This window comes from Zea mays, chromosome 4 (assembly GCF_902167145.1).
Source record: "Zea mays cultivar B73 chromosome 4, Zm-B73-REFERENCE-NAM-5.0, whole genome shotgun sequence".
NCBI lineage: Eukaryota > Viridiplantae > Streptophyta > Magnoliopsida > Poales > Poaceae > Zea > Zea mays.
This window is the reverse complement of record NC_050099.1, coordinates 233,800,731-233,872,819: the sequence shown is the minus strand read 5'-3', so window position 1 is coordinate 233,872,819 and position 72,089 is coordinate 233,800,731. Positions and strand designations below refer to the sequence as shown.

At 43.5% G+C, this 72,089-nt stretch overlaps 1 protein-coding gene across 1 annotated transcript; it reads right to left on the bottom strand.

Annotated features, from left to right (window-relative positions):
• Positions 1-35,332: 35,332 nt before the first annotated feature.
• LOC103655965 (cyclic nucleotide-gated ion channel 1) lies at positions 35,333-57,004 on the bottom strand. The gene is made up of 6 exons (XM_008682625.2): positions 56,317-57,004; positions 55,997-56,209; positions 55,619-55,905; positions 55,405-55,516; positions 36,882-37,118; positions 35,333-36,103 (listed from the first exon to the last, which is right to left on the bottom strand). Exons 1-6 carry the CDS (start codon positions 56,689-56,691, stop codon positions 35,405-35,407), a joined length of 1,923 nt encoding a protein of 640 aa, XP_008680847.1. The 5' UTR covers positions 56,692-57,004; the 3' UTR covers positions 35,333-35,404.
• Between the last annotated feature and the right edge of the window lie 15,085 nt (positions 57,005-72,089).

Sequence of the window (72,089 nt, the reverse complement as noted above, 5' to 3'; positions counted from 1 at the left end):
CGCCGCCCGCCACCAAGTGAGGCCACCGTCGGGCCTGCGCATGTTCCCCTCCGTCGAGATTGGCAACCGTCGTCATGTGCCCCACCCCTGTAGCCTCTATCGATCGGTCGACGCTCCCTCACCCGCGTGGTCGCGCCCTCCGCCACTCCGTTGAGCGGCACCATCCCACCACTAGCGCCTTCCGTCGAGCGGCCGCCATCCTGCTGCTGATCCTCTTCGTCGAGCACGGCCAGTCCCCAACTGCCTCACACCCTTCTTCCTATTCATACTGCACCTCCGCTCAGATCTCCCACGTGGCCGACGGGAATTAACTGGGCCGACGGGAATTAATAGTTAATTCCCGTCGGTTCGACCATAGCCGACGGGAATTAACTGGGCCGACGGGAATTACTGTATACTGCTACAAAAACAGCACTAAATTCTGTCACTATTTCTGCACACATAACATATATCAAACATAATCACATATAACAGCCACATTACAAACACATGTAGAGATACGACATCCACAAACACATGCATTTAGACATAGTGCATTTATAATTAAAACATCCACCAACGTGTACGACATAGTATTCAAACATAACATCCACCAACATCAAACAACGAGTACGACATAGTATTGAACATAACATCCATCAACGAGTACGACATTTCAAACATAAGTTTAAGTGTTTAGAGATAACCACCACTTGGGTGGTTAGAGCTATGACCGCTGCCGCCTTCACCACCAGGAGGAGGGAACGCGAAGAGCGAGTCAACAAATCCAGTCCCTGCTGCTGGATCAGACCCACTGCCACCCGCTTCAGGCGTAACCTATGCAAGTTAGCAAATATCAACACGTTAAATGCAAATATCAAAAAGTATACAAGTGTATAAATTAATGGAGAGTTATCAAACGTACCCTATCTCCAGGTGCAGGTATATGTGTCGGAGGGGTGGTGAACTGTGGTGGTGGAACTGGTGTGTTTGCAAATTGGCTCCATTGTGGTGGCGGTGGAAAATTTGATGTCATGCCCTGTTGCTGCATCAACTGTTAAACACATATGTGTTACTACTGAAGATGTTGTATTGAAATATAATAATTTAGAGTTCGGATTATGTGTACTCACTTGATACATCGCTTGATTATGAGCATTGCAAGCCTCCATAAATTCTCGTTGTTGTCTCATCTCTTCACGCATCCTCATAATCTCCAACTCCTGCTCGTTCGGTCGACGAGAGCATGAGCTACGGGAAGATGAACCCGTCCTCTGAGATCTCACCGACGACGAGTCAATGAATCCGTCGAAGAGTGCGTATCTATAAGTGATTCAAAAAATGTTATTACTGCATAATCAATTTAGTGTCAACCATATAATTTCATAAGTTAGAGCTTACCGTCCATGCGCTTTGCCACCACCACTTGCGTACACCACCGAGGGATCCACCGGTTCATGGCGCCAGTCGTAGTCAGGGCCATGGCGACGAACCATCTCCTCCCCATATGCCGCCTATACATCATTCACAACCTTACAAATGCAGGAATTTATATACTTTGAACGTTTGAACTTTTGAGCCAAAACTCACCAAGCGATCCGTGGCTGTCTGGCTGCAGAGCTGGTCAGGGTTGTTCGGGTCTGGTCCTTTGTGGCCCTCCTGGTAGACCTCAATGTCACTAGGCTTTTGGCCACTCGTAGCTTCTTGTATAAACAAAAAACATTCATAAGCAATCGTATTATTTGTTGATCGACATAGAAAGATGAAACTTACCATTCTTTTAGCTTTTCGTATCATGTCGTCACCGCCAAACTTGTGGTTAGGATTGGTTCCTCGACATTGTCTGTGATGCGCTGACGCTTTCTGGAAGCCTTCGGAAGCCCAATATCGACACCAAGAATAGTACGCATCAGGCACGGGCGCCATCCATGGAACCATCACCTGCACACACACAATGTTACATATTATATCAATCACGACAATAAATATAACGGGTAAAACAAATTGAATACTAACCTCACGATATTGATCCTCAGTCAAATATATCTTTGAGGACCCTTCCTTTTTATTCAAGGGGCCTGCTTTTTCCGGATGCTTTTGAAAATACAGGTTTGTAGCCTGAATTCTCGCATAGTATATGGCATCCTTCACCAGCTTCTTTGCATTGTTTTGCAAGACACGTTCAGCGTGCCCCATGTAATCCTCTCCGTCAGGCAACCGATATCGAAGCTACAACATAAAGAATACAAATGGTATAAGTCATAGATTTACAATATTAAAAAACATAACAAAAATAATAAAGAATTCATACCCAAAAGTCATTACGCACAAGTCCCTGTCTGTCGGTGTGGTTTCGTTCCTTTTTAAACTTGTACTCATCCCAGGTACTGACGAGCACCTCATCCTCGGTATCACCGTTTGACACCTTCACTATACTAGGGTAGTGAAGGCGGCAAAGAGAACCCAACGTAAGGTTAACCTGAGTGTGGTGTCCCTTGCCGTCAAAGGACAGGTCCTCCCAATTCCTGCATTACACAAAAACATTAACAATACACATAATAGTTATATTAGATAAGTTAATATATTACACTCACCGATCTCCATGTGGCATGATTAAAGTCCTATCAGCCTCTCGCTCTATCGCGTGACGAGGCTTTACTGAGTGGCTTTTTCTTGAGCGACGTGTGCGTGTCGCTGAAGAGCCTCCCGAGCCATCATCCATCGGGTTGTCAGCCGGTTCGCCCTGTTGGCCCCACTGGTCCCACGCCTGTTGCTGCTCTCTCTGGTGGTCCCACTGGTCCCATGGCTGGTGATGCTGTGCAAAATCGCTGGCAAAATCTGGATCAAATTTGGATCAAGAGCCTTCCATGTGCATCGCTGGCAAAATCTGGATCAAATTTGTCAAGAGCCTTCCATGCATCACCATCTGACGGGTGCACCATTAACCCATCTTGTCTGTCCGTACAATCTTTATGCCACCTCATGTGCATAGCGGTCTTCCTCGAGAGAAACAAACGTTTCACTCTAGGAGTGAGAGGCATGTACCGAAGTTGTTTATGTGCAACCTTTGTCACCACCTTCTCACCATCTTCATTTACAAGCTCCACGTACCTCGACTTCCCACATTTTAAGCATTTCTGTTCTCTGCCATGTTCCTTCCAAAAAAGCATACAATTGTCTTGGCAAACATCAATCTTCTCATACTCCATACCAAGACCTTCAAGCAATTTTTTGGACTGGTACATGTCTTTGGGCATCTTGTGACCCGTAGGAAGAACCTCACTAATCAAATCCACAAGCTCCTTGTAACAATTAATTGAAAATGCAAACTTGGACTTGATTGACATCAGTCGGGTCACGAATTCGAGCACGGTCACGTTAGTGTGCCCGTGAAGAGGCTCTTCTGACGCTTTAAGTAGGTCGAAGAACTTCTGAACCTCCGGTGTAGGTGAATCATGATGATCTGGTGCCAGTTCAGGCTGGAGATCCTCAAGCATCTGGTCCATCCTATCAACATCATCTTCACCGTCATCAACTTCTACTTCTGCTGCTCGTTCAGCATCTTCACCATGGAGATACCAGACCTTATAGCCTGGCACGAAACCATGCGAGCACAGGTGTAGTGTGACCTGCCTCTTGGTGTGGCTCGTCATATTTCTACATTTATTGCATGGACACCTAATATTATCTATTTGTGACAAAGCAGCTGCATGGTCCAGAAACATCTGCGTCTTGGCAAACCATTCACTTGTGTGACACCCACCCTTCTTGAAACCTTCATACATCCAATCACGTCTATCACCCATTATTGCGGCTGTGTGTACGAGTAAAGAGTGTGTGAGACAATATCACATTTCTAAACGTAACACATACATCTATATGTAAGTAGTAAAACTATATATATATATACATAAATAACTATATATATACATAAAAACTATATATATACATAAATATATAGTTATATACATAAATAACATTAAATTTATCAATAGCGAAACCTTCATACAACCTAATATGATAAGTTAAATCTATTCAATAAATAACATCAAATTCAACAATTTAATAGAATAAGTTAAATTTATTATAATAATAAAAATTTTGAATTATACGTAACATCAAGGCACACATGTGATATTAAACTAACTCTATTCACACTCTAATCACATGTTATATTAAATTAACTCTAATTACACTCTAATCACACCCTAAACTAACTCTAATCACATGAAAGTTAACTCCCATCGGCCATAAAAAACCGACGAAAATAAACATTTGTACACACATTTAAAAATAACACTCGCATCATTATAATTCAAACCATAATATACCTTAACGGTCCGGGGCGGCTGCGGCGCTCCGCGGCGGCGGCGTTGGTGGCGGCGAGCAGCGGGCGACGCTTCGGGGGCGGGCGGCGCTCCGGGGCCGGCGGCGCGGCGGACGGCGCTCCGGAGGCGGGGCCGGCGGCGGTCGTTGCTCCTAGAGCGGGCGGCGCTCCGTGGGCGTGGGTGGGCGGCGTTCCGGGGGCGTGGGCGGACGGCGGGCGGCGCTATGGGGCTGGCGGCGCTAGGGGGCGGCGGCGGGCGGCGCTACGGGGGCGGCGGCGGGCGGCGCTACGACGCCGGGGCGGTGGCGGTTGGGGGCGGCGCTCCCGGGGCGGCGGCGGGCGCGCTCTAGGCCGTGGGCGGGCGGCGGGCGGCGGTGGTGAGCGGCGGCCGGCGTCGAGAGGTGGTGAGCGGCGGCGGCGTGAAAACGACAGAGGCAAGCGAGCGAGAAAATGAGCCGCGCGGCGGCGGCGTCGGGCACATAAACATTTAATTCCCGTCGGCTAGCGTCAGGGCCGACGGGAATTAGTTAACTCCCGTCGGCTGGCGGCTGGGCCGACGGGAATTAAAATAAAGCCCGTCGGCTGGCGGCTGGCCGACGGGAGTTAAAATAAAGCCCGTGGGCTGGAATTGAGCCGACGGGAGTTATTTAATTCCCGTCGGCCCGCGCTCGGGCCGACGGGAATTAAAATGGCCGACGGGAATCTTCCTGATTCCTGTAGTGGTTCCTGTGATCTCCAACATCGCCTATCATGTTTATGGTTCTTCTCTCACTTTGTCTGGACTGCGAAGCACTACCACTGTGTCGATCTCCTTCCGGCGATCTCCTTTTCGCTCTGAAATTTAATATTGCAGGAAGGTCCAAACTCAACCTAGGTGATTAACTCATCCTAGAATCAAACACAGCGTGGGTGATTCCAAACTCTCGGTCTGGGTAGTTAATCGCTATCCCAATCATCCGTGAGTACAATACCTACTTGCAAGACATGTATAATTCTAAAATCACTTAGTTCAGACTTAAAGTCGCTTTGCAGTAATCAATATGGAGTTGGGATGACTCATTTCATCTCAACATCATTGTAATTCCAATAGTGGCGATTTTTCATAATCAGGCTGTTGAGTGGTGACTTTACAATCTACAACGGGCATTAGACTGTGTTGAAACAAAAGTTGTTATTATTGTCTGCATTCACATGTCTTTAGGATACACATTAGGCTCATGATTGTTTCTGAAGAAATGGGTAAACAAGACAAAAAAAAAGCTGTCAGCCACATTGTCTAGAATGGTATACGAACTAAAAAATAATATATTTGTAGCTGAAAATGCCTCTATAAAGGTTACCTCCATGAGTATTGTAGGCATCACAATATGGAAGGACATATAAAAGTATCGAGGCAGACGACCGACCATCTATTCTTGAGAGATTTGGAAAGTAGTACGTAGTTGTGGGGATCCATCATACATGACAGGGATGGTTCATTGCAAAATTGGTTGCCCGTAGACAATGCAACTGTCGAAGGATTTAGCAAATTCAGATAAAAAAGAACTACCGAACCAAGATATCCGCACCTTAGTGTTATTATTATTGTGTGTTCTATTGTTTTAGCCATCCACTTGTGTCTTACCATCATTATTTTATTTAAAATTTTATATACATTTTATTTTTAAAACAAAATTAAATTGATATGATTTTAATCACAGGAGAAGGGGACGGTTGCGAGTCGCAAGCGGTCGACTGCCACCATCGAGGAGTAGTGTGGGCAGGCTGCCGGCGAGGGCAAGTGTGCGCGACTACCGCGAGGACGAGTGCGGGCGGGCTGCTGGCGAGGAGTGTGTGTCGATAGCTGGCGACGACAGATTCTTGGATCACATCCATTGGTAAGTGGTAATCTCCAGCCTTAACTTTTCCATATTCTATTGATTAGAACTATCTTCACTAGGAAATCTACTTAATTCGGTTTTTATCTTTGATACTTGTAATGATTCCCCCTTTTTCACCATTTTTTTACCTATATTATGAAGCTGGGAAGGGTACAATCCATCTTATTATTTATTAAGGTACAACATGGATAAAAGGTGGATGAATGAACCTAGGTATATTTCTGACAATCCACTATAAACTATTATTTTTTTGGTAATCACCTTGTACCAACATATCGTATTTGTACCTAATCTTCATAGGCACACGAAGGTCTACATAGATGGGGTGGCTGGATTTATTGAGTTTGCGTTTAGCAATTCTATAGGTGGAAACAAAATTCTATGTCCTTGTAGAAAATGTGTTAATTCTCTATGGAAAGATGAAAATGAAGTTCGTGCACACTTGATATGTGATGGCTTTCAAGAGGGATACAAAAGGTGGACTTATCATGGAGAAAGAGACTCTATGCCTATTAATAGTCATGACTACACTGATACAGAGGCTGTAAACAATTCAGATGAAGATGACATAGCCAATTTGGTTCAAGACTTAGCTGGTGGTCTAGATGATAAAGGGGATTTTGAAGTATCTGATGGTTTAGATGAAACTGATGTAGATTTAGAAGCCAGCCAAGAGCTATACCTAGGGTGTAAGAAGTTCTCCAAGTTGCATTTCTTAATAAGAATTCTTCACTTGAAATTGCTTGGAGGGTGGACAGATAAAAGTTTGATATGCTACTAGATCTACTAATGGAGGCTTTCCCTGATGGCTTGGCATTGCCAAAAAATTTCAATGAAGCAAAGAAAGTAATTAAGTGTCTAGGGCTCGGGTATATAAAAATTGATGCATGTGAAAATAATTGTATTTTGTTTAGGAAGGAGTATGCTAAGTATGATGCATGTCCCACATGTGAAAGGTCACGCTGGAAATAAAAAAGGATAAGTTTAAATGGAAAACGTGTACACAAGGTTCCATGCAAAGTTCTTCGTTATTTTCCAATAAAAAGAAGGCTTCAGAGGTTATTTCTATCATCTAAGATAGCAAGTGACATGAGGTGGCATGATGAGGAGCGTATACAAGATGGATTACTAAGGCATCCTGCAGATTCACCTCTCTGGAAGGATTTTGACCAAAAGCACCCAGTGTTTGCTTCTGATAGTCGCAACATTAGACTTGCTTTAGCTACAGATGGTTTTAATCCGTTTAGGTCCATGAATGTTAGCTATAGCATTTGGCATGTTATTCTCATCCCATATAACTTTGCACCATGGTTGTGGATGAAGCAAACAAATTTCATTATCTCATTGCTGATTCCAGGCCGTAGATCTCCTGGTAGTGATATAGATATTTATTTTCAGCCACTAATTGATGATCTGCTAGATATGTTTGTTGAAGGGGTAAGAACTTATGATTCTTCAAAGCATGAGTATTTTCAATTGCGTGCTGCAATAATATGGACCATATCTGATTATCCAAGCCTAAGGTACATTGCAGCATGTAGTACATCAAGTGAAGTAGCATGTATTGAATGCCACTCATATACATGTTCTCTACGATTGAAACAAGGTACAAAAAATTGTTATATGGGACACCGTAGATTCTTGGGCCCAAACCATCCATATAAATTTGATCTAGATTCGTTTGATAGTAAAGTTGAGGATAGGCCAGCGCCTAGACCACTTTCTGGAGAGGAAAGTTTATTGCAAACAGAGAATATGCACACAGTGCATGGGAAAGGTTGCCAACATAAAAAGAAAGAAAAAAAGAAGGAAGGGGAGCCTACTATCATATGGAAAAGGAGGTCTATTTTTTAGACTTCCATATTGGAAGGATTTAATGTTACGACATAATTTAGATGTCATGCATATCGAGAAGAATGTGTGTGATAACATTGTCAACACCCTCCTAGGCATTCAACGGAAGTCCAAGGACAACTTGAAATATCGTTTGGATCTTCAGTCCCTAGGCATTCGAACTGAGCTTCATCCTATTCCAGTGGGTGACAAGTAATATTTACCACCAACATCATATACAATGAGTGCGTCTGAGAAGACATTATTTTGTGAGGTACTGAAAGGAGTAAAATTTCCAGATGGATATGCATCAGATATAAGAAACAATGTGGATGTGAAGGAGAAGAAGCTTGGTGGGCTAAAGAGCCATGATAACCATGTTCTGTTACAGTATTTACTCCCACTTGCTCTGAGAAGGATTTTACCAGAAATAGTTAGTGCTGCGTTGATTCGTGTGAGCAATTTTTTCAAGCAAATCTATTCGCCAGTTATTCGTATAAGTGATATGCATAAGCTAGAGTCAGAAATAGCTGAGACTCTAAGCATTCTTGAGACTATATTCTTGCCATCCTTTTTTTTTTGATATTATGGTACACTTAATGGTTCATCTCCCTACTCAAGTTAGAATTGCTAGCCCTGTTCAATTTCGTAATATGTACCCAGTGGAGAGGTAAATTTTAATATATTTTAGCAATAAATTAAACTTAGTTTTACTCAAAGGAAGGTTTAACATATATGCCATTTCTCTTTTATAGGTTTTTAATGAGATGTAAGGGCCATGTTCGCACTAGGAGTCACCTAGAGGGGTCAATTGCAGAAAGTTATCTATTTGATGAGCGTCTCACATTCTGTTCTCGCTATTTACATGGTGAAACTAGATTTAACCGGAAAAAAAGAAATGATGATGGCTTGGATGCTGATTTAATCAATACCACCCCTTTCTTCCATAACATAGGTCGAGGATTGGTTGGTAAGCATAGTGTCACATTAGACCACAAAACATGGCTTCAAGCACATAGATATGTCTTGTTCAACTATGACCATATAGAGCCTTACTTGAAGTAAGTTAACCATTATATGTTATAATCAGTATCATCCATTTATTTCATGATTACTAAATTATAATGTTTGTTTAGTAAACATATAGAATACCTTTACTCTGCTGGTCATCAAAATCAAAGAGCAATCAGTCGTTTACACTATGAGACTTTTCACGAGTGGTTTAAGTCACACGTAAGTATCTAGGAAAATGTTTATATAGAATATAGTTCCACATTATTTTTTTAGTGCAATAACAATCTTCAATATCATCAGGTGGAAACAATGGGTGAAGAATTACCTGAGGAGATAAAAATATTAGCTAAGCAGCCTAACATGGTTGCACATTCTTATGACAGTTATACTACAAATGGGATAAATTTCCATACACATTCTTATGATGTGGGTAGGTCAGTGCAGTGTAGTGGTGTAGCCCTAGTTGCACATGCAGCAAGTTTTAATGGGACAAACAATAATAACCCAATATCAATGAGCAAAACTTATTATGGTGTTATAAAAGACATTCTTGAGCTGAACTACCATCACCAGGGAAAAATAGTATTGTTCAAATGTGATTGGATTGATAACCGAGTACGAGACAAATGGGTCAAAATAGACAAGTTTGGGGTGACAATGGTCAACTTCAAGCATTTATTCAATACCGGTGATAAGGAATTAGATGAGCCATTTATTTTTGCATCTCAGGCAACTCAAGTTTACTATGTGCAAGATCCTATTGATGATGATTGGTTTGCTGTTTTAAAATCAAAACAACGTGACATGTATGATATGGAAGGAAGGCTAGACAATAGTACAAAAATAGGTTCTTTTTTGCCAGATTTGGATGCAAACACACAAGTTAATGTATCTATTGGTGGTAGTTTTGTTAGGACTGATATAGATGGAATAATGATTGCTGAAAACCAACCTAGCAAGTAAGATATGTTTATATCTGTTTACGCAAAAATGTTTCATTTTACGTTGTAATCTCTTTGTCGTGATTGTAATCTCTTTATGTCTTGTTTCAGGAGGAAAGTTTGTAAGAGGAAGAGGAACGGGTAAAGAAATGGAGGTCAATGAATATGAACTACAAAGGGCTGCAACATAAAAGAAAATGTGAAGAGGATGAGATCTCTTAATCTCCATGTACCTAGTACTATGGTTAATGAAGAAGCAAATGGATCACGTCGAGCCAATAAGAAACACAAGGTTAATATATTTCCCTATTTAATAAGTTCATGTTTTTTGCATTTGATTTAATAGTACAGTTATAGAGTTTCCAAAATAAAATACACCTGAGGAGCCAAAGGTCAAGCATCCCAGTTGTTCAAACTGCCACTATTACACTCCACGCTTGTTAATTGTTTTCCTTTCTTTATCCCTAATGGACTGCTAATCCAAACCTGCTACTTGTAGATTCCTCATTCGTCATGCACCTTTTTCCTTGATAAACTGGTGACATACAGAAGCTCGTTTATAGTATTATAGTAGCTTTTTATAGACAACGAATATATTATATACCTTAGCTGTGTCACAAATATGAACCAGGGGCTCCAGTTTCACTCCATACTTAAACTGAAGCGATGGTAGTTCAGCTCCAAATAAAATACACCTGAGGAGCCAAAGGTCAAGCATCCCAGTTGTTCAAACTGCCACTATTACACTCCACGCTTGTTAATTGTTTTCCTTTCTTTATCCCTAATGGACTGCTAATTCAAACCTGCTACTTGTAGATTTTCTGTGTTATCCCGAACTAGCGTTTTCTGAAGCCTTTCTGTGTTATCCAAGTTTTCTGAAGCCTTTCCAAACCTGCTACTTGTAGACTGCTAATCCAAACCACGCTTGTTCAAACTGAAGCCATTCTGTGTTATCCCGAACCAGCGTTTTTAATTTCATACCAGCGTATTTGTAAACATGCTAGCTGAAGCCGATGGAGACATGTGTTATCCCAGTTTTCATACTAGTCTAAGAAGCTTTTTTAATTTCATACTAGCGTACTTGTAGACTAAAAAAAGCTATTTAGAATGGTATATGAACTTTGACCAGTGGCCTTCTGGAACTTTGGTATTCTTTGTGGCTGCACCCCAGCAGCTCCCATCTCATCCATGATCCTTGCTGCATCTTGCAAATTCCTACGATGGCATGTACTCGACAGTTCCATTTTCTGGCATTTTCTAGTGATCCACATGAACAGAACTGCTACAGTCCGACACATACAATTTTGCATGCTAGATCTATTGATTCTCTCATTATTACTCGGGCATGTACTCCTCATTATTACTAATGTTTTCATTTCTTTGAGTGTAGACAAGGACATTAGCAGCTTCAACTAATGCTCCTACTTTGCGATCAAGGACTGAAAGGGATATTGTTGATGATAACCATGAGGATAGTACTTATGAAAATAGTTATGAAGAATCTGAAAATCCCATGAATGATGAAGGTAAAAATCAAACAAACTTTAAATTTATTGTAGCAATTTTGAAAATAGTTATCAAGAAAGGTTTTCATCTGTTTTATCTCCTGTAATAAGCAGAGCAACCTATTGGGCATCAAAATATAAGGAAAGGAAGGGGCCCAACCTTGAAGAAGAACATATATTCAAGTAGTTGTGGGCCTAAAATCTGCATAACCCTTAATGAATATGGACAACCAGTTGGTAGGAACAGCAAAGAGTTTGGTAATTTCATAGGAACTTTGGTGAGGAAAAATATCCCGGTTTCTTGTGAGGATTGGAGACTAGTTGATTCTAAAAAGAAGTTTGAGTTATGGACAAAAGTGAAGGTAATCTGATTTAGTGAGATAATTTGGCTTAGCCTATTGTCAGTAGATTTGGTAATGAACTACATTTTTGTTGAAACAGGAATACTATGAAGTGGATGAATCTGGTATAGATTATGTTATAACATCTGCAGCAAAAAAGTGGAGAGAGTTTAAGGCTGACCTAAAGAACAAATATTTTGATGAAACATTGAGTTTTGAAGAGCTTATTGTTAAAAGGGATGAAAGGGTGAAAGAATCTGATTGGGAGTGGTTGATAACTTATTGGATGTCTCCAGAAGCCGAGGTACTTGCTGATTTGTTTTGAATTGCTTTTTTGATACATAAACCTTCATTAAACTTATTTATGTTGTAGGTTCGTACAAACAGAGGTAAAGATAACCGTTCAAAGCTGACTATGTCGCATGCAGCTGGCAGCAAGAGTTGTGCTCATGTGGGGGCATGAACTGGTAAAAAATATAATCACTAGTTTGTATGATCATTAGTTTAATTTATGAAAAATCTTGTCAATTACTGGACCAAATCATTTTTATTGTAGGCCGAGCAACAAGGACGCCCTGCGAGAAGAGATGAAATATATGTTAGAACACACACGCGTAAGAATAAAGAAGGGGATATTGTGCCTCTACCTAGAGCAGAAATATTCGTTGTGAGTACACACATATTTTGATTTATGTAATAATTAAAATATAAGTTAACAAAAGATAATATATGTGTGGTCCTCTTAAGAATAAATTTGAAGAAGCTGTTGCTAAGAACCCAGAACTGAAGGTCAGAAGTATTGAAGATGGTGATTTATATGCACATGTTTTTGGAGAGAAAGAACCAAGAGGTCGTATTCGTGGTTTAGGCTTAGGACCAACTCCACAAGATGTAGGCACCCCTGGAACTCAAATGAAAATGTCAACAAAGCTTCAAATGGCATTGCAAGCTCGCAATCAATCTGAGCAAGAGGTTAGAGCCTTAAGACAGGATATGAATCAAATGAAAGAAAAAATGGATCAAATTTATCAAATGATGGTAGCAGCTCAAGGGGTGCAACATATAGAAAGCCCATCACAACATGGGTCTAATTCTCGACAGGTGATATAATATTGCATATGTTTAGCCAGTGTAGCATATATCGAGCAGTTCGCCATATATCCTGTTAATTAGGCTTGTTTCCTTTATCTCACTAACACTTTTTCTCTTTTTATTTTTCTTTAGAACTCAAGGGTGCATCGGTCAGATGAGGTGGCACATGATTACAATGGTAATGACCATTCACAAAATATGGTTGAAGATGACTTGCAGCTTACTAGGCGAGTTGCAAGCACTATGGGCCGTCCAAGGAATCGTGAAGATGTTAATACTATTGAAGAGCAAAGTCGCAGGCGAGACATTGCAACAATGGTACCTCAAAGAAATCATGGATCACCTCAAAATGCAGACGATAATCATGTAATTTCTCATCTATCACTTCATATTTATGTTTCATTATTTGAACTTTGTAATCTTACTTCGCATATTTTATTAGGTTGGTAAAGAAGTCATATTATATTCTTTGATGAGATCAGAAGTTCCTGTTGCAATAGCAAATATTATCTCAACCGACCCAACTACTAAGGTTGCAGATGTTCCTCTTGGAAGGGAGTTTACACAGGGTTTTTGTGACTCGTGTGCTAAAAAGGGAAAGTACTCTACCATGACCATACTTAGGTGTAGAGAGTATGGGGGATGCTCTTTTTATGCCCGTTGCATGGCCAACGAACAAGGTAATACTACAACCTTGTATTTTATTTATGTAATTAATAGAACAAGCTTCTAATGTTCTGTATTTTTAGATGAGTCGTAACAAAAAATCAACATTGACCCAAGGTTCTACACTAGCAGCAGGTTAATATTTTCTTCATATATAGTTGTGTATAAGTGTAGAGATGGATTAAAAATAGAGTGAATGGTACTATTGCATAACTATGCACTTAAGTCATTCTCTGATTTTTAGACAATTCTTGTCTCTAATATGTAATTGTGTCTGCAATGGATCATTCTCTGTATTCTATGAATTATGAAACTTGTAACTAGCTAGCTTGGTATTAGTCAGGTATATATATGGCCAACTTCGCTGCTCACGTCGTGGACAAGTTCCTCGGCCTCTCGTCGACTTGCCATGTTTCACAGAAGCAATGCAGCAGCCAAACTTGCCATGTTTCCATTTTTATTGGAGCATGTTTTCATGTTCTATTTCTTTGTAATCATGTGATTCATTACATAAATATAAGTATTAATAGACCTTTATTGCACTTTCAGTTTGTATTTTCTGTTGGGATTTTTGTAGACCTGCTGATACAATATTTGACATATTATCAAAATATGTTGTAGGAAGAGGAGCTGGAAATATTTGACATATTATCAAAATATGTTGTAGGAAGAGGAGCTGGAAGCAAGGATCAGATTGCTTGAAGTGTGAAAAAATGATTACTCGCATGCATGCTAGCTGTTGGCGTATCACCCAGCCGATGGAGAGATTTTAGTTTGCTAGATGTATATTTATACTTTTGCATGTAATAGAACTGAAAGATCACTTCAAAATTTAGGAAACATGTGTATGCTATTATTTTTATATGTTTATCACATGAATCGTGTTCTAAACAATATATGTTGGAATTCAAAGTCAAAGATTGATCTCTTTCTTTTAGTAATCAAATTTCATATATTCTGAGCTACATATTATTCAAGTTGTCCTGCAATGTGCATCATAATCGGTTTATTATTTGTTTCATTAGCATATATTTGTATGCATGGATTCTTTTTTTTAGACTACACATAGGGAATACCATCAGACAATCTGTCGGCATATAGACTTTTAGCGACACACAAGCCGTCGACACAAGAATATGTCGGCAAAAGTCTGTCCGACGGCAAAGATATGTCTATGGCAAAAATATAAACATTATCGACAGATAGTATGTCGGTACATCTATGTCTGCCGGTAAAGATTATTGCCGACAGGACTTTCGCCGACACACATTATCTGTCGCCAAAACTTTTTACCGACAGACTGTACGACGCTATTTAGGTGTTTTACCATCAGACAGTCCGTGGGCAATATTGTGTCATGGTGTAGTGTATATTTAGTTGATTTTAATGGTAATCAAGTTGAACTAGACACTTGCTTAATTGCTAGACTAACATGGGCTGGCTCTGGCATCACCGACTTGCTCATGTTGGGATGAGGAATCTTCACCAGCTTCTAAAGGGAGAACACATTTTAGGACTAACAAATGTTCATTTTGAGAAAGACATGATTTGTAGTGCATGCCAAGCAGGAAAGCAAGTTGGAGTCCATCATCCGCACAGGAACATCATGACTACTGACATGCCACTTGAGCTACTCCACATGGACCTATTCGGCCTGATCACTTACATAAGCATCGGTGGGATTAAGTACTGTCTAGTTATTGTGAATGACTATTCTCGCTTCACTTGGGTATTCTTTTGTAGGAAAAATCTCAAACCCAAGAGACCCTAAAGAGATTCTTAAGACGAGCTCAAAATGAGTTCGGATTGAGAATCAAAAAGATCAGAAGCGACAATGGAACGGAGTTCAAGAACTCACAAATAGAAGGATTTCTTGACGAGGAAGGCATCAAGCATGAGTTCTATTCTCCCTACACACCTCAACAAAATGGTGTAGTGTAAAGAAAGAATAGAACTCTTTTGGACATGGCAAGAACCATGCTTGATGAATACAAGACACTGGACCAGTTTTGGGCGGAGGCGATTAACATCGCCTGCTACTCCATCAACCGGTTATATCTTCACTGAATCCTCAAGAAAACATCGTATGAACTCCTCACTGGTAAAAAGCCCAATGTTTCTTATTTTATAGTCTTTGGGAGCAAATGCTTTATTCTTATTAAAAGAGGTAGAAGTTCTAAATTTGCTCCTAAAGCAGTAGAAGGCTTTTTACTAGGTTATGACTCAAACGCAAGGGCATATAGAGTCTTCAAGAAGTCCACTGGGTTAGTTGAAGTTTCTTGTGACATTGTGTGTGATGAGACTAATGGCCCCCAAGTGGAGCAAGTTGATCTTGATGAACTAGATAATGAAGAGGCTTCGTGCATCGTGCTAAGGAACATGTCCATTGGGGATGTGTGTCCAAAAGAATCCGAAGAGCCTCCACAAGCACAAGATCAACCATCATCTTCCATGCAAGCATCTCCACCAACTCAAGATGAGGATCAGGCTCAAGAAGAAGAGGATGAAGATCAAGACGATGAGCAACCTCAGGACGAGGACATTGATCAAGGGGGAGATGAAGAAGATCAAGAAAAGGAAGATGATCAAAAAAATTAGAGATCAAAGACCGCCACACCCAAGAGTTCACCAAGCAATTCAAAGAGATCACCCCGTCAACTCCATTCTTGGTGATATTCACAAGGGGGTAACCACTAGATCTTGAGTTGCTGTGAACATTACTATTTTGTGTCCTCTATTGAGCCATACAGGGTAGAGGATGCACTAAGAGATCCAGATTGGGTGGTGGCAATGCAAGAAAAGCTCAACAACTTCACGAGGAATGAGGTATGTCACTTAGTTCTGCGTCCTAACTAAAACGTTGTAGGTACCAAGTGGGTATTCCGCAACAAGCAAGATGAGCATGGTGTGGTGACAAGAAACAAAGCCCGACTTGTTGCAAAAGGTTATTCACAAGTCGAAGGTTTGGATTTTGATGAAACCTATGCACCCGTAGCTACGCTTGAGTCAATCCGTATATTACTTGCCTGTTGGTCACTTGTTCTCAAAAGCTATGAATCAAGAACAAGGCAACACAAATGTTAATGGTTAAAGACCTTCGTCCTTTGTAACATTATTTCCTTTAGGATATAATGATCTCCGGACGAAGGTCATGAAGGACATACCTTCATCATTTTAATATACAGAGATATAAACATGAACATATGTAACACAGAAAGGATATTAATGATCATATTAAATCATTAAATTATTCATATCGACATTATATAATCATGAACAAACATTAAAAGTCAACATGAGTGACGTGCGAGTGATTACAAGTCAACGTGCGAGTGACGTGCGAGTGATTACAACTCAATGTACCTTCGGCTTGATAGAAGATAAAAATCCGAGAGTGACGTGCGAGTGATTACAAGTCAACGTGAACAGTACGGGGGTACTGTTCATCTATTTATAGGCACGGGACACAGCCTGGACAAAATTACAGTCATGTCCTTGATAACTAATCATAACCATGACACAAACTATCAGGGACTATGCGGTCTTTTCCTCTTTAAGTCGGTGCCACCCTTCGTCTCAAGCACGTCATCATGCCGAAGCTCTTTCGATTGTAGCTTCGGCATATATCTTCATGTCATGCCTGCTTGCATATCATCTTGTCGAAGGTGTTTTTGCTTAGAGGACCTTTGATGGAGAAGAAGGCCCCCAATAGTAGCCCGTTCACGGTGCTAGATCGTTTTTCGTAACGAGCTCGATCCGCAAAAAACTCGAAGGCTTCGGAATGCCGAAGGTCCAAAAAACACCTTCCCTGAGCTCGTTGCCGAGAAACGATTATAATATTCCAAGCGTCGAGCGGTCCACCGTTCAGCGAGTGCAGATGACCTGGCGGTTCGCCTTCCCACCTGTAGCACTATATAAACAGACGAGTTGGTGAAGAGTTACCACAACATTCATTGCCATTGCACTGTTGTGCTGTTAAAAAATTTAACCATAGCTGAAGCTTTCTGCACTGCGCTTTCAAGAGAACACTTCATCGTTTAAGGTTAACTTCGTCAGACGGGTTAGCTTCGTCAAACTATAAAAATCCATCAAAATGGCCAGAGTGCGATCAACTGCAAGGGTGTCTCGTGAGGGGACGAAACCGAGGCCACTAAAACGGTACCAATTTCAGAAGTAATGAAACGATCAAGTCTGGTTGTGGCTGACGAAGGTACTTCTAATGTTGAAGCTGAGCAGACTGTGATTGAGGGTGAAGATATTGAGAGTGAAAAAGACTACAGTATTATGATCCCAATGAAGCCTAGTCATCTAGATTTTGAAAAATCTACTGCGTCTGAAGATGACATGCCTATGATGATGAAACTGGGCTATTTTGGAGAAGCTGAAAGCAAACTTATTCAATTTGCTGGAGAAGAGACTACCCCAGAGTCGAAGAAGGATGAAGTTGTGGTTTTCAAGAGCTTCTTCAGAGCGGGGCTGCGATTTCTCCTGAATGAGATGATAGGGGTAGTCCTAAAGAACTTTGAAATATATCTTCATCAGCTGACTCCTAACGCTATTGTTAGGCTCAACGTCTTTATATAGGCCCTCCAAAGCTAAGGGATGAGCCTAGATGCCGAAGCTTTCTGCCGAGTGCATGAGCTGCACTATCAGACAAAGGCCAGGGCAGATGGTCTTCACGAAAATTTTGGTTGTTATAATTTTGCGTATCAAAAGGATACAAAGACACCAGTCCTCAGCTACCGCACAAAGTGGCCAACCGGCTGGAAAAATGAATGGTTTTATATGAAGGCTGATGGGAAAAACAGGGAGAAGCTGATGACCATGGTCATGAGTCCACTGAGCTTGAGCTTCGGAATGACCCGATCCTTATGCAACTTTCAACTGGGGTCACACTGTCAGCTGGCCGAAGTGGAATTTAGAGTGGTAGCTGAGCAGATCAGTACCATAGACTTGGTGCAAGAATATTTGGCTAACAGAACATATCCTACGTCAAGTGGCTGGGGAATGCCGAAGAAGAAGGAAGCGGGGAAGAAGCATGAACTTGTTCGACTTGCTTACCGCTTCAAATTTGAGAAACAATTCAAAAAACCTTGCAAAGAATGGTTGGACATGATTGAGACCATGTGCAATGAAATACTTGGAAATTATAGCAAAAAGGAAGACCAACTGATGACCGCAGCCTTCGGCACCCGGCCAAAACGAAGATTGAACCGGGTAATGGATGCCTTGAAATTTGAATACCCTGATTATGAAAGGCTTGACAAAGGTGCCGAAGGGGTAAAAAGAAAAAAATTGTCAGCATTTTGAGCAGACAAGCTGCCAGAATGGTGAAGGAGGATGAGAAGGCTTCAAAGAAGAGAAAATCCACTCCTGAGCCAAAGGCGACAGTTTCGAAGAAAAGGAAGGCTGAAACTCCGGAGCCGAAGACAACTGAGGCGATAGAGGAGACTCCTTCGACGCCTCCTGCTGCCGAGATAGCAGAAATTTTAAAGGTAATGACTGAATCTTTACCCATTAAGCTGCTAAGTCCTCTGGGGCCAGAACTGACGAAACTTTTACAGAAGAAGGATGAGCCTTCGGCTACAAAGGAGAAGGCTGACGGTCACAAAAACGAAGAATTGTTAATGTCATGCAAGCCATCGAGCGGACACCACCGCTGGCCTCGGCATCGAAAATAGCACCTATTGCCAGTGTCGAGGCTACTGCCGAAGCTGATACCTCTGCCGAAGCTACCAATCTTGAAAGTACACTGTCAGGGATTGATAAAATTCTCTCTGATATGGCTGCGGAAGAGACAGCTGCGGCTATAGAGAAGGTCATGGCCACAGTGCCTGACAAAGGGAAAAAGATTGTTGATGCTGCTTCGGAAGAAAGGGACTTTGACCTTCGGAACCTGGTAGGTCAAGAATTATCTGAGGCCGAAAAGAAGGAGCTACTGGAATATGGGATATCCTGTGGCTACCAGCCAAGAGCTATGCTCTTTGGTGGAATTGACAAAGGAGCCTTAGGATGCATTCGCGACCGCGCCGGGGCAAAGATAATCGGCACTCTATCGAAGAGTGTCGGTTTCCCGAAGCTTGAGGCTGATATTAGCGGCTACCGACGACAACATATCGTCGGCAGTCTGTTTTATTCAAATTTCAAGGTAAAATTCTTTTTGCCTAAGTTTCTGTTATATTTGTGATGAATCAAGATTTTCTGATGTCGGTTTATTTCGACAGAGTATGCTATTAAGTAAGGCACTGAGAATGCAACAAGACCTCGAAGACAAGAAAAATGAAATCATAATCGAGGGCTTGGAGAGTAAGATCAAGGATTACGAAGCTTCTCTAGAGAAGGACTTCCTACTTCAAGCAACAGAGGGCTCGCTTGCAGAAATTCAAGCTGAAAATGCTAGATTAAGCGAGGAGCTTCTCCAAAGTCAAACAATCTTAAAAGAAAAATCAGAGAACTTCAAACAAGAGAAGAAAGATCTGCAAGCGAAATATGAAGCCGAAGCTGACAAAAATACAAAGCTGCAGAAATCTTTGAAAGACCTTCGGGATATGTGTTTGAATTTTGGCGGCCGCTGTGTGCAACGCTTGAAAGAGGTCTTTAGCTCGGTTTGGGCCAGCTTTGAAAATATTACCCCTTCGTCTGAAGACATACCAAACACCTTCAAGCATATTGAAAATGAAGTTGATGCACTTGAAGAAGTGATAACTTGGCACGATGACTTCTGTGCCTTGCTAGCTTCTCACGGCACAGCTGCTGCATTCTTGAAGGCCGGTTGCACGCATGCGAAGACAGTAAACAGACCAACCTTCAGTCTGTTGCCATCAGATTTGATTAATATTCCCAGTGAAGCCCGAAGCATCGGAAATAGATTCATAACTCAGATTTGGGCTAAGGGTGGACGAGAGTTGGCTGGGGATGAAGCCCGAAACTTGCTTAAACCAGTACGGAACTTATACCTGTTGTTTGCCTTAATTCTTGTAATTACTTTTTACCTTATACCGTTGTTTGTCTGTAGGATGATGATGCCGAAGGTTGATGATCCGAAGCACATTCCGAAGGTTGCTGAAGCTTCTCTTTAGGCCTGCCTATATAGAGCTTAGGAACATTTGTATTATCTTTGCAAAAAATTGTAATCGAGATAATTGAACAATACTGTGTATATTTGTCCATACCTTGTAATATATTTTTACCTTTTTATTCATGTATGAATTGCTTTGCTGTGGACGAAACTTGTATCTTTTGAGCCGAAGGCGAAAAACACCTTCCCTTCTTTTCGTACACATCGAAGCATTTCCTTGCATAAAATATGTTTGAAACGAAGCTAAGCTTCTTCGTGCTTTATGTCATGATAATGATGATCCTACGAATGTCTAAATGAATGTCTGTATGAATGCAATGCATGATGTGATGTAATATGCAAATGAATGTCCCAAACACACACGAAGCCATACCTAGACTCTGCATCCCCTTAGGAACGACTTTGGAGTTTTTAAGCTCTGCATTCCCTTAGGAACGACTTTGGAGCTTCTTCACCTTCAATTTTGGTGGCATTTAAGCTCTGTATCCCCTTAGGAACGACTTTGGAGCTTCTTCACCTTCTATTTCGGTGGTATTTAAGCTTTGCATCCCCTTAGGAATGACTTTGGAGCTTCTTCACCTTATATTTCAGTGGTATCTGGCTTGCATTCCCTTAGGAACGACTTCTGAGCTTCATAACTTACCTGCGCTCCCTTAGGAACGTTTATTTGTAGTTTCGTCATCCTTTGTGGTGATTACATCTCTACATCCCCTTAGGGACGTCATTTGAGCTTCTCCCTGTTTTCTTTTGCACTCGATGGTGCAGGCTCTGATTTTACATTTTACATTTTTGGGGGATTTTGGCCCTTGTATTGCATGGGGCTAAATAAGAATGAAAATTACAAACTATGGCCCCATTAAAAACCTTTCTCCCCTCCTGAAAAGAAAAGGGTGCCATAGGAAAAATGAAAAAGATTACATCGATTACACATAGTACCATCGAAGCTCATCCGCATTCCAAGATCTGGGTATGTCGTTGCCGTCTATATCCTTCAATCTGTAAGGACCGGGTCTTGACGAAGATACTACCAGAAAAGGACCTTCCCACTTTAGTTGTAACTTGCCCACTGTATCTGGTTTGGCCACTCTTCGAAGCACCAAATGACCTGGCTTGATGTTTTTCAATCGAACTTTCCTATCACGCCATCTTATTGTTTTGGCCTGATACTTATTGATGTGTTATATGGCCTGAAGTCTGGTCCCTTTTATAGTGTCTTTTGTTATTTGAGAATCAGCTTCATCCTCTGTTGAAGCTGTTGTTCTTATTGATCATGTCTTTGCTTCTTCTAGTGTTATTGCTTCATCACCGAATAGGAGCTTGAAAGGTGTAAAACCTGTTGACCTTGACATAGTTGTGTTGTGGCTCCACACCACTTTAATCAACTCATCTGGCCACTTTCCTCTGGGTTGGTTGAAGATTAACTTCATTATTCCTGTCATTATAATTCCATTTGCTCTTTCTACCAACCCATTTGATTCTGGATGCCTTACTGATGCAAAATGAATTTTTGTACCAATTCGGTCACAGAAATCTTTGAACGTTTTAGCATCGAATTGAGTTCCATTGTCCATGGTTATTGCCTTCGGCACGCTGAAGCGACAAACAATGTTTTGCCAAAAGAATTTCTGTACTGTGGCCGAAGTTATTGTGGCTAAGGGCTTTGCTGCGATCCACTTAGAAAAATATTCCACTGCTACAACTACATATTTCAAATTTCCTTGTGCTAGTGGAAGTGGACCTAACAAAACCAGACCCCACCTTTGCAGTGGCCAAGTCTGCATCTGAAGCTTCTTTCGGCCAATAAAATCCTTGTCTGAAAACCTTCCCCAGCAAAGGCCTAGACCCAATATGAGACCCACATAAACTTGCATGTATTTCCTTCATCAGTTCTTGACCTTCGGTTCTGGATAAACACTTGAGTAATGGAGAGCAGACTCCATATTTATATAACTCCCCTTCTATGATCACATATGGTCTTGTTCTTCCTTGCATTCTTTTATTATAAACTTCATCATCCGAAAGACAGTTACCTTGGAGGAAAGATATAATCTCAGTCCTCCAATTGTCACTATGTACAGGTGATATTGCAAGCACTGCTCTCTCCATAAGTTCGACTGAAGGTGCTTTTATTGTCTCAAAGAACACTTCCGAAGGCAAAGGGAGCCCCTGCGCCGCTGATTTAGCTAGCAAATCTGCATGCTCATTTTCCCCCCTTGGAATATTTTTTACAGAAAATCCTTCGAACAAGGCCTCTAATCTTCGGACTGCATCCAAATATTTTTCAAGCTTTGGATCCCTTGCCTTGCTGCTTTTGTCTACATGGCCAGAAATAAGTTGGGAATCAGTTTTAAGGATTGCCCTTCTTATTCCCATTGCCTTTAGATTCCGAAGCCCTAACAGAAGAGCTTCGTATTCAGCAATATTATTTGTACAATTAAAGTCCATCTTTACTGCGTAGCATGTCCTGACTTTAGAGGGCGCTACTAGAGCAGCAGCCGCTCCAACGCTGAAGGTTCCCCAAGAACCGTCATAGAATACCGTCCAGGCTTCGGCGTCTTTTGTTGCTTCTTCTTCTTGAGCCCCTGGCGTCCAATCAGCAATGAAATATGCTAATGCCTGAGATTGAATTGAGGATCTATGTACATAATCAATGGTGAATTCATTGAGTTCCGCGGCCCATTTTCCAATTCTTCTTGTAGCTTCTCTGTTTCTCATTATATCCTTCAGAGGTTGTGATGAAGGGACTATTATATGATATGCTTGAAAGTAATACCGAAGCTTTCTGGAGGCCATTAACACATCATACAATACCTTCTCCAATCATGTGTAATTTTTATTTGATAAACTGAGTACTTCAGAGACAAAGTATACTGGTGCTTGTCTTTTTACTTGGCCATCTTGCTTCTCCTGTACAAGTGCCGCACCAACTGCAGAATGGGAGGCAGCCACATACAGAAGTAACGGAGTTCCTGATGAAGGTGGAGTTAGAGTTGTCAAGTCTATCAGGTATTGCTTTAACTCTTCGAAAGCCTTCTATTGAGCCGAACCCCATTGAAAAACTTCGGCTGACTTTAGTATTTCAAAGAATGGTAGATTCCTCTCTGCTGATATTGATATAAATCTATTCAGCGATGCCAGCCTTCCTGGCAATCGTTGAGCCCCCTTCTTTGAATTTGGCGACTCCATCCGAAGAAAATCTTTGATCTTACTTGGGTTAGCTTCGATACCCTTTGTTGATACCAGACAGCCAAGGAACTTTCCCTTCTTTACTCCAAAAACACACTTTTCTGGATTTAATTTGAGACCAGCTTGTCTGAAATTGTCAAACGTCTCTTGCAAATCGGCAAGATGATTTTCTTGTTTCGTGCTTTTTACTATGATGTCATCAACATAAGTTAGCACATTCTTTCCTATTTGAGAGTGAAGAACCTTGGCTATCATTCTGCTGAAGCTGCCTCCAGCATTTTTTAGCCCCTCAGGCATCCGAAGGTAACAATAAGTACCACTGGGAGTTATGAAGCTTGTCTTTGGCTCATCCTCTTTCTTCATCCAAATTTGGTGATAGCCCGAGTAGCGGTCCAATAAGCTCATGAGTTCCGAAGAAGCTGCTGCATCTACAAGGGAGTCTATTCTTGGTAAAGGGAACTCATCTTTCGGACATACCTTGTTGAGATCTATGAAATCAATACACATTCTTCATTTCCCATTAGCCTTCTTCACCATAATAGTGTTAGCTAGCCACTCTGAATATGTTACTTCTCTGATAACACCAGCACTGAGAAGTCACTTTACTTCATTCCGAGCACCTTCAGCTTTATCCTTAGACATTTTCCGAAGTATTTGCTTTCTTGGCCTGAAAGATGGATCCACATTAAGTGAATGCTCAATGACATCTCTGTTAACACCACAAAGATCGTTAGTTGTCCAAGCAAAGACATCTTTGTTGTTGAACAAAAATCTTAGCAGAGTCTTTTCTTGTTCACCAGATAACTGAGATCCCAGCAGTACCCTTTGGTCTGCTATATCTTCACACAAGAGCATAGGCTTCGGTTGATCTGCCGAAGCAGCCTTCTCTCTTTTGTGCTTATATTGCTGACAAGCTTCGGCTCCATCTATGTTATGGATCGTCTTTGAATCTGTCCAACTCCCTTCAGCCCTCCTGGCAGCTTCTTGACTCCCATGAACAACAATGGGCCCTTGTTCCGAAGGTATCTTCATGCATAAGTATGCTGGATGAAGTATTGCTTCGAAGGCATTAAGCGACCCTTGACCAATGATTGCGTTGTATGGGTACTCCATGTCAACAATGTCAAAGACAACTTGCTCAGTTCTTGTGTTGTGGATGTAACCGAAGGTAACTAACATTGTTATTTTGCCAAGTGCCACAATCTGTCTTCCTCCGAAGCCACAAAGAGGGTGTGTTGCATCATGAATCTTGTCTTCTGGTTCTTGCATCTGTCTGAAAGTCTTTGCAAAGATGATGTCCGCTGCACTACATGTGTCAACCAGAACATTATGGACCAGAAATCCTTTGATGACACAAGATATAACCATGGCATCATTGCGAGGATAGTCTTTAAGATGAAGATCCTCCTGAGAGAAGGTGATTGGGATGTGAGACCACTTGGATCTAATGAAGGGTCCTTGCACCCCAACATGCTGCACTCTTCTTTGTGCTTCCTTCTTTTGCTTCTTATTAGTTGGTTCTAAGCTTGAACCGCCTGTGATTGTGAGCACCAGCTTCGTAACCGAAGGTGCTACAACTTGGTTGTTGTACGAAGCCATTGTCACAACAGTGGAAGTGAGTTCACCGGAGGTGGGCGCCAATGTTGGTCACTTGTTCTCAAAAGCTATGAATCAAGAACATGGCAACACAAATGTTAATGGTTAAAGACCTTCGTCCTTTGTAACATTATTTCCTTTAGGATATAATGATCTTCGGACGAAGGTCATGAAGGACATACCTTCATCATTTTAATATACAGAGATATAAACATGAACATATGTAACACAGAAAGGATATGAATGATCATATTAAATCATTAAATTATTCATATCGACATTATATAATCATGAACAAACATTAATGATATTAAGTTACATTTGTACCTTCGGCTTGACAGAAGATAAAAATCCGAGTGTGACGTGCGAGTGATTACAAGTCAACGTGAACAGTACGGGGGTATTGTTCATCTATTTATAGGCACGGGACACAGCCCAGACAAAATTACATTCATGTCCTTGATAACTAATCATAACCATGACACAAACTATCAGGGACTATGCGGTCTTTTCCTCTTTAAGTCGGTGCCACCCTTCGTCTCAAGCGCGTCACCATGCCGAAGCTCTTTCGATTGTAGCTTCGACATATATCTTCATGTCATGCCTGCTTGCATATCATCTTGCCGAAGGTGTTTTTGCTTAGAGGACCTTCGGCGGAGAAGAAGGCCCCCAACATTGCCTATGCTACTTACCATGGCTTTAAGCTTTATCAAATGGACGTAAAAAGTGCCTTCCTCAATGGCCCTATCAAAGAAGAGGTCCATGTTGAGCAACCCCCAGGCTTTGACGATAGTGAGTACCCTAACCATGTTTATAAGCTCTCAAAGGTGCTTTATGGGCTCAAGCAAGCCCCAAGAGCATGGTATGAATGCATGCGAGACTTTCTTATCACTAATGGCTTCAAAGTTGGTAAAGCTAACCCTACTCTCTTCACTAAAACAATTGCAAAAGACTTGTTTATATGCCAAATTTATGTTGATGATATTATATTTGGGTCTACTAACAAGTCAACTTATGAAGAGTTTAGTAGGATTATGATACAGAAATTCGAGATGTCTATGATGGGAGAGTTGAAGTATTTCCTTGGATTTCAAATCAAGCAACTCCAAGAAGGTACCTTCATCGGCCAAACCAAGTACATTCAAGATATACTCAAGAAGTTTGGAATGAAGGATGGCAAACCCATCAAGACACCCATGGGAACTAATGGGCATCTCTACTTTGACACGGGAGGTAAATCCGTAGATCAAAAGGTATACCGGTCGATTATAGGTTCTTTACTCTACTTATGTGCATCTCGACCGAATATTATGCTTTTAGTATGCATGTGTGCAAGGTTCCAGACAAATCCTAAGGAAGTTCACCTTAGGGCCGTGAAAAGAATCATGAGATATCTAGTTTACACTCCTAAGTTTGGGCTTTGGTACCCCAAGGGATCTACCTTTGATCTAATTGGGTATTCCGATGCCGATTATGTCGGATGTAAAATTGACAGGAAGAGCACTTCAGGGACTTGTCAGTTTCTAGGAAGATCCCTGGTATCTTGGGCTTCAAAGAAACAAAACTCCATAGCTCTTTCCACCGTCAAAGCCGAGTACATTGCCGCAGGTCATTATTGTGCGCAATTACTTTGGATGAGGCAAACCCTTAGGGACTATGGCTACAAATTGAGCAAAGTCTCTCTCCTATGTGATAATAAGAGTGCAATCCGCATGGCGGATAATCCCATTGAACACAGCCGCACTAAGCACATAGACATCTGGTATCACTTTTTGAGAGATCACCAACAAAAGGGGATATCGAAATTGCTTATGTGAGCACCCACAACCAATTAGCCGATATCTTTACCAAGCCACTAGATGAGAAAACCTTTAGCAAACTTAGGAATGAGCTAAATATACTTGATTCTCGGAGCTTTGATTGAAACATTGCACACATAGCTCATGTATATACCTTTGATCATGTCTCTTTCATTTGGTACAAATGCATATTTCTTACTCTTCTTGTGCCAAGATTAAGACTAATGTGCTTTCAAGTATGCTTCCATGTTTAGTCTTAAACTGAAAGGGAAATGGAGTATTCGGCAAAGATAAGGCTTCCACTCCAACTCTGACGGTATCATTTACCCTTTGTCGTTACTCATGTTACTCTCATTGGTATAACCATTCACTCATATTTATTTTACCATTTGGGAGAAAGTAGTAGGCCCTAAAAGGGGAGAATTGTAAAAGGGCTCTCAAGTTCTCCGTTTTTGGCGATTAATGCCAAAGGGGGAGAAAGTATTAAGCCCAAAGCAAAAGGACCGTACCACCAATTTTAAAATTTCAAAAAACCTAAAGGAAGAAATGATTTCAATTAGTATTTGAGTTAGCCTCAAAATGAATTTTCAATTGGTATCTCATTTGGTATTTCAAAATTGTTTTTCAAATTAGTATCTTCAAAACTTCTCATTGGTATGAAAAATTACAATTGGTATAATTTCACTTGGTATCTATTTCAAAACCCTCTTGAAAGCTAAGGAGAGAATTTCTTCAGGGGAGTTTTCATTTAGTCAAAGGAAAAGCATTTGAAACAGGGGGAGGATTTTCAAATCTTAAAAAATGCTTCTTGCAATCATATTCTTATACCTTTGACTATTTGCAAAATAATTTGAAAAGATGTTTCCAAAAGATTTACAAAAACAAAGAAGTGGTGCAAATGTGGTCCAAAATGTTAAATAAGAGAAAAGCAACACATTCATTCTTAGACATATGTATAAAGTCTTTCAATGGTTTAGTTCTAAGCAACTTATGCACATCTATCTCAATTACAAACTAGTTACATTTCTACACTTCATATTTGCTTTGGTTTGTGTTGGCATCAATCACCAAAAAGGGGGAGATTGAAAGGGAAATGGACTTAATCATTTCCTATAATCGATTTTGGTGGTTGATGTCCATCACAAACCACGTGGACTAACTAGTTTGTCAAGATGTTATTTATCTCAAGTGCATAAGGTTCAACACAAACCAAGAAAGAAATTCAGTTGGGGACTCAAATTTATTTGGAGCAAAAAGGACTTAGAGTGTGCTGTCTTTGGCGCACCGGACAGTGTCCGGTGTACCAGGCCCGCACGCGACGAACCAGCCACTCTTGGGAATTCAATGGGCTTGCTCTGTTATAATTCACCGGACTGTCCGGTGAGTCAACGGAGCAACGACTTTCTGCGCACCAACGGTCGACTGCAAATGCAAACAGTGATGAACAGTGCCGCATAGAAGTCAGAATGCAGAAGTCAGAGGTCACCGGATATGTCCGGTGCAGCAAAAGGTCAAAGGGTTCCAACGGTCAACAGCTCCAAAACCCCAATGGACACGCTGACGTGGCGTGCACCGGACAGTGAAAAGTGGTTGTCCAGTGCGCTACCGGACTGTCCGTTGTGCCATCGCCAGCAGAAACAACCAACAACTAAGAAGTGGTTGGAGGCTATAAATACCCCCCAATCACCTCATTCATTGACATCCAAGTATTTTGAACTTCCCATTCAATACAAGAGCAAAGCCAACCACTTAAAGACGCATTCAAAGCATTCAATCCACTCCAAGTTTCCAGAATCAACTCTAGTGCTTAGAGACTTGAGAGAGGATCATTTGTGTTCATTTGCGCTCTTGTTGCTTGGATTGCCTTCTCTCTTCCCATTCTAATTCTTAAGTGCTTTGTAAAGCTAGCAAGAGACACCTAAGTGTGTGGTGGTCCTTATGGGGTCTTAGTGACCCGATTGATTAAGGAAAAGGCTCATCCGGTCTAAGTGACCATTTGAGAGAGGGAAAGGGTTGGAATAGACCCGGCCTTTGTGGCCTCCTCAACGGGGATTAGGTTCTTTGGAACCGAACCTCGGTAAAACAAATCACCACATTTACTTATGTTGATTTCCATTTGATTTGTTTTCCCTCTTTCCTCTCACTAATGTTTCCTTGCTAATATTGATTTGAGTTTGCTCCCAAATGTCATCCGCATCATTTGAGCAACTCATAGCAAGAGAAACAATCTTCCGCACTCGGATTTAATTCTAACACTAACCTCGGCCTTAGTGTGTGTTTAAGTTTATAAATTTCAGGTTTTGCCTATTCACCCCCCTCTAGGCGACTATCAAGGTAACACAGAAGACATTTTGGTCGACCTCGCATAACAGGAGTCTCGCGAGGATAGTGAGGAATTTGAGTTTGAGGAAGATGACATTGACATCTAGCCATCAAAATCGAACTATGTAAGAAAATCAATGATAAAGAAAGGACATGTTAAGGTGATGAAGAGGCTGAATTATATTGATAACACTGATATGTTTAGGCTTGAGGAGGATGATATTGTTCCTTAGTGTAAGGAAAATGGACCCCAGACCATTTGGCTCAAAAGGTTTTGGTGTTTGATGATCAACATAACCTGTGGACTAATGTATTTGCTAGTGTTTATGTTTTCACAGGATGCTAAAAGTGACTTGGACTAAGGCATTGAGGAAAGCAACACCTCAAAAGAAGACATTATGAAGATCTCAAGTGAAGATCAACAAGTATCAAGCAAAGTCCAAGAAACGAAGAAAAGTGTTGCCACTGGCGGACTATCCGGTCGAGGACACCAGACTGTCTGATGGCACATCGGACTGTCCGGTGCCACACGCCAGACTGTCCGGTGCACCAGGGAACTGTAGCCCAACGGTTAGTTTCTGGTGGTACTAGGGGAGAGAAGCAACCGGACTGTCCGGTGTGACACCCGGACTGTCCGATGTGAAAGCCTGCAGCGCCAATGGTCACCTGCGGTGTTAGATCCAACGGCTAGGCGCACCGGATAGGGGCACCAGACTATCTGGTGCCTCCACCGAACTATCCAGTGTGCCGCAGAGAGCAGCAACTTTTCTCCAACGACTATAATTGAGTTGGGGCCTATAAATACATCACCCAACCGGGCATTTGAAGGTGTGGGAGCCCAAGCAACATACCAAGGCATAGTATAGACATTTCCAAATGCTCATACACTCAAGTGCTTAATAGAATCACTCGGTGATTAGCGTAGGTGCTTTGCAAAGTGCTTAGGTTAGTTAGACCGCATTAGCGCTTGCTCTAGGAGAATCCTAGTTAGTTGAGTGAGTTTAGAAAAACCACACAACCCCTCGGCTCTTGCGTGAGCCGCTATAATTGTACCGAGTGGGACAAGAGTCTTGCGAGACTGTGACAACCACGTTTGTGTCACGACCGCCACCGTGTACTAGAGGGAACGAGGCTCGCGGCGTTTTCGGCTGGAAGCTCGATAGTGGAGACGACGGGGAGCGTCCGAGAGGAGCCGGAAGCAGAGCACCACTTGCGCGTGGAGAAGGCCCGCAACTCTCTAAGGAGTTACTCGACCGTGGTGCTTGGCCCTCGCGTGGGCTACCCTTTGCGTAGGGACACCAACGAGGATTAGTCGGGACCTTGCGTGGTTCCGGATACCTCGGTAAAAATACCAGCGTCATCCACGAGAGTTTGCATCTCTACCTTGCTATTTAGCTCCCGCATTTATATTAAGCATTTAAGTTTCAATCTTGTCTTTATAATTAGATTGTTTAGGATTGAAACTTAGTCATTGCGGTAGATGTAGCAACACTTAGATAAAACCTAGTTTGCACATTATAGATTGTTTATTTGCATAGGTTTTGCACTAGAGATTTATTTGTGGCCTAGTTTAGAGAAATTTTTAGAAGTCCTAATTCACCCCCTCTTAGACGTCACTGTTTCCTTCACTTAGCTGCAGAAGAACGAGATTGTGGTGATCCAAAGCTTCTTTAAGGCTAGACTTTGTTTCCCATTACATAAGATGGTCGTTGAAGTACTAAAGAAGTATGAGATAAACCTTCATCAGCTAATCCCAACGCTATAATGAGGTTTGAACATTTTATTTGGGTAGTACAAATCCAAGCCGCCGAGTGTTTTTTAGATACATGAGCTTCATTATCAAACGAAGACAACTAGTAAATAAAGATTGCACAACAACTTAGGTTTCTATAGTTTTAGATATCGAAAGGATACTCATTTCTCTGCCGTGCCCTACCAAAGTAAATGGCCTAACTCTTGGACTAAGAAATGGTTCTATGTGGAGAACGACTTGGAGAAGAGAGAGACATTAAAAAGTTATTTAGAGGCTAGTGCTGCCAAACATTGGCATTAAAAGGTCGTTGTGTTGTATTAAGGATGAAGCACAAACTACCATGGTTACCTTCAACACCATGTGCAACTATATCGGCACAAGGGATTTGGTTCAAGAACACGTAGTATATAATACCTAGCCATTGAGGACTGAATGCCTGAATTGACTATGCCAGTGCCAAAGAGTGACGCCTCGACAAGGCAGGAAGCAGAAACTGGAAGCCTTGTCACATTGAAGTACTAGTATAAATTTGAACAGTTTGGTGAACCATGCAGCAAATGGATAGAAGCCATTGAATCAAAGTGCAACGAAGTGCTCGGGGATTTTATTATGATGGAGGATAGGGCTCTTACAAAGCGCCTTAGGTGGCCAGGAAAATGAAGGTTGAATCGCATATTTGACGCTATAGGATTTTTCTACCCAGACTACCCACGCTTGTCGCAAGGTGGTGGGAAGAAGAGAAAAGAAATTAACAAGCCACAGTTAGGGACCGAAGGGTAGAAAATGGCGAAAGTTATCACAAAGCGTCGAAGAGCACCGTCAGCACATGAACTTGAGCCGACCAAGAAAAAAGTTAGCATTGATGAGAAGAAGATTTTTATTGAGCCGAAGTCTGATGATGTGGAGAAGGTCCTCCCAGCTAGGGTTAGGGCTGGAAACGAGCCGAGTGGAGCCCGGCTCAGCTCAGCTCGACGCGGCTCGGTGCCACTGTGAGGCGAGCCAGGCTCGGCTCGGTAACGGCTCACGAGCCTCACACTAAATCATGTTTAGAGTATAAATTATATATTTTGTATTATATATAAGATAAAAAATTATGTATAATATATTTTTAGACTACAATATAAGTGTATCACGTATTAAGTTCAAGAAATTCAATAAAATAGTTCAAAATATAATAATAATATGGTATAATAGTATATTTGACGTTGTTAGCTCGGCTCGGCTCGCAGTTCTGACGAGCTGCAAAACCAGGCTCGGCTCGGGCTCATTTTTGCTCGCGAGCCAGCTCGAGCCGAGCCGAGCCTCATCGAGCCCGAGCCAAATTTCCACCCCTACTCTCAGCTCTAGGCATGGATACTTTAAGGAAAATAAAGATAATAACTAAATTCCTTCTCTTCATACAAGTAAAATTCTTTATAGTGAAGTTAAATGATTTTGCTCATTGTAGGGAAAAGGTGACGAGGACGAGTTGATGGCGTTATCAATTTAAGATGAAATTCCTCTGTCGGAGATGAGACTGAAGCTGAAGGTAAAGATCATGGAGCTGAGGAAAGCAAGTCGAATGGTTTCGATATTTGATGATCTTTTTGATACACCATTACACCAATTACCAAATAGACCTCCAAGGGCAGAATAAGTCGTCCCAGGAAATAAGAAGTTAGCGAGGTGGAGACTGCAGCATTGTCAAAATCAGTCAAAGTCGAAAGTGTCATCCCCAAGGAGAAAACCGCTCCTGAGGGTGAAGCCATTAACGAAGATGAGAATGTTGAAGGGTTGAAACGTGAGGAAGAAAATTTTCTCGAAGGACAAGTGCCCTGCTGGAAAATGTGAAAGGGAATGAACCAATTGAGTACGTGATCTGCCATGTGGTCGGCGGGGTGTTAACTGTAGATCAGGCTGTCGAAGTGCAGACCTATGCCGAGGAGTTAAGATACCCATCGAGAGAAACTGCGTTTGGTGGTAGCGATGACGATTTCTTGTATTGTTGCCCGCACAGTAGGGAGATTAACGTAGCTCACATTATTATGAATAATATTGGGTATCCAAAGCTTGAAGACGGGTTGTTAAACTCATACATTAGCAGAAGGCTCAGTTTGGGGTTGTCTAGAGTAGGGATGGATCCGGATATTTATTCGGATGTCAATTTTTTGGTCTTCTTTCTTCGATTGTGAACAAATAACATATAGAATTTGCTATGTAAATTTATATTCTTATTCTTAGCATTGAGGTTATTAATCTTCACAAAAAATAAACATTAAATTCGTTCTAGATATTTTTAAATAATTGATATAAAATTCGGATGTCTATCCGAATACGGATTCGGATGTTTTTTCACCTTTTTTGTTGTAGGGAGAAAATAATGTACATAAAAAAGTATACAAAAATTTATTTAAATACTTCATAATATTCTTCATAACATTGCCAAAAATTAGCTTTAAATTATATGTATATCTATGCTAAAATATTAGATTTGTGATACAATTCGGATGTTTTAGGAACATCCCTAGTCTAGAGCGTAATCAATGTTTATATATGAGGGCATAGGGAGAAACAGTGAAAACCCCGAAGAGTTATGCAGTCAAGCTGCCTCGGAGCGACTAGTTAGTAGTTGTAAAGATTAATGTTTTCTTGTCATATAACTGTACATTATACAGTTAGGAAGCTGGTGAAGACTATGAATGAAGTGGAGCGTCTACCATCGATGCTGAAGTTGTGCATTCTATTGGATGGAAGACCTACGTATAATAGTTTCGTCAATAAGATTGAAATTTTGATTAAATAGCTAATTTTCTTGTTTTCCAAGGTACTTTATGTTCACCGATGTGATCGATTTGACAGAGTTTCGCTCTCACAGGGATCTTTGTCGTAGCCTGGTTGTGGTAGCAACCGTGGTCGGCGCTCGAGCATGGAACACCTGGCTATGAGGGATCGCGAAGAAAGGTTTCGTAAAGAGATCCGGTAGCAGCAACTGGCATTCGTCCGATAACAACAAGAGTACATGGTTACTTACAACGCAAAGGCGCAACAAGCACTTTCGGTGAGTGTTACATTAATTCTCAACACGATCGTTTATTTATAATATAACTAATATACCATATTTGCAACACACTCACGGTTTTTAGAGTAGGCACAACAACAACCTTTTGTTTTCCCTCAATTTTAGTCACCGATACCTCAGTGGCAAATACCTACTACAACACCTTCTCTAGCTTAGATGCGTCGATAAATATCTTTATTCGAACTAAGTATGAACTAGAACTTACTACGAAGTAGGTCAGGTGCGTCGTTGTAGTTCAATTTAGTTTAGACTTAGCATTTCTATCTAACCTTTTGAATCTTAGGTTAATTTGCTATGAATTAGATCTTTCTAAGTAAATAAGCTACCTCTCTTAGGTCCTGTTTGTTTCCTTTAATTTTAAGGAATTGGAATCTAGAATAGGCTATTTTTTTAGAATGTGACATTCCACCACTTTCCAAAGTTATCATATAAGTCTATCTCAAAAATCATGGGGTGAGAGATAGAAATTGATTCTATAGATTTACATGCTATTTTTTCAATATACAACTTATAGCACACTCTTCTACTTGTTTCACTATAACATAAATGTAATATAAAACTATCTCTCTCATATGATTTAGGATAATATACAAATATATTACATATATAAATATATGAACTTAATTAGTTTTATCTAAATTATAATTATTAAAATGAAATTTAATTCTAACGAAATAAATGGGGCCTTATTGTAATCTTTCACAAATATTGTTGAAATCATATACTTCAGTTTATCCTGATTCTGTAGGGATCGGAGTCATGGGCCACAACATGTATCATACTCCACCACTAGGATGGAGCTTCTGAATAGGAGATTAATTAACGAAATTATTCATTCTATCCAGCAGACGGAAAAGAAAGGTCACTTCTCTTCAAGGTATCAAGGTAATTAACGAAATATATACCTCCGTATCCGCTCTTCTGAACACGAGATTAATTAACGAAATTAGCCGAAGAGAAAATATAAAAACAAATATATACCTCCTTATCCGCTCCAATTACATCTCAGTATCAAGGTAGAAATTAAAGAAAGGTCAGTCTTCTTCAGCGAAAAAGTTGGGTTCCGCTGGCTTCTGCAACAGCCTCGAAGACACTGTATCCAGCAGACGGGCCTTCCGTGCGGCGTTCCTCCGCAGCGTCCTTACCATGTTGCGAGCGAAGTGGGCAGCGTAGAGCGCGGCGCCGAGGCTGCGGGAGCTGGAGATGTCGGTCACGGCCGCTGCCCGGAACATCCTCTCCTTCTCGCGCACGCCCTCCTCCAGCCTCCTCCGGCAGTACCTGTGCCAAGCCGCCTGTACGAAGCACGCGGCCCAGGTCCGCCACTGGTGGGAGTAGAACCTGAAGGTGTGCCGGAGCTGCTTGCTGTGGAGCCGCCTGTACTGGCTGGCCACGAACCTCAGGTGGCGAGCCCTCAGGGAGAAGCCTTCCACCTCCGACAGCGTCCTCGCCGTCCTCGTCGAGCTTGGAAGGTTGGAGCCCGAGGCTGGGTCCAGGGCCCACGTGAGGAGCTCCTCGCCGCAGAAGTCGCCGCCTTCGAGGACGTTGGAGTTGAAGAAGCCCGCTCGCCCCCCGTCCGTTGTCGTGCTCTCTAGCCTCCCTCTCATGATGAAGAACATCTCGTTCACTGGGTCGCCTTCGCGAACGATGTGGCTTCCTTCTGTGTACAGCATGGGTTTCACACGGTCGCACATTGCGTCCAGGAGTTGGTCGTCCATGTTTTCGAACATTGGAACCTGCATTGTAAACGGCGTGTAAGTCATATCGGAATCATGATAGGGTCGAGTCTTTCTCTCACGTATTGAATGGTACAAAGAGCAAAGTAATTCCTTATGAACGTCAATAAATAAAGCGTGGGCTAGTTTGAAAACTCAAATTCTCTTTTGAATTGAAGGGGTTGAGGTAAAAATTTCTCCTCTAATTCTGAAGGAGATCTAAGTTTCTACACTAGCCCTTGAGGGCTACTTTAGGAACCTCAAATCTCTTTCGGGATTAGAGGGGATTGAGGTGCCCTCCAATCCCAAAAGGGATTTGAGTTTCCAAACTAGTCTTAATAGTTTATTTTGAGTATAAGAGTGTTGGAGGGGATTGAGAGAGCTAAAATCTCATAATATTCAAAATTGAATAGAAAGGATTTTAGCATTTTCCATTCCCTCCAATTCAGTTGCTACTAAACATGTCTTAAGGACTAGTTCAAAAGCAATGGGAGATAAACCGTGAGAGAAAAAAAAACCTACCATAAATAACTAAAGGCTTATATTTTGAATAGCAAGGATTTTAGCTCTCAATCTTCTCCAATCCTCTAGCTCTCAAACAAGTCATAAATATCTTACTTAAATGATACTATGTTCGTTCTCGAATATTTGTTGTCGGTTAGTTCATTTTTGAACTAAAACGCGACAAATAAAAAAGAACGGATCTACCTCTTAAGATTCCTTGCTCTAGGAAAAAAACAGGGATATTGGAGAATCTGAGTTTCTAAACTAACGCTTAAGGTACGGTATAGGGTAGTACCCTCTTGAGAAGTGACAGACAAAGATGACGCTTGATATCCCTCCTGAGGTCCTTGGGAAGGTTTACAAGAAGGCCCTCTTCATCCACGCCTTGTGTTTCTTGCCACCGATATTGATGGTGACGCAGTATTCGTTCCTTGATATGCTCTGGAAGTAGTCTGTATGACATCCATTGCTCCATGTCACGTCTTCGCACTCTCATTTCCTCTATATGCCCCGAGGCTGATTGTAGATAGGTCTGCAACAATAATTCAATCCAGCCAAGAAAAAGAAAACAATTAAATTTGGAGACATTTGATCATCAGGCCAAACATCGTCATCATGGACACTAGTTATATATGTAGTTCAACATGTTGTCCGGACTTGTTCGTTAAATGATGGCCTCTTGCGTACTGCTAGCATATAAGTACAACGAATTCAAAACATACGGAATCATTTTTTAAGGATAAATCTATATGGCCATTCTTACAGAGAAATGGGTTCTCATAGCTAGCTCGTTCAGTATTGTATAAAAAATGACACTTGAATTTCATCCAGACGAAGATCAAAGTTGGTTAAATAGTCCATACTGGTTTGATGAGTTTGATAATAGCCAAGCCGATACCAGCATCAGTTACTATTAACGGCATCAACAAGGTGTGTTTGGTTGAGCTCTAGCTTTTGAATAGCTACCTTAAGCTATTGGCTATAGAAAACCTACGCCGGTGAGCCATATAGCTCATCACCGTCGTCAGAGCGCCACCCACACATTGTCGATGTTTAGCACCAGTAACACACTACGAGATGTCTCACGTAGTGCTTTTGTGGTTGGCGAGATCGACAATTAGCTCGATGGTTCATGCAAAGCACAATAGGGCTCGAACATCTATACAAGTTCGAGCCGTTGAGATGCATAATACCATACATCGTGTGTGCCACTGAGATGGAATTGCTCTTAAGTTTGAGGTTACAAAGTGGATGAGAACTTTCCTCTAGCTATGCCTATTAGAGTATCCAACCATTTTGTATGTGTCCCTAACTCACCTTGTATATCTGACGAGACTAGGGTTACAGTACGGTTGAATACAGAGCCGACTCCAACTAACATGCAAGCGTCTGATTCTTTGTTGGTTTATCTTTGCCTCTGCATGCGTGGGAGTTACAAAGCCTTCATGTCCACGTCTTTGAGTTCCACATCATCTTCTAGTTGGGTCCCGCTGATTAGCCTACGAGGCCCATCTACCCGGCCCATTGAGGTCCTTTAACAGCCCATGCATCAAATCTGGGCCATGGAGACCTAGGGGATATCTATCCCCACACACATATGCCTTCATTTAATCATGATCGCCCACGTGTAATCAAATGACACTAGTTCACCGATACTATTCAGTGTTGCACTGACAACACCAACTTTTCAAAAGAGACCCGCTATTTAGCTAAAATCAACCCGTAGTCCACTCTAGTTCTATCCAAGTGCTGATATACTTTTAGACCCTGTAAGATATAGTTATTTAGAAATATACTCCTGATAGCTTAAACTGAATTCATAACAAATTCATTTTTAACACAAATATATGGTTTTTATTCTCAAATAAATTGTAAAAATGCATAGAATAATTCTAGGACTATTTTTGAACCATGTTTTATGCTTAGTGTATTGTATCTAATTTTGTGTCCATATTTGTTGTATGTACACGAGTAGATTCAGAGTGTTGCAATTGTCCTGAGGTCCCCACTTTTGAGGACCCCGAACCTCCGCCCCCCCCCCGAAGAAGGCAAGTATTCCATGATCCTATTACCCATCCATTAAATGTTAATTAATGATTTAGCCAAAGTTTTGCTCCTAGTAGGTTTACCTTAGTATTGTTTTGTCCTTGTTTTACTCGGGAATTTGGGAACACTTTTAGTAGATAAATGCTAGTGCTCTACATCTTTTGAAAGAAAAGTGTTTTCAACTATTTTAAGTTTATCAAAGATGCTTTTTAGCAACCATGGGGACTTGATGCATGTGATAGTATTGCTCAAGTGCCTCACCTTAAGGTTGGTCCACCGAGTGACCACCCGGGATAGCCGTACAACCACAAGTACTATATGGGCTTTGGTTTTGACCAAGTAATTAGGGGAACTTATGTAGTCATTAATTATGGTATATGGGGACAAGAGAAGGCTCTTTGTCCCCACTTACTGAAAGGGAAATGAACTAGATAACTATTTCTACCTATTTTTGTGATTAAGTGTCCAACACACTAACATGGACTAACTAGTTTGATATGATTATGAGCACATGTCCATTGGAAGGTGATTTGAAGGCACTAAGTTCAAAAGAGCTGAAATGGAGGCTAGAAAGTACAACTTTGGGTAAATTGGTAAAACCACAAGGTTTAAGTACTTAGATAAGTTGTGTATGCCTAATACTATGTTTCTAGCACTTCTATTTGATGTCTAACTCAATTTTGTGAGAAAAGTGATTCTAGGACTTAGTTTGAGCCAAAATATAAATCCCGATGAAAGACCAAGTAAGGGATTGTTTGGGAACTCTGTTTCTCAAAACCATAGTTTATAATACTACAGTTTATTATATGCCATGACATAACTATGGATTATTTTACATCAGTCCAATCCAACACCTGTTTGGAGACACAATATTTTAGTTATAATGTAGGAGAAGAGAAGACTACAACTGTGTTCAAGCAAAAAACTTTAGTCCAGACCAAAGTTTTTTGACCCAAAAATACCATGGCATTGGTAAAACCATGGTTTAAAATACAGAGTTTGTAGATGTGTTCCCGAACACCTTTTAGTATAAAATACCATGGCATGCTCAAATACCACGATATTGTATTGGGACTAAGAAAATACTGGGTTCCCAAACATGCACTAAAAGGTGAGTTCTCTACACTTAGTCAATTGGATTATGTGTTAACTTTGTTTGTCTAAGTCGTAGGGAAGCTCACAAGATAGTCCAAGGTTAAAGGATCAAATCTTGGAAAAAAGGACATAGCTGCTCTGATCTGGTCACCACCGGATCGGTCCGTGTGCACCGGACCACTTGTACGACTGAACAGTGAACTCTCGAGAATTTAATTATAAAATTCACCGGACTAGTATTGTTCACGGTCCGGTGGTGTACTGGACCAAGTCGTAACGTCTAGCTCCGGGCATCCAATGCTACTTCATGGGGAGGCAACATGAACACTAGTAGCCGACTCCTCTCGCCCTCGCCACGCCGCCATCACAGACCTAGCAGTCCGGTACTACAGTGCTTCCTGCCTGCACATGTGGATACCTCGGAGGTTCTGTATCTGGAGCACTAGGACGAATCATGTAAGGATCCGCTCGACACGTTCGTCTAAATCGAGACGGTTTCCACTGCTCTGCGCGTCAAGTGGTAATCCCGTAACTTATAACAACAGTAGATCTTGATTTTATGGAGTCAAAATTTTTGTTTTGTGCTAGCATAACCTTTCCATAATCCTACCCGACAAGATTGAATCTTGTTGGATGATGTGACATAAAGAGAAATTAAAACAAAATAGGGTACATTATGTTTTGACAATTGGAAGATAGAATACTTAATCGGCCATTATCCTCTCATATATGTAGAGGAGGGTCTTATCCTGGCAGTAAACAGGTCCAAAACGTGTTCTTCATGTGTTCCACGTTGAAATAGATCTGAATTTAATTTAAAAATCAAATTGATTTTGACTCTACAGAAGAAAAAAAACTGGTCTAGCATCCTTGAACTCGTACGAAGGACCGGCTAGGCTAGAGTATGGAAACCGGCTAGGCCAGTTTGATGGCCGGCCAGGTCGGTCCAGCCCAAGGCCGTCTCCTTCTTTTGTGCTCCAAATTTGTTGCATCAGATATGTTCCAATCTCTATCTCTATCTCTACTATATTTAAGCATCAGTTTCAACGGTCGTCCCACGTCAATATTTTTTCAAAAAAAACCCTACATTTCTTTAGAATCAACCTGCACTCCTATAATCTCTTCTCTACTACTATAATATAAGAGTTTATATATAAAATAAAGTGAAATTATGTAAGTGAGCGTTTGCCACATTCACATCCACCTAATCAATAGAAAACATATATTTTATGCTTTATTAAAACAAAATTTATCATATGCCATATATATATATATATATATATATATATATATATATATATATATATATATATATATATATATATATATATATATATATATATATATATATATATATATATATATATATATATAGTATTAGGAGCCCTGGGCTCTCTTTAGTTGGAGAAAGCCCTGACCGCTCACTCGTCAGTCGTCATCCAATATTGTCAGTAAACCTTTTACGCTTTGTTGTACATAAGTTTATGCTTATTTCGTCATAACATCATCATATAAAACCGTCTACTCTATCCAACCTTTCCCGATGGCTGCTGTGTGCGAGATAACTAGGGTTTCAGCGGCAGCGGTTGCAAGAGACGTGAGCATGGATGCAGATGTGGGCGACCCTGGCACCGACCGCCTCATCGGCTTTGCCTCCACCCACGCCGCCACCGCCGAGCCGGCCACTCCCTGATCCAACCCCGCCAGATCCAGATCCACCTAGCTCAGCGCAGCCGCTGCTATCAGATCTCACAGCAGAATATTGGCCCTCGATGAAGCTTGTCGCGACCAACGCGGTGTACGGGCTTCCGAGCCCGCCGCCCCCAGCGGTGTTGGCGATGTCGCGCCCTCGCCACCTCTGGGTATGGCGATCGTGTAGGGGCAGGCGCTGGCGGAGCTCGCCTAGTGCTGCCGCGAGCTGGAGGAGGGGCGGCACACCAGCGGGAGGCGACATGGCGGCTGAAGCGCGTGGAGCAGCAACTGTAGATGGAGCGCGAGATGCGGCGGCGTGAGGTGGAGAAGAACGGGGACCGGACCGGAGCTCTTCAACGAAACTGATGGGGCAACTCCATCCGTCCACACGCGTGATGGCTGGGGTCGTTAGCTGCTGATTACTGTCCATGATGGTTAAAAGTGAGAACACATCTTAATCAACACCTCGAATCACCGGCCCACCCTCTTGATGGAAGAGTTACCGATTTGGTAGTTATTATCTCAAAATAGTTCACTGTTTCTAGCGCAATCTAGTTTTGTGAGAACACATCTTAATCCATTCATTTATTAGGATATCCATTTTGGTTTAATTTGATCGATTCTTGAACATAATGTTTCTTATGTTGTATCATGATGTTCAGCCATATACCATGTTCATTGTTCTTACCATTTGGCTTTCATTTTCATCACTGTCCATTATATTGGTATCATGAAATCTCTATAAAACATATTAGCTCATTTGGATTAGAACTAGAACACTAGAATTTTTTCTATCCAGATTATTAAAATTCATAGGATCAACCTTAGCTTGGTCGCTTATTTATCTTCTATAGTTTGTCCATACATTTTTGTTAGAGAGGATATCAATATATCTGAGGAGTGATTGTGTGTCTATAATATTTGAATCCCTAGTTAAAGTATCGATGGATTTATTATTGAAATCTGTGAATTTTTTATTTAGGCTGTTCTGTGAGCAACTCTTGGTATAATTGGTTGCAATGGCGATATCACAAGCTCTTCATGGATATGTGACGATGGTTCGGGTTACAGGTACCTCATGGATCACCTTTTATGCACTACGCAAGCACTCTATTTTTGTAAACTCACTGCCTTGCGGAGTTACATAGCTTGGTCTCCTTGTTTTTTTAATCTTTTATAAAGCATTGCCTTTCCATCCATCCACTATTTGTTCTTGAAATATATGAACTTCTGATTGTATCCATGTTTACTACGAGGTGGATGTTGCCTCTATAATATGTTATGTTTCCTTTTATTATAGAAGTACCTTTAAGCAATGTTCGTGACTAAATGGATCTATTTTCAGTTTTTCCATTTCACCCCGTTCGTTGCAGCTATTGCTACAGTACTTTTAGAGAGAAGAAAATTGCAGTCGCAGTTGCAGTAAGTGCAGCCAAACAACGTTTGTGTGAGGTGTCAGATGCTTTGAAAGATTCATGGCTTAGCTTATATCCTTGACTAGTACAATAGGCCATAAATATATATCCAATGGTTTCCTTTCTTATTCCATTGTCCGAGTACTAAACTTGTGACCATTATCTAATGTATGCCAGAACCAATAAGAATGATTGCTGGGACATGAGGGATAAATTCAGTTATTTGATAAGCCATTAAAGCATGTTTTATTGCATTACCTTGTTTGCTTCTACTAGATAGCATTTCACATGTGCACATTTTGTTTCCCTTCCTGCTTTGTCTTGCCATTTTGTATGTAATTTGATGAAATATTGAAATATAATAGCAGACCTTCGGTTTCTATATCAAGTGGTTGTATGACATATATAATAATAGTATTTATGCAATCTGGTTCCTCTCTTTTGATGCATGACACATGGTCACCTTTGAGACAAAAATGCATACATAGTTGTATAGTTTACTCCCATCTATGGTTTTAAACATTTTTTCCTGAGCAAGAGGCTAGACATAGAGATGGCAATGGGTACCCGCGACCCGATACCCGATGGGTATTTACTCCATTAGGGTATGTATGTGGGCTAAATATTTACCCGTGGGTCTGTTATTGGGCAAAAATCTTCACCCAATGGGTAAACGGGTATTAGAACGTTCCGCCTTCACCCATACCCGTTAACCCGTGGGTATAAAATACCCAATATAAACTTATCCGAAGCATGAACTTGGACTTTAGTGATCCAACTTTTTTACTATTTAACAACAATTTAATGACCATGTAATGGAACATGTAATGTGCTATGTAGTACTATCATAGTGTTACTACTTTATCCAATTATCTTTGGTGTGTTCAATGGATGGTTAAATGATGCTAGAAAATTTTGTAATGGTATTTATATGGATATACTTGACATTTGTATAGTATAATATTTTAATAGTTGTTTAATTTTTGTGGGTACGGGTGACCCGATGGGTGACCCATACCCACATGGGTATGGGGGTAAATCCATACCCGCCAGTGTATATGGGTGACCCGGTGGGGTTATTTTTGTGTCGTGGGTACGGGTATGGGGTAGTAATACCCGGTGGGTATTTACCCATTGCCATCTCTAGCTAGACATTATGAAGCTGTAGTAACTTCACAATTTGCATTAGTGCTAGTAGCTGGAACACGGGGCATATAATGGTGTTGTCTAATTGAAAGGGAATTAGGCTTACACCTAGTTCCTAAATAATTTTGGTGGTTGAATTGCCCAACACAAATAATTGGACTAACTAGATTGCCCAAGTGTGTAGATTATACAGGTGTAAAAGGTTCACCCTCAGCCAATAAAAAGACCAAGTTTTGGATTCCAATAAAGGAGCAAAGGGGCAACCGAAGGCACCCCTGGTCTGGCGCACCGGACTGTCCGGTGTGCCACCGGACAGTGAACAGTACCTGTCCGGTGCACCAGGGGACTCAGACTCAAACTCTTCGCCCTCGGGAATTCTCGGAAGCCGGCGCGCTATAATTCACCGGACTGTCCGGTGTGCACCGGACATGTCCGGTGCTCCAAGGAAGCGCGGTCTCCGGAACTCGCCAGCCTCGGGTTCGCGCGGCAGCCGCTCCGCTAAAATTCACCGGACTGTCCGGTGTGCACCGGACTATCCGGTGTGCCAGCGAAGCAACGGCTCCCTGCGGCGCCAACGGCTCCCTGCGGTGCATTTAATGCGCGCGCAGCGCGCGCAGACGTCAGGCACGCCCATACTGGTGCACCGGACAACAAACAGTACCTGTCCGGTGTGCACCGGACACCCAGGCGGGCCCACAAGTCAGAAGCTCCAACGGCTAGAATCCAACGGCAGTGATGACGTGGCAGGGGGCACCGGACTGTCCGGTGTGCACCGGACTGTCCGGTGCGCCATCGAGCAGACGCCTCCAGCCAACGGTCAAGTTTGGTGGTTGGGGCTATAAATACCCCAACCACCCCACCATTCATTGCATCCAAGTTTTCCACTTCTCAACTACTTACAAGAGCTAGGCATTCAATTCTAGACACATTCAAAGAGATCAAATCCTCTCCAATTCCACACAAAACCCTAGTGACTAGTGAGAGTGATTTGCCGTGTTCATTTGAGCTCTTGCGCTTGGATTGCTTCTTTTTCTTTCTCACTTGTTCTTGAGATCACAACTCCATTGTAATCAAGGCAAGAGGCACCAATTGTGTGGTGGCCCTTGCGGGGAAGTTTTGTTCCCGGCTTTGATTTGAGAAGAGAAGCTCACTCGGTCCAAGGGACCGTTTGAGAGAGGGAAGGGTTGAAAGAGACCCGGCCTTTGTGGCCTCCTCAACGGGGAGTAGGTTTGCAAGAACCGAACCTCGGTAAAACAAATCTCCGTGTCTCACTTGCCTTTTCGCTTGGGATTTGTTTTGCGCCCTCTCTTGCGGACTCGTTTATTATTACTAACGCTAACCCCAGCTTGTAGTTGTGTTTATATTTGTAAATTTCAGTTTCGCCCTATTCACCCCCCCTCTAGGCGACTATCAATTGGTATCAAAGCACGGTGCTTCATTAGAGCCTAACCGCTCGAAGTGATGTCGGGAGATCACGCCAAGAAGGAGATGGAGACCGGCGAAAAGCCCACTACAAGCCACGGGAGCACTTCGTCGGAAGAGTCCCGCACCAAAAGGAGGGAGAAGAAGAAGAGCTCCTCCAACAAAGGGAAGGAGAAGAAATCTTCTTCTCACCACAAAGAGAAAAAGGAAAAATCTTCTTCCCACAAGCCGCATCGGAAAGGCGACAAGCACAAGAGGATGAGGAAGGTGGTCTACTACGAGACCGACACTTCATCAACATCGACCTCCGACTCCGATGCGCCCTCCGTCACTTCTAAGCGCCAAGAGCGCAAGAAGTATAGTAAGATCCCCCTACGCTACCCTCGCATTTCCAAACATACACCTTTACTTTCCGTCCCATTAGGCAAACCACCAACTTTTGATGGTGAAGATTACGCTAGGTGGAGCGATTTAATGCGATTTCATCTAACCTCGCTCCACAAAAGTATATGGGATGTTGTTGAGTTTGGTGCACAGGTACCATCAGTAGGGGATGAGAACTATGATGAGGATGAGGTGGCCCAAATCGAGCATTTCAACTCTCAAGCAACAACAATACTCCTAGCCTCTTTAAGTAGAGAGGAGTATAACAAAGTTCAAGGGTTGAAGAACGCAAAGGAGATTTGGGATTTACTCAAGACCGCGCATGAAGGTGATGAGCTCACCAAGATCACCAAGCGGGAAACGATTGAGGGGGAGCTCGGTCGGTTCCGGCTTCGCAAAGGGGAGGAGCCACAACACATGTACAATCGGCTCAAGACTTTGGTGAACCAAGCGCGCAACCTCGGGAGCGTAAAGTGGGATGACCACGAGGTGGTTAAGGTTATTCTAAGATCACTCATTTTCCTTAACCCTACTCAAGTTCAATTAATTCGTGGCAATCCTAGATATACTAAAATGACCCCCGAGGAAGTTATCGGGAATTTTGTAAGTTTTGAGTGCATGATCGAAGGCTCGAGGAAGATCAACGAGCTTGATGATGCCACCACATCCGAAGCCCAACCCGTTGCATTCAAGGCAACAGAGGAGAAGAAGGAGGAGTCTACACCAAGTCGACAACCCATAGACGCCTCCAAGCTCGACAATGAGGAAATGGCGCTCGTCATCAAGAGCTTCCGCCAAATCCTCAAGCAAAGGAGGGGGAAAGACTACAAGTCCCGCTCCAAGAAAGTTTGCTACAAATGTGGTAAGCCCGGTCATTTTATTGCTAAATGTCCTATATCTAGTGACAGTGACCGAGGCGACGACAAGAAGGGGAGAAGAAAGGAAAAGAAGAGGTACTACAAGTAGAAGGGCGGCGATGCCCATGTTTGTCGGGAATGGGATTCCGACGAGAGCTCAAGCGACTCCTCCGACGACGAGGACGCCGCCAACATCGCCGTCACCAAGGGACTCCTCTTCCCCAACATCGGCCACAAGTGCCTCATGGCAAAGGACGGCAAAAAGAAGGTTAAATCTAAATCCTCCACTAAATATGAATCCTCTAGTGATGACCATGCTAGTGATGAGGAAGATAATTTGCGCACCCTTTTTGCCAACCTTAACATAGCTCAAAAGGAAAAATTAAATGAGTTGGTTAGTGCTATTCATGAAAAGGATGACCTTTTGGATTCCCAAGAGGACCTCCTTATTAAGGAAAATAAGAAACATGTTAAGGTTAAAAATGCTTATGCTCTAGAAATTGAAAAATGTGAAAAATTATCTAGTGAGCTAAGCACTTGCCGTGAGATGATTGACAACCTTAGGAATGAAAATGCTAGTTTAAATGCTAAGGTTGATTCACATGTTTGCAATATTTCAACTTCAAATCCTAGAGATGATAATGTTGATTTGCTTGCTAGGATTGATGAGTTGAATGCTTCCCTAGCTAGCCTTAAAATTGAAAATGAAAAATTGCTCGTTAAGGCTAAAGATCTTGATGTTTGCAATGCTACTATTTCCGACCTTAGAACTAAAAATGACATATTACAAGCTAAGGTTGTAGAATTAAAATCTTGCAAACCCTCTACATCTATTGTTGAACATGTATCTATTTGTACTAGATGTAGAAATGTTGATATTGATGCTATTCATGATCATATGGCTTTAATTAAACAACAAAATGATCATATAGCAAAACTAGATGCTAAAATTGCCGAGCACAACCTAGAGAATGAGAAATTTAAATTTGCTCGTAGCATGCTTTATAATGGGAGACGCCCTGGCATTAAGGATGGCATTGGCTACCAAAGGGGAGACAATGTCAAACTTAGTGCCCCTCCTAAAAGATTGTCAAATTTTGTTAAGGGCAAGGCTCCCATGCCTCAGGATAACGAGGGTTACATTTTATACCCTGTCGGTTATCCCGAGGACAAAATTAGGAGAATTCACTCTAGGAAGTCTCACTCTGGACCTAACCATGCTTTTATGTATAGGGGTGAGACATCTAGCTCTAGGCAACCAACTCGTGCCAAGTTGCCTAGAAAGAAAACTCCTAATGCATCAAATGATCATGCTATTTCATTTAAAACTTTTGATGCTTCTTATGTGTTGACTAACAAATCCGGCAAAGTAGTTGCCAAATATGTTGGGGGCAAGCACAAGGGGTCAAGGACTTGTGTTTGGGTACCCAAAGTTCTTGTGTCTAATGCCAAAGGACCCAAAACCATTTGGGTACCTAAAGTCAAGAACTAAAATTGTTTTGTAGGTTTATGCATCCGGGGGCTCAAGTTGGATACTCGACAGCGGGTGCACAAACCAAATGACAGGGGAGAAAAGGATGTTCTCCTCATATGAGAAAAACCAAGATCCCCAACGAGCTATCACATTCGGGGATGGAAATCAAGGTTTGGTCAAAGGACTTGGTAAAATTGCTATATCTCCTGACCATTCTATTTCCAATGTTTTTCTTGTTGATTCTTTAGATTACAACTTGCTTTCTGTTTCCCAATTATGTCAAATGGGCTACAACTGTCTTTTTACTGATACAGGTGTCACTGTCTTTAGAAGAAGTGATGATTCAATAGCATTTAAGGGTGTGTTAGAGGGTCAGCTATACTTAGTAGATTTTGATAGAGCTGAACTTGACACATGCTTAATTGCTAAGACTAACATGGGTTGGCTCTGGCACCGCCGACTAGCCCATGTTGGGATGAAGAATCTTCATAAGCTTCTAAAGGGAGAGCACATTTTAGGATTAACAAATGTTCATTTTGAGAAAGACAGGATTTGTAGCGCATGCCAGGCAGGGAAGCAAGTTGGAGTCCATCATCCACACAAGAACATCATGAAGACCGACAGGCCGCTTGAGCTACTCCACATGGATCTTTTCGGCCCGATTGCTTACATAAGCATCGGCGGGAGTAAGTATTGTCTTGTAATAGTGGATGATTATTCTCGCTTCACTTGGGTATTCTTTTTACAGGAAAAATCTCAAACCCAAGAGACTTTAAAGGGGTTCTTGAGACGGGCTCAAAATGAGTTCGGCTTAAGGATCAAGAAAATAAGAAGCGACAACGGGACGGAGTTCAAGAACTCTCAAATTGAAAGCTTCCTTGAGGAGGAGGGCATCAAGCATGAGTTCTCTTCTCCCTACACGCCACAACAAAATGGTGTAGTGGAGAGGAAGAATCGAACTCTTTTGGACATGGCAAGAACCATGCTTGATGAGTACAAGACACCGGACCGGTTTTGGGCCGAAGCGGTCAACACCGCCTGCTACGCCATCAACCGGTTATATCTTCACCGAATCCTCAAGAAGACATCATATGAACTCCTAACCGGTAAAAAGCCCAACATTTCATACTTTAGAGTTTTTGGTAGCAAATGCTTTATTCTTGTTAAAAGAGGTAGAAAATCTAAATTTGCTCCTAAAACTGTAGAAGGCTTTTTACTTGGTTATGACTCAAACACAAGGGCATATAGGGTCTTTAACAAGTCCACTGGACTAGTTGAAGTCTCATGTGACGTTGTGTTTGATGAAACTAACGGCTCTCAAGTAGAGCAAGTTGATCTTGATGAGATAGGTGAAGAACAGGCTCCATGCATAGCGCTAAGGAACATGTCCATTGGGGATGTGTGTCCTAGGGAATCCGAAGAGCCTCCAAATGCACAAGATCAACCGTCCTCCTCCATGCAAGCATCTCCACCAACTCAAAATGAGGATGAAGCTCAAGTTGATGAAGGACAAAATCAAGAAGATGAGCCACCTCAAGATGATGGCAATGATCCAGGGGGAGATGCAATTGATCAAGAAAAGGAGGATGAGGAAGAACCAAGGCCGCCACACCCAAGAGTCCACCAAGCAATCCAACGAGATCACCCCGTCGACACCATCCTCGGCGACATTCATAAGGGGGTAACCACTCGATCTCGTGTTGCACATTTTTGTGAACATTACTCTTTTGTTTCCTCTATTGAGCCACACAGGATAGAGGAAGCACTTCAAGATTCGGATTGGGTGGTGGCGATGCAAGAGGAGCTCAACAACTTCACGAGGAATGAGGTATGGCAATTGGTTCCACGTCCTAACCAAAATGTTGTAGGAACCAAATGGGTCTTCCGCAACAAGCAAGATGAGCATGGTGTGGTGACAAGGAACAAAGCACGACTTGTGGCCAAGGGATACTCCCAAGTCGAAGGTTTGGATTTCGGTGAAACCTATGCACCCGTAGCGAGGCTTGAGTCAATTCACATATTATTGGCCTATGCTACTTACCATGGCTTTAAGCTCTATCAAATGGACGTGAAAAGTGCCTTCCTCAACGGACCAATCAAGGAAGAGGTCTACGTTGAGCAACCTCCCGGCTTTGAAGATAGTGAGTACCCTAACCATGTCTATAGGCTCTCTAAGGCGCTTTATGGGCTAAAGCAAGCCCCAAGAGCATGGTATGAATGCCTTAGAGATTTCCTTATTGCTAATGGCTTCAAAGTCGGCAAGGCCGATCCTACTTTATTCACTAAAACTCTTGATAATGATTTGTTTGTATGCCAAATTTATGTTGATGATATTATATTTGGGTCTACTAACGAATCTACATGTGAAGAATTTAGTAGGATCATGACACAAAAATTCGAGATGTCTATGATGGGGGAGTTGAAGTATTTTCTAGGATTCCAAGTCAAGCAACTCCAAGAGGGCACCTTCATTAGCCAAACGAAGTATACTCAAGATATTCTAAGCAAGTTTGGAATGAAGGATGCCAAGCCCATCAAGACTCCCATGGGAACCAATGGGCATCTCGACCTCGACACGGGAGGTAAGTCCGTGGATCAAAAGGTATACCGGTCGATGATTGGTTCATTGCTTTATTTATGTGCATCTCGACCGGACATTATGCTTTCCGTTTGCATGTGTGCAAGATTCCAATCCGACCCTAAGGAATCCCACCTTACGGCCGTAAAGCGAATCTTGAGATATTTGGCTTACACACCTAAGTTTGGGCTTTGGTACCCTCGGGGATCCACTTTTGATTTGATTGGTTATTCGGATGCTGATTGGGCAGGGTGTAAGATTAATAGGAAGAGCACATCGGGGACTTGTCAGTTCTTGGGAAGATCCTTGGTGTCTTGGGCTTCAAAGAAGCAAAATTCGGTCGCTCTTTCCACCGCCGAAGCCGAGTACATTGCCGCAGGCCATTGTTGCGCGCAATTGCTTTGGATGAGGCAAACCCTGCGGGACTACGGTTACAAATTAACCAAAGTTCCTTTACTATGTGATAATGAGAGTGCAATCAAAATGGCCGACAACCCCGTCGAGCATAGCCGCACTAAGCACATAGCCATTCGGTATCATTTTCTTAGGGATCACCAACAAAAGGGAGATATCGAGATTTCTTACATTAACACTAAAGATCAATTAGCCGATATCTTTACCAAGCCTCTTGATGAACAATCTTTTACCAAACTTAGGCATGAGCTCAATATTCTTGATTCTAGAAATTTCTTTTGCTAGCTTGCACACATAGCTCATTTGAATACCTTTGATCATATCTCTGTTATATGCTATGACTAATGTGTTTTCAAGTCTATTTCAAACCAAGTCATAGGTATATTGAAAGGGAATTGGAGTCTTCGGCGAAGACAAAGGCTTCCACTCCGTAACTCATCCTTCGCCATAGCTCCAAGTAAAGGACCTTGTCTTTGGGGGAGAAAGTAAAAGCCCAAAGCAAAAGGACCGGATTTCGTCTTTGGTATAATCTTAACTCATTTATTTATGACCAAAGGGGAAGAAAAGCACTTTAAGGGCTCTAATGATTCCGTTTTTGGCGATTCATGCCAAAAAGGGGGAGAAATGAGCCCAAAGCAAAAGGACCGCACCACCACCACCACCAAATTCAAAAACTTAGTGCTTTCCAAAAGTATTTATCATTTGGTATCCTATTATGTTCAAAAGGGGGAGAAAGTAGTATTTCAAAAAAGGTATATCAAAACCCTCTTGAACACTAAGAGGTGGATCTCTTTTAGGGGGAGTTTTGTTAAGTCAAAAGGAAAGCATTTGAAACAGGGGGAGAAAATTTCAAATCTTGAAAATGCTTTACAAACTCTTATTCATTTACCTTTGACTATTTGCAAAAGAACTTTGAAAAGGATTTACAAAAGAATTTGCAAAAACAAAACTCGTGGTGCAAACGTGGTCCAAAATGCTAAATAAAGAAAGAAACATTCCATGCATATCTTGTAAGTAGTTATATCTGGCTCAATTCCAAGCAACCTTTACACTTACATTATGCAAACTAGTTCAATCATGCACTTCTATATTTGCTTTGGTTTGTGTTGGCATCAATCACCAAAAAGGGGGAGATTGAAAGGGAATTAGGCTTACACCTAGTTCCTAAATAATTTTGGTGGTTGAATTGCCCAACACAAATAATTGGACTAACTAGATTGCCCAAGTGTGTAGATTATACAGGTGTAAAAGGTTCACCCTCAGCCAATAAAAAGACCAAGTTTTGGATTCCAATAAAGGAGCAAAGGGGCAACCGAAGGCACCCCTGGTCTGGCGCACCGGACTGTCCGGTGTGCCACCGGACAGTGAACAGTACCTGTCCGGTGCACCAGGGGACTCAGACTCAAACTCTTCGCCCTCGGGAATTCTCGGAAGCCGGCGCGCTATAATTCACCGGACTGTCCGGTGTGCACCGGACATGTCCGGTGCTCCAAGGAAGCGCGGTCTCCGGAACTCGCCAGCCTCGGGTTCGCGCGGCAGCCGCTCCGCTAAAATTCACCGGACTGTCCGGTGTGCACCGGACTGTCCGGTGTGCCAGCGAAGCAACGGCTCCCTGCGGCGCCAACGGCTCCCTGCGGTGCATTTAATGCGCGCGCAGCGCGCGCAGACGTCAGGCACGCCCATACTGGTGCACCGGACAACAAACAGTACCTGTCCGGTGTGCACCGGACACCCAGGCGGGCCCACAAGTCAGAAGCTCCAACGACTAGAATCCAACGGCAGTGATGACGTGGCAGGGGGCACCGGACTGTCCGGTGTGCACCGGACTGTCCGGTGCGCCATCGAGCAGACGCCTCCAGCCAACGGTCAAGTTTGGTGGTTGGGGCTATAAATACCCCAACCACCCCACCATTCATTGCATCCAAGTTTTCCACTTCTCAACTACTTACAAGAGCTAGGCATTCAATTCTAGACACATTCAAAGAGATCAAATCCTCTCCAATTCCACACAAAACCCTAGTGACTAGTGAGAGTGATTTGCCGTGTTCATTTGAGCTCTTGCGCTTGGATTGCTTCTTTTTCTTTCTCACTTGTTCTTGAGATCACAACTCCATTGTAATCAAGGCAAGAGGCACCAATTGTGTGGTGGCCCTTGCGGGGAAGTTTTGTTCCCGGCTTTGATTTGAGAAGAGAAGCTCACTCGGTCCAAGGGACCGTTTGAGAGAGGGAAGGGTTGAAAGAGACCCGGCCTTTGTGGCCTCCTCAACGGGGAGTAGGTTTGCAAGAACCGAACCTCGGTAAAACAAATCTCCGTGTCTCACTTGCCTTTTCGCTTGGGATTTGTTTTGCGCCCTCTCTTGCGGACTCGTTTATTATTACTAACGCTAACCCCAGCTTGTAGTTGTGTTTATATTTGTAAATTTCAGTTTCGCCCTATTCACCCCCCCTCTAGGCGACTATCACTAATCTTCTGAAAACTTTGTAGGTCTTCCTGTTACTCATCAAGAAGTTTTCACACGAAGAGCAAGCAAATTTAGTATGGCAGTTCTTATGTAGCATCCCTGTAAACATGATGGCAAAATTTCTTCCATGGATTTCTGCTTCTGTTTCTACAGATGAGAATCAAGATATTCTTGACTGCCTAAGTAAAATAGTTCCTGAAGAAAAACTCCTCAAAGAGGTCCTCATGATTATGGCATCATACATCTTAACTTCCCATTTGTAAAGTTATTGGCATATTTCACTTCAGTTTTTTACTTTGTGAAGGTTGTTTTCACGTGGTTTGGAGGGAAATCAGAAAGCAGTTCTACATGTGAGTCTAGCTCTGGTCAATGTGACGTTTTTTGCTACAGTGGTATTATGGTGAAACAGAGTTTTGTGTGTATGTACCAACAGCTAAAATGTAAATACGTTATTATCATAGTTGAGTACAGGAATAATTATCTCTTATATCTTATTGCAAAATCTGAAACAGTTCTCCTGTAGATGGTTAGCTTGTATTTTGCGCTACAATTACCTCAGATCACTTGTTGTATCTTACACCAATTTACGCAATTTCTTGATGCGTTTTATGACAACCTCATACGCTGAGAGATACATTCGGTCTACATTCGTTATTATGAAACAGATGGACGATTTACGCTAAAATTCAAACTCATTTACGTTGTTTTGGTTCACGATTTACGCTGAAATCCATTCGAGCCAGAACCCGCGCTCAATCGGCCGCACGCGATTTTCACGCCGTAATTCAGGCCTCATTTGCTGTTACGAAACAGGTATACGATTTACGCTAAATTATGTACTCATTTACGCTATTTTAGCTCACGTTTTACGCTAAAATCTATTTGAGCCAAAACCCGCGCACGATCGGACGCACGCGATTATTACGCCGTAATTTCGGGACCCATTTACGGTTACGAAACAGATATACGATTTACGCTAAATTTCGTACTCATTTACGCTATTTTGGTTCATGTTTTACGCTAAAATCTGTCCGAGCCAGAACCCGATCATGATGGGACGCGCGAGATTTTTACGCCGTAATTTTCGGGCCGCATTCGCTGTTTCAAAACAGATCTACGATTTACGCTAAAATTCGTAATCATTTACGCTGTTTTTGTTCACGTTTTACGCTAAAATTTGTCCAAGTCAGAATCTGTGCCCGATGGGACGCACGCTGGTACGGAACGTGGCTATACCTGGCTGGGGCTTCCTAGTACTAATGGAAGCCCAGGGCTTCCATTACCTCGTCCCTATATATATATATATATATATATATACCGTAGAAATACATGAGCATATGACTAGTGTGTCCTTAATATTAGAAACTTGATGGTGCAACCCAATTTCTATATATATTGGCACATTTGTGTGTGTCAATTGGAGTGTTAAGTAAAACTGTTGCAACACTGTGTGTTGATGACCACAATTGCTGGTGTAGAGCAATAAGGGAAAACTAGATCATCTAGTTTCCAAAAACTCGACCATCTGGTTTTAGAGGTGAGCAGTAATGATAAATGGGCTTATCAGTCCATTTGTAGTCTAAGGGGTGTTTGATTTGATGAATCATTCCATCTAAGATAAGATGTTAAGTTCATTCCTCAAATTTGGTGGACTCGTCTCATTACTCGTATTAGTACTAACTAACTATAAGCTGACATTTAATCTGCGCAATTTGAATTCCATGAAATCCCTATCACATACATATATTGCCCTTTAAAATAAACTGACACTGAATCTAAAGCACAGATAACGACAAAATTTCGTAAACATATGTTTAGAAGTTAAAACTGTACCTGCACATTTCCTATGAGGAGAGCGAACAAAACTAAGCCTGACATCGAGACAAAGACAGCAAATAGATTCTCCCATATGTAAGTGCTTGTTTTAAGGTTCTGACCATAGGAACTGCAATTAATACAAATGGCAACACAACATAAGCACAAGTCCCAGGGCATTATATATCCTTTTGATGGTGGTGTGTGGGTGGGTGGGTTGGGGACGATGTACCATAGATTTTGTAGCCCCCACCAAAAGCAGTAGAACAGTTTTTGGAAGAAACCTGATGACTGCGAAACATTCTGCAGGGCTGGCAGATAAATTCCGAAGATTGGGTCCACATCGGCGCCATCGCCATCTGTTGGGCACGCATCCTGCAAGAACGTACTGTTGTTTCCAGATGCAGTACTCCCACAGTACAGACTTGCCAGATCACAGCCTTCCTGGCTGTTGCAAGCTTCTCTCCAACAGGTGTCCTCTCGCTGTATGGCCAGAATGTACCAAAGAGCTCCAAGGACCTGTAAGAAGCCAATGCATTGGTAAATGATCAGAGGACTTACATCCTGTGAGTATATTTCAACAGCATTGGTAAATGATCAGAGAACTTACATGGCTAGCGAGTATGTAAACTAGCAGGTTAAAGGCTGCCCCCGGCCATGCAGTGTCCACTACTGTGCCGGCTGATCTCGTGATTTCGAGGTAGAGTGGTATTATCCGGACCAGCCGAGGCACGTACTGAAGTAGGATCATGAACATCAGCACGTTTTTCGCGTTCATAACCTCTGAACTCTGGAGGTGTGGCCGCACTACCCACACGAAAACCTGACATATATATATATACAGTGTGTGACGGACTGACGGTACGACACCCTGATCGATCGATATACAAGTATCTGTGGCGTAAAGAACAGAACAGGGTACCGTACTACCTGGGGCAGTGGCAGAATAGCCAAGACGTCGACCAGGAAATACGTCGACAGGTAGTGCTTCGCTATGGCCAGCAGGTCGTCGACCAGGACACCGCGGCCAAACGCTCCGGGAGGAGTGGGAGCCGCAAAGGCTGTGGAGAACTGGAACGCCATGCGGAGCAGGTACAGGGCATCGGTGAGGGAGCGCAGGAGGCAGGCTATCTTCTCCAGCTTGTCGTCCAGGTACAGGCAGCCGATGTCGCCGTCGATCGCCGGGGCGTAGAGGAAGAGCGAGTCCACGGAGACTGAAACGAGGCACGATATCACGAACACCTTGTTCCATGTCTGCAGGAAAGACCCCCGGGGGTCGAGGACTCTTGCGCTGGTGGGTTTCATTTCTCTTCTCTCTCTCTCTCTCTTAATTTTCCTGAGTGTCGGAGCTGGCAAGTGACGTTGCTTCCTCCTCACTTTGCTGGCACTGCCATTGCTTCTTCCTCACTTCCGGCGGCAAGGCTGAAGCGGTTAACCGACTCGCGAAGCTTACGGCGGCTCTCTGAACGGTAACCACCAATCGTGGACGTACGGAGAAGGGAGAAGAGAACATCGAAAGGATCGGCTTTTCTTTGGAGGAGGCGTGCCGGCCGAGGCGGTGGAGTTGGGAACGACGGAGCAGGGAAGTGGATGTGGGTATTTACAAGGGAGCAGGGTCGACGAGGTGGCGGAGAAGACCAAGCTCAACGGACAGCCTTGGATGGTCTGCTTCACTTCACCGCGCATGCTGGATTCCTGGACTCGGTTCGATTGGGTAAGCCGGCAGCTTCTCTTACTCATTTGGCTGTCCACTAGACGCGGAATAGAATAAGGGTGCGTTTGGTTGCAATGACGAGACGAAATGACATCATTCCTCAAATAAAGTTGTTTGGTTTGGAGTTAAGGGTTGGAACAGAACTATCACAATGTTGTCCAAGTTATCCCTCAAAATTGGAGGGACGAGAGAGACGTAAGTGGACGTTCCTGTCCTAGCTATCCCGCAACCAAACATAACCTAAAGAGCGGGAACAAAATAACTAAAGGGCTGTTTAGAAACAAAGTATTTTTACAGTTTTAAGATAAAACTAAGGTATTGTAAGATACTATGGTATTTTTGTTGAAAGGTGTTTGAGTATATTGTGAAAAACTCTGTTTTGAATACCATGGTTTAGTATAGTTATCATGGTAATTTTGGAGTATTTAAAACTCCAGTCTAATCCAAAGTTTTTGACTATGGCTAGCTTTTACACATGTATACTAAATACTCTAGTTTGAGATACTTTGTCTCCAAACAAGTATTGCTTGAAGTGATGTATAAAATACTATGATTGTATCATAATATTTTGAAACCATAGTATTCAAAAACCATGGTTTTCAAATACATTGCTTCCAAACAGGGAGTGTGATAGAGGGTGAGATAGAGAGAGTGAAACTTTTCTTCCAAACAAGGGGTCTGTTTTGTTCAGCTTTTTTCTGAGGAGCTTTTTTGGGAATCTAGCTGTGGGTGACTGTGGAGAAAATCCGAGTATCGTGAAGATTACGTGCGAAGAAAGATAAAAGAGTCCATAAGATTTAGGATGTAGAAAGTAACAGTTTTCTATTATCGCAACGACCCAACCAATTCTATATTCACATTTATTTTGGACTGTTTTGACTAAACTGATTCTCGTAGAAGTAGGCTGAAAAGCTGAGCGTTTGATAGTCTGCACCAGCTTCTGGTGGCAGAAGCTAAAAAACCTAAAACAAACAAGGCCAAGGTTGTCTCCACCAGAGCCTACATTTGGGTGTGTAGTATTGTTTATATACCGTGTGTTTGCCTGTATTTGCTGGTGCTTTGCATCGTGGGATGTAATGAGCTGGTGTTTAGTTGTTGTCAACCAGACTCTACTCGTGCAAGGTGTGTTTGGTTACTTGCGTGCAGATGTGAAGCCAGGCTCGCACGATACTCAAAGCACCCTAGGCTAGGCTCTGCAGACGCGAGCAAATTGGTCGCATCTCCCGCCGACCTGGCTCATGTAGCTAGGCTACGAAGAGAAGCCAACCAAACGTGCCAATAGTGGAGTTTGAAATAGTGAGTGCGATAGGGGGTGAGATAGGGAGGTTGCTGGAGACGGCCTAAGTCTATATATGAAGCGGCTTACTGATTCTCATCTCTATGGCCAACTCCATTAGACCGTGTAAATGGGCGTACAAAGCACTGTTTTATATTGTAGATGACACTATTTATATAGTGGAGTTTAAAATAGGGAGTGTGATAGGTAGTCTGCTCGAGATAGCCTAATTTCAAACTCTACCATGTAAACATTGCAAAACAATATTTTGAACAGCCATATATACAATCTGCTATCAATAATTTTTCTCTCACCACCTTCTATATCAAAGTCATGTAAACAAAGTCTACAGTGTAAGAGTGTTTTTCGTCTACGTAATCGGTCTAGTCATCTTAGTCTAATAGTATTCAATAAACAAATATGCTAATTTGGACTTGCTGGGGGATTTATTGTATCTTGTACAGGAATATATAACACAAGGTGTAACACCTGGCCGTTAGTAGCCTATAGTGGTTGTGAAGTTGGCCCATGTGGCACATATTTAGTTCTGGTTGGTAGGTTTAATACCAACTTGGAAGTTTAGGAGGGTGAGGGCTAGTTTATAATCTTTTTTGTTCTAAAATGTAGCACCTTCGATTTAACCCTTTTACACAAAGCGAAAACTAAAGTGTAAGAGAGGTGATACTTGTATGCAGGCTCGTCACCATGATGAGTCAATTTTGTTTCTAAAGGTATTCTTTAGTAGACAAGTTTTATTAGGCATATGTTGATAGCCTAGTCTGGATTGTCGAGGAAGCCTAAATGCAGAATTTGTGGCAAAATTAGGCTCAGTCAATTTTCTAGATTAGCTAAGTTGGATTTCACACTTTGTCAAAATGCATAATGGACTTCACCATTGCATTTCTCTCATTGGTCTGGTCAAAAAAATATATGAATTATGTCATTTGGAGTCTGGATGAAAAAACACTTTGGGACACTAATGTTGACAGTGGGTCATCAGTGAGGGTACAAGGAGCGGCCCTTTTAGGTTCAGTAAGGGTTTAGGACATCATCGCGAGTTCAGGACCTTTATGGTGATTTGGTGAACTCCAGGTTAATGAGAGTAAAACATGAGAGAGTGTATGATGCATGAGGAACACCAGATTTAGAGAGGTTTGGACCGCCAGAGCGTAATACCCTACGTCCTCTAGGTTGGTGATTGTATTGCTCGAAAGCAGAAATGGGTCCGTAGTCAAGCCTGTTTCTAGATGTGGTGTGCCCCCTTTAAAAGGGTACCCCTCTACCTTTTATAGCCCAAGAGAGAGGGGGTTAAAAGTTATGTGGGGGTCGGCCTGGCAACCAGACCCTGCCTAGCTATTATCTATTAAAGGTTTAAACGTCTATCCTCGGTCATGTGGTATCATCACCTACATGTCATGGACAATCAAAGTCATACGTACGCCGTGGATGGAGGAGGTCAGCACTAGTCATGTGTGCACCCACAATAGTACAGTGGTGCCATGTCACACCCGGTTTTAAGGGCAAAACCGAATGCATAACATATGTGTGCTAGGATCTTTTTGCACACATATGTTGACATCACAAGTGTAATATATCAAAGGAACAATGCATGAAAGCGTAAATAAAGATTATATTAACATATTACACTTCAAACAGACATAATGTATTAACCTTTATTCATCAAAGTACAATGAAACATGGGCATCCTTCCACAGGAAGATGACTAGGGGTATCACTAGACTAGCATCCATTGAGTTCACCATCAAAATCTTCATCTCAAACTTCTGATCAAAATTAAGTAAGCGTGAGCTCACTTATGGTCGGGGCTCAACAAGTGGGGTGAAAATGCAAGGTTAACAAGGTAAGGCTAAAATTTAATGCGGTTAGCATTTTAGTTGGTCAACATTTTATTATCAACACCTTATTACTAGGTATAAGTATATACCAAACCCAATTAAGCATAATTCATAATCATCATAAGCTCAAACCACTTGAGCAAATACCATCAACATGAAGCTCAACCACTTGAGCAAACCACTTAAGCATACCGCTTAAACAAAACAGATCACGATTTATTTCCATCTTCAAGTTCAATTATCATGTGAGGGTCTAGGCGGCTCATAACCGTGAGCACGACTGATATATCAGTTTTACACTCTGCAGAGGTGGTACCACTTTACCCACAAGTCGTGTATCCCCTCTAGCCTGGGTCAGCCAAACCCATAAACACTTTCGAGGTGAATGTCTTGGGATCCACTATGAGGCTTTCACATAATACACTTAATACAAAGCAACCCGCTAAGGTTTCCAAGTTAGAGTGGAGGCCCTCTAGGCGAGGTAGCTTAGCCAAGAGTACGTCCCCATGTTAACGTGAGCTGCCACCATCAACCGCTCCCCCCTCTTGCCCATATTTTAGGTAAGGTTGCTAGGCACTAAGCATATAAAGCAAATTACCAAAGACAGAGCCATGATAGCACTCGTGGTTGCACTGTTTTCTGGGTGGTCACTCCATGTTCCAATTATCACAATATGATCTTGCTTAATCATTGGATTAACAACAATAAGGTAAACTTATCATTTGGAACATTAGTATCATAAGTAGGAGTACCAGCATAAAGTTAAAGTTGTAGCAATAACATAGCTACTTGATTAGATCATACCCCAGGTTAAACAAGGAATAAGGTTGGAAAGGTTAGATGTATCTGAATAGGTAACTCATCAAATTATGCACATATCCAAAAGTAAACTTTATTAAATGTATTGTATTGTATTGGATCAGACAGAATATGTAGGGGAAGAAGTCCACTTGCCTTGCTTATAGAAAACTTGAGATTCTTCCACGGAATAGATCTTGATTCTCAACTACGAGATCAATCACTGAACATCACATAAACAAACAAGAAGAAACAAACAAATCTCAATAACATACAACATTCACCATAGACCATACTAAAACAAAACGTAATAAAAAGATCATTTTCAGTTCAATAGCACAAGAAAAGGTTATAGGAAAAGACGTTCTTTTTTCAAAAGGTTTGGTTTTATATTTTATAACACAAAACATAAGCTTGAAACTATTCTAATTATAAATATACAAATATTAGGTTTATCAATTTAGTATTTTATAAAAGGCATATGTGGTCTGTCTAAGATTAAGTGTTCATAAGGTTATAACATTATTTAACCTTTTAACCGTTTAGAAAAGATATATGCTATATGTCTATGGTTAATGAGTTATAAAACATATTAAACATTGATTTATGAAACATTACAAAACATATTGTAAAACATTTATTGATGAAAAGATATTATATAAGCCTAATCGAGTTTTATGTGGAAGGGTGATTAAACAAATAATTATATGTATTTTCATTAAGAAAATGCATGACCTAGATAGGTTTATATGCAACAATTAATTATATTCACTTTTAGTTAAGAAAACACTAGCCTCTATTTTTATTAAGAAAGCCATATACAAAACAACATATAAACTAACATTTAATTATATAAAGAACATGAACACTAATTCCTTTATTTTATCCTTTAGGAAAAACTAAGTGATATGTATAGATAATATGGATTGAATTCGATGAACAGGCTAATCACGCCTATATTACTAGTTATGGACAAATTGAAATATAAATCTAATTAATAAATTATGAGAAAAGATAATTAATCTATTGATTATATTTAATTTCAATTTAGGAACATATGATCTAAATCATTTGAAAGGAAACCGTATAATCTATCATTTTTATAAAACACTAGGCAATGTACTTATATATATCAAACTTGAACATGAAACTAAATTATATTTTATGAACAAAGATATCTAACTAAATAAATGACTATATTATATTTTTGCTGATAAAAACATATGTGCCACCTTTTAAATTTCTTGTCAACAAAAACATAACTCCAATTTAAATTATGAAAATACGAAAACCAGTGTAAATATCAATTAAAATTGTTAATCACATAATTACGAAATTAATCAAATTAGTTCTAAATTATTTAGATTCCAAATAATCAAAATTACGTAATTAAATCCGGTGTAGGGGCTAGCTTTTATTTATCTATAACCAGCTAGGGGTAGCTGATACATTTACATTTTTGTATACATATGTCATTATAAGTAATTATCTGTTGTCTTCTTTATTATAAAACATAGGGCTATAATTCTTCTTAAATTCTTAATTTAAAACTACACACTACAACAAACACAATGCAAATTAATTTACAAAAACAAGTAAATCATTGCAACTATCAATTCAAACTGATCAGCACACTAACACATCGCTATCTAAATACAATTTAATTTATTTGGATATTGAATACGCATAAATCGATTATAGCAAACATAATTCAAATTTATTTGCAAAAACATGTAAATTATTGGAAACATTGATTTCAAATGTTTAAGATAAAGTTACGAAGTTGATAAATTAATATTTAATTTATTTTAGTACCACATGCGTATTTTAAAACGGAGAAATTGTCGTAGTGATTAGCTCAAAATTAAATGTAAACGATATGAGATAGCGTGTAAAAATTGGACATTTTTCTACCTTCAGATTGCGTTGCAGAGAAAGGGCACCGGAGCAAGCTTTGACATCGACACCAAACAACAACGAATGGTGACGAACAACGATGATTTCTGGTGCATAGGATTTCGGCAAGACGAGTTCGACAGCATTAACAACGAGCTGTGTTGGCGATGGTGGGGTGATGTAGAGGCGAGCACGGACACACACCACGACGGGAGGAGACGCGGCGGCAGCGTACATGATCGATTGGTGAGCAACTGTGTAGCGTAGGTGAGTCGCGGCGTCCCGACGACGAGTTGTGGCGTGACCCGGCACAGAGGCATCAGGGCACCGGTGGAGGTCGGTGATGGTCGGCGTGGGCTGACTCTAGCTAGCTCCAATAATAGACAACGGCGAGCGGTAGGGTGTCGCAGATGCCGGCGAGGCACGGACGCACGGCACCAGCAAGGCTTGACCGGTCACAGGTGTACTCCGGGGAGTGGCGCGGTTCTCCAGCCGCGCGGGCGGGGCTCCATCGAGCATCGTTGATAGGAGCACGCCACTGGTGTAGGATCTAGGACACCGACTAGAGGGGGGTGAATAGACGGTTTTGACTAAAATCAAAAACACTAGATAAATTTAATCAATATGACAAGAGGTATAAATTCTCTAGTGATAACAAGTAAACAATCTATGAGAATCAACTAAGGTGATTGTATACTTGAAGAACAATATGCAAAATACTAATCACTTGCACGACAATAAGTAATGCAAGACATTAAAGACACCGGATTTTATCCCCTGGTATCGGTGATTTAACGATCACCCCTAATCCACGTTGAGGTGGACTTCAAGCTCTCACTTGCTCCTCTATCAATACACGGCTTGATCTTTGAGCCAAGTGGATAAGAAATCACCTAATACCTCATTTCCACTAATGTCACCTTTGCCGCTCCGGCGAGGTAGGCGCGAACCCCTCATAATTGACACCGCGGCTGCTCCACAATCTTCTTGGAGAGCTCGACGGAGACAACACCCGAGCCGTCTAGGAGGCGGCAACATCCAAGAGTAACAAGTCGATGACGCTTGCTCGGTGTACCACCTAGTGCCTCAAGAATAGCCAATGGATGCAAATGCACTAGGAACTCTCAATCTCTCACTAGAATGCAATCTCAACCAAAGAGTGTGAGAGAATGAGTGGGAGGATCACAAATGAGCTCAATGTGTGCAAGGAATGGCCAAGATGGCCCGCACACACGAGCTCCCCTTCTATTTATAACACACCTCTCAAATCCAACCGTTATGTGCAACTTGCACATTTTCTGCGCACACGTGGACCGTCCGCGCCCTAAGGCCGTATGGTCCGCCGCACACATAACGAATATTTTTCCCGTTTGAAATCTGTCAGAGCTGTCAGAAAAGTGAGGTCCGGACAGTCTGCCAACCTTGGCCGGACCGTCCGAGACCTGGCAACTTGGAGCACCAGAGCTCTAACTAAGAGGAGTTAACACATGCGGACCGTCCACCCTACAAGGCCGGACGGTCCGTGACCTGGGAGTCAGTACTGTCTGGGCTTATCCTTCGGACAGTCCGTAGTAGAAACATCAAAAAACACACAGTCTCTGCCCAAATCCATTTGGCACTCGTGGACGGTCCGCCGACCCTGGCCGGACAGTTCGCACAATAAAATAGGGACTGTGCAGAGAGCAATCTTCTCTGGTCAGGACTGCGAACGGTCCGGCCCCAAGGCCCGGACGGTCTGCAGTACAAATGAACAGGACCAGTCCGAAGTAAACATACTTTGGACCCCACTGGAGGATCGCGGACGGTCCGCCCACATGGCCCGGACGGTCCGCCTATCCCAAGACTTAGCAATTTCAAACATGCTTTTGAAAAGATTTTTAACTCTTGAAATTGGAAGCGCTGTTAGTCCTCATGCAAATGCAACCACTAGATGCTCTATGAGGCACTAAGTTTGACACAGACAAACGTCATTGACCCCTCTTAATAGTACGACCATCTAGCCTACTAATCCGGTCAAGTAACTTCTCTAAACTCCTAGAGACCGGCAAAAACAAAACCTATGTTATACCTTTGCCTTCACTTGATCCACAACCAATGCTTATAAATCTCCAAGATTGTCTGTTCTATGTGGTCCAACCCTGCATTCTTATTTCTCCAAGAACCGTTTGTTGGATCTCACTATCAGTTGCGAGAAAGCCAACAGGGGTGAACAATGTAGACAATAGGGTTACGCGTGGATGGCGAATAGCTCTATTAACCAGGCCTCTCACGGGCACTATATGGGGGTATTTATAGGTACCCGAGCGCCCAGCGCCTAGTGTTAAGGACGCATGTGCCCTCAGCTACCTAGGTTATCCCTAGAATATTCCCATAAAGCAGGGTTACAGACTGTAATTACAGGGATACCTTTACAAATTAGGCCCATAACACGCGGCAGCCATGCAGGGCCCGTTACAATGGGCCGGAACGCACGTGGGCCTCTGAGCTGGACGAGGCCGCACCGTGGAATGACTTCGTCGCCGGTCTTCGTCTGGTGCCGATTGAAGCGAAGGGTGTCCCTGCCTGCTTTGTCTGTTAGAGCAGCGGCTAAGCAGTGGAGACTTCGAGCGAAGGGTGGCGTTTCTGCCTTCGCTCCAACATCTGCCCTCCGAGGGACCAGTTCGACAAAGTCACCTGGTGCCGAAGACGTCGCTAGATGGCGGAGACGCTGCCCTCGCTCGAAGTGGTTCCGCGGGGGTTTTTGATGTGACCGTTGATGGACCGCGTACTGTTGGATTGCGGGTTTCCCGAAGCACCGCGCTCTGTCGGATTGCGGGTTTCCCGAAGAGCCGCGACCTGCCTATAAAAGGGGGCGGTGGCCGGCTCTTTTTTGAACTTTACTTTGCGCACTCCGCGAAAACCCTAGCCGCCTGCCGTCTTGCTGCTCGTCTGCCCGCCGTGCTCTTGTTCGGCGGAGATCTGGTGCGAGTGAAGCAGACTGCCCGCCGCCGCCGACGGTACGTAGCGATGCCGTCTTCCTCTTCTTCCGCTGCTGCTACGCCGCCGGCCGGTTCCTCGCCGCCGGCCGCCGCCTCGTCGGAGGAGACGCTGAGCAGTTTGATGCCGGAGGAGTTACGCGCCGGCGATTCCGTTGATTTCGGCGTGTCGCGAATGTCGTCGGCCCGCGTGGAGGATATGCAGCGGTTGGGCTATTTCGGCGGCGGAGTTGCCCGTGCCCCGGGGACGGAGAAAGTCCCCGAGCCGGAGGGCGAGTTGGTTGTTTTCGAGGCGTTTTTCGCCGCCGGCCTCCGCTTGCCTGCGCATCGGTTTGTTGGCGAAGTCCGCAGGTTCAACGTGCAAATACATCAGTTGACGCCGAATGCCGTGGTGGCCCTGTCGAAGTATGTCTGGGCGACGACTTCGTACGGCGGACAGCCATCGGTCGAAGTTTTTGCGAAGCATTATTGTTTACACTAGCAGAAGAGGATGATTGGGGACGAAATTGCTCAGTTTGGGTCCTGCACATTCACGCCGAAGACCGGCAAGACCACGATGCCAGTAGTTGAGTTGGTCCCTTGCGCCCGCAACAAGTGGGGCAACTGGAATGAATTTTGGTTTTACGTTGCTGAGGGTGCCGTCGAAGGCCACAAGGGACTTCCCGTGTCTGAGATGTGCTCTCATTTTTACTTGGCGTACCCGCCCTTTGAAGTGGCGGAGGATGATGTGGACGAAGGGGCCCTTCGGTGTGCCGCCGGCCAGAGCAGTGGGCGCGACTTGGTTGAAGAGTTTGCGGCGTACGGGGTATGGCCCTTGGCGCATGGTTGGGCGTTGGGCGAAGTATGCCCTCGCCGGATGCCTTTCCGTGGTGGGGAGATGGTGCAGAGTCCCGCCTTCACGCTTAATCTGCGAAACCGTGATCCGGCCGCCTTCGTGCGTGAAGCTGAGGATGAGGGGGTGTGGCTTGTTGGGCGTTATGTGCCGAGGACCGAGGGCCAGCGCAGCTGGGAGATCCGCGGGTCGAATGACCGTTTGAATAGGGTCTTCGAATTGAACCAACTGTCGTATGGCGGCTATCCTGGTCAAGACGACGCGGACCGTCGGGGGAAGAAGCCGGTGGTGGAGGCTAAAGACGACTCTGCGCCGGCGGCCGCCCCGTCCTCTAAGAAGAGGAGACTAGGTACTGCCATGGGAGGACTTGGGGTTTCCGATGGGTTTGCTAGAGAGTTGATGAGGACATGCGCGGCCCCGGGGGAAAGGATGCCTTCGCCCGAGCTCCGGGAGTCTTCGGCTCGGATGCTGAAGGTTACCGGGGGTTGCTAGCCTAGGAATGTTCCTATCCCCCGCGCGACCAGCGGGGACGCTTTTACATCTCGCATGGTTCGTAAATGGAAAGTTTTTCCTTACGGGCGAAATATTGCTGCTGTTGTGTCGGCAGTGATGGACAAGGATCGCCAGGGGGCTGCCCAAAAACGGCAGGCGGCGATCAGGATTGTTGACGCCAGGCCAAAGAGGCAAAAGCGGGGGTCGGCGACGGCTGCGGCCCCCGGCGGAGGGAAACCGCCGCTGGCGGCGAAGTCAGGCGTCCCTGCATCTAGTAAGGCGCCAGAGGCTGCGGCGGGCGCCGGAGGCTCCAAGCCGGCGAAGGCTGTGCCGCCGCTCAGCAGGGTGGCGGAGGCCGCGAAGGCGGCCCGAGCGTTGCTGCCGGCAGGCAAGCATGTCGCCGACTTCGCCACCGATATTTGCGTGGATGACTATCTTGGTGGTAAGTCGCTGGCTTTCTCTTTTTTTTTAAATTTCGTTGGTGCATTGCAGGGTCGGACGAGGGCCAGCTTGCTACAGTTGCGCCTGACGCGGCGGTCGCGATGGCTGCCACAGTGCCGAAGGCAAGGGGCGAGGCTCTTGGCTCCGGAGGCGAGGCGGCGGCCCTCGCGGTTGTCAGGGACGAGGCGGATGCAGCGGTCCGCCGGCTGAAGGAGGTGTCGGAGGCGCTGAGTCAGGTCTGCTGAGCTAGACTCTCTCCCCCCCTTTTTTTCTTTTGGGGCCACAGCCTTACGTGTGTTCTGCAGGTGGCTGACTTCGCCAGCCGTACTGCGTCGGGGGCCCTCACGACAGCTGTTTCTGCCGAAGTCGAGAGGCTTCGGACGCAACATGCTGACGCTGTCCGTGAGAAATCAGCCTCCGACAGCAAGTGCCGTAAACTGGCGGACAAGGTGGCCGCGTTGGAGAGGGAGAAGGCTGACCTCCGCCGCCAACTGGCGGCGGAGAGGAGGGAAGCCAACGAGGCCGTCGCCAAGGAGCAGGCTGCGCAGGCGGAGGCCAAGCTGGCGCGGGCGGAGGGCAATCTTGCCAAGGAGCTCGCCGAACATCTGCAAGAGCGGCTCACCGCCCTGGAGAGCCGCGCGAAGGGGCCGAGGCCGCGATGCATGCGGAGGCCGAACGGACGCGCACGCAGCTTATGGATACATATCGTGAGCTGGGTGCGCGGAACGGTGACTTCGAGGTGCCGGACCGAGAGCCCGGGCTTCGCTGTCTGCAGTGGGTGCGGGAGGAGCTGCTGGAACTCCCAGCCGTCGCGGGGGGGTTGATGTCGTACGCCTCCCTGGTCACCTGCGAGGGGGCGATGAACGCGCTCTCCCACGAAGGGTGCCGGCACTTCGAGGCCTTCGACCAGGCGGATGAAGATTTTGAGCGAGATATCTATAAGGTCGAAGACCCCGTAGTGAAGGAATCCACCGGGGCCCTTTATGACCGGATGTGGGGTCTATACGGTCGTGAGGTGGTCAGGGAGCGGGCGGAGGCGGCGATGGCTCAGGTAACATTTTCGTTTGCTTGGCACAGGTAACATTTTGTTGGATGTGGGGCGCACGTGTGGTTGCTGAATTTTGCGTGCTTTGGCTTAGGCGTTGCGTGGCGAGCGGGTGGACGACCTCGGGGCGCTGAACAGTGCGCTGCCTGACCCGGAGCCGACCCCTGCGGAGGCCGCGCCCGGGGTCGCCCTGGAGCCAACCCCGGAGACCGCCCCCACACCTGCTGCAGCCGGCAAAGACCTGCCCCCAAAGGTGGACGAAGGCGCCCCTGATGCCCTCGCAGCTGCTGTGCCGAGTGCTGGAGATCCCGCGGTGGAGGTGGTGGAAACAACAGCAGGAACGGCGGCGGAGCCAGCGGCCGAGGCTCCCGCAGCGTCAGGGCCTTCGCAGGTGGCATAGCGGGTGTAATAGGGTTGGGGAATTTTGGATATGTTACTGAATTTTGGTTGCTGCGCAGGTTCAAGATTTTGGGCCTGCGCACGCAACCGCTACTGCTAAATTTTTGGCGGCTTCGACCGCGGAAGGTGGTAATGAATGTGGTGGATCTGGGTCTGAATTTTCTGAGTTTTCTGATGTTGCTTATTCTGGGAGCTCGGTTGAGTGGACTGAGTCATCGGAGGAGGATTTGGACTATTTCGCGGCTTTAGATGTGGCTGCGGCGGAGACCTCACCGCATACTGCGGGCGCGCAAGATGTGCCGAGTCCCAGCACCGGGCGCCGACGGCGAAGGGCGGTTGCAAAGCGTAGAGTTAGTACGGAGGAAGGGTCTCGGCTTCGTGTGAGTAGGGCTGGTCGGCAGGAGCTGTTGTCTTTGTCGGCCGCCGCGAGTACAGGGGAAGGGGAACTGCGGAGTCTTTTTGCGGGTGAGGAGCTTAGGATAATGTTATTTAATTATAGGGAGATGGGAATTATTCCTAAGGTTGAGCCGATGTAGAGTGTGGCGCCCTCGCGTGTATATATGTAAAGGTTTGTACGATGAAGTTGTGTGCCCTCGCTGGCCTGTGCCTGCGGGGGCGTTGTGTACTTTGTCTGGTATGTTTTGTTATGCTGTGCTGGTGTGGTTATAGTCGGTCTTAACGCGGACGGTTTGGTGCTGTCGTTTCTGCTTTTGTTGTACTAGTTCGGCTGCGCCTTTTAGGCGGCTTCTGCGTGGATGGTCTTCGCGGTAGACTTCGGGTTTTTTCGCACTTGTTGTGCTATTCCGGCTGCACCCTTAGGCGACTTCTGCGCGGATGGTCTTCGCGATAGACTTCGTGTGTTTTCGCACTTGTTGTGCTAGTCCGGCTGCACCCTTAGGCGACTTCTGCGCGGATAGTCTTCGCGATAGACTTCGTGTTTTTTCGCACTTGTTGTGCTAGTCCGGCTGCACCCTTAGGCGACTTCTGCGCGGATAGTCTTCGCGATAGACTTCGTGTTTTTTCGCACTTGTTGTGCTAGTCCGGCTGCACCCTTAGGCGACTTCTGCGCGGATAGTCTTCGCGATAGACTTCGTGTTTTTTCGCACTTGTTGTGCTAGTCCGGCTGCAACCTTAGGCGACTTCTGCACGGATAGTCTTCGCGATAGACTTCGTGTTTTTTCGCACTTGTTGTGCTAGTCCGGCTGCACCCTTAGACGACTTCTGCGCGGATAGTCTTCGCGATAGACTTCGTGTTTTTTCGCACTTGTTGTGCTAGTCCGGCTGCACCCTTAGGCGACTTCTGTGCGGATAGTCTTCGCGATAGACTTCGTGTTTTTTCGCACTTGTTGTGCTAGTCCGGCTGCACCCTTAGGCGACTTCTGCGCGGATTCGTCGCACGCGAGGGTGGCTAGCGCTTAGCCTCGCGGTGACCTCGAATTGGTCGAATGTCGAAGACCGTCGTCGCGGTCTTTTTTCGACGCATGTTTTTGCGGGGGATTTTTCACACATATATTACAAGGCTCCGCCTCGTTAAAAACCTCACCCCCCGGGAGGAAAAGAGTGCGGGCCGGTACAAGATTGTTTTTGGCGAATTACAAGGGCAGAATCAGCCCCAATGAGTCAAACAAAAAATTTGCGAAGGTTGTCGATGTTCCAGGAGTGCTCCAGGTCCTCGCCGTTTGGCGTTGTGAGCCTGTAAGCGCTGGGGGAAGCTTTTGTCTTGACTATAAAGGGGCCCTCCCACTTGGGCTCCAGCTTGCCCCTGGACTCCGTCCGAGCTGTTCGGACGAGTACGAGGTCCCCCTCGCTGAACTTCCTCGGGATGACTGCGTGGTCGCGCCATGCTTTGGTCTGGGCTTGGTATTTGTTTAGGGCCTGTAGGGCGAAGACCCGGTCTCCGTCAATGAGATCTTTTGAAGTTGGCTCGTCCACGTCGGGGACGGCTGACGGAACTGTACGCGGGGACCCATGCTTTATTTCTTGCGGGGTCATGGCCTCCGATCCGTATAGAAGGCGGAAAGGAGTGAACCCAGTCGCTCTGCACTCAGTTGTGTTTAGCGCCCAGACTGCCTCCGGTAACAATTCTGTCCATCTGCCTTTTTTTCATCGAGGAGCATCTTCTTGACAGCTGTGAAGATTTTCCCATTGGCGCGCTCTACGACCCCGTTGGATTGCGGATGATAGACTGAAGCGAAGGCGAGCTTGGTGCCGATGGAGAAACAAAAATCCTTGAAATCTTGGTTGTCAAACTGCTTGCCGTTGTCAACTGTTAGCTCGGACGGTACTCCGAAGCGGCAAACAATGTTTTGCCAGAAGAATTTCTGGGCAGTCTTTGATGTTATTGTGGAAACAGCCCTCGCTTCGATCCATTTGGTGAAGTATTCGACGGCTACGAAGGCGAACTTGAGGTTCCCCTGAGCGGTGGGCAGGGGCCCGACGATGTCCAGGCCCCAGCGCTGGAGGGGCCATGTATGGGCAATCAGCTTTGTATACTGCGATGGGCTGCCTGACCGAGGAGAAAACTTCTGGCAGGCTTCGCAGGACCTTGTGACACGATTTGCGGCGCAGATCATTGCGGGCCAGTAAAACCCTTGGCGGATCACCTTGGCAGCTAGGGCCCTTGGCCCTGCGTGCGAACCGCACATGCCGCTGTGGACTTCACGTAGGATCTGCATGCCTTCGGTTTCGGTGACGCACTTAAGCATTGGCTGACTGACCCCTTTCTTGTAGAGTTGGCCCTCAATCAGTGCGAAGTCCCGGCTTCGATGTCTGAGGCGCTTAGCCTCACTGACGTCGGTTGGATGATAGTACCCCTGTAGGAACAGGGTTATTGGTGCCCGCCAGTCTTCGGTCATGATTAGGTTGACTATGCGGTGGCCCTCGCTGTCATTAGTTATTTGGAGCCCTTCGGGGCTCCGGACGGCTGGTGTGCCAATGGTGTGAAGGAACACGTCGGAGGGCAAGGGCTCGCCCCTGGCG

Bases quoted from the DNA above. Each gene is read 5' to 3' on its own strand.
- LOC103655965 (XM_008682625.2), bottom strand. From the start codon at position 56,691: ATGAAACCCACCAGCGCAAGAGTCCTCGACCCCCGGGGGTCTTTCCTG. The intron at 56,210-56,316 runs GTAGTACGGTAC...TATATATGTCAG, and splicing joins CTATTCTGCCACTGCCCCAG to GTTTTCGTGTGGGTAGTGCG. The intron at 55,517-55,618 runs GTACATCGTCCC...TATTAATTGCAG, and splicing joins TGGGGGCTACAAAATCTATG to TTCCTATGGTCAGAACCTTA.